This window comes from Brassica oleracea, chromosome C8 (genome assembly GCF_000695525.1).
Source record: "Brassica oleracea var. oleracea cultivar TO1000 chromosome C8, BOL, whole genome shotgun sequence".
NCBI lineage: Eukaryota > Viridiplantae > Streptophyta > Magnoliopsida > Brassicales > Brassicaceae > Brassica > Brassica oleracea.
This window is the reverse complement of record NC_027755.1, coordinates 34279321-34349765: the sequence shown is the minus strand read 5'-3', so window position 1 is coordinate 34349765 and position 70445 is coordinate 34279321. Positions and strand designations below refer to the sequence as shown.

The 70445-nt window shown below is 32.0% G+C and overlaps 11 protein-coding genes and 1 pseudogene across 16 annotated transcripts in view; 7 read left to right on the top strand and 5 right to left on the bottom strand.

Annotated features, from left to right (window-relative positions):
- Nucleotides 1-1739, bottom strand: part of LOC106307425 (zinc finger CCCH domain-containing protein 22) — a 2081-nt gene extending 342 nt beyond the window's left edge. Inside the window, exons 1-4 of the mRNA XM_013744380.1 lie at nt 1510-1739; nt 1037-1324; nt 891-951; nt 1-816 (exon numbers count right to left, since the gene is read on the bottom strand). The exon at nt 1-816 is cut by the window's left edge and continues 342 nt beyond it. Of these exons, the coding sequence (XP_013599834.1) occupies nt 1-816; nt 891-951; nt 1037-1324; nt 1510-1635 (1291 nt within the window). The 5' untranslated portion in view covers nt 1636-1739. The remainder of the gene's footprint in view (nt 817-890; nt 952-1036; nt 1325-1509) is intronic.
- Nucleotides 1740-4452: 2713 nt separating this feature from the next.
- Nucleotides 4453-5232, top strand: LOC106311463 (agamous-like MADS-box protein AGL61; the record flags this gene model as incomplete). The annotated part of the gene is given in 1 exon segment (XM_013748650.1): nt 4453-5232. A coding segment is annotated over 1 exon segment (780 nt), but the record flags the coding sequence as incomplete, so codon positions are not given.
- A 13860-nt stretch (nt 5233-19092) lies between these two features.
- LOC106309259 lies at nt 19093-20250 on the bottom strand. Its single transcript, XM_013746304.1, has one exon. The coding sequence runs from the start codon at nt 20248-20250 to the stop codon at nt 19093-19095; it is 1158 nt and encodes a 385-aa protein (XP_013601758.1).
- Nucleotides 20251-20262: 12 nt separating this feature from the next.
- Nucleotides 20263-20814, bottom strand: LOC106309258 (uncharacterized mitochondrial protein AtMg00310-like). The gene has a single exon (XM_013746303.1). It carries the CDS (start codon nt 20812-20814, stop codon nt 20263-20265), a length of 552 nt encoding a protein of 183 aa, XP_013601757.1.
- Nucleotides 20815-22824: 2010 nt separating this feature from the next.
- LOC106310556 (probable aminotransferase TAT3) lies at nt 22825-25710 on the top strand. Its single transcript, XM_013747786.1, has 7 exons — nt 22825-23217; nt 23321-23663; nt 23750-23968; nt 24172-24231; nt 24918-25073; nt 25210-25303; nt 25411-25710. Exons 1-7 carry the CDS (start codon nt 22937-22939, stop codon nt 25590-25592), a joined length of 1335 nt encoding a protein of 444 aa, XP_013603240.1. The 5' UTR covers nt 22825-22936; the 3' UTR covers nt 25593-25710.
- Nucleotides 25711-26359: 649 nt separating this feature from the next.
- On the bottom strand, nt 26360-27428 carry LOC106310592. Its single transcript, XM_013747821.1, has 5 exons — nt 27242-27428; nt 27074-27169; nt 26841-26954; nt 26703-26742; nt 26360-26601 (listed from the first exon to the last, which is right to left on the bottom strand). The coding sequence occupies exons 1-5, from the start codon at nt 27374-27376 to the stop codon at nt 26528-26530; spliced, it is 459 nt and encodes a 152-aa protein (XP_013603275.1). The 5' UTR covers nt 27377-27428; the 3' UTR covers nt 26360-26527.
- A 928-nt stretch (nt 27429-28356) lies between these two features.
- Nucleotides 28357-32358, top strand: LOC106309257 (annotated as a pseudogene).
- A 6704-nt stretch (nt 32359-39062) lies between these two features.
- Nucleotides 39063-44401, top strand: LOC106307827 (carotenoid 9,10(9',10')-cleavage dioxygenase 1-like). The gene is made up of 9 exons (XM_013744891.1): nt 39063-39592; nt 39917-39987; nt 40089-40103; nt 41803-41914; nt 42323-42422; nt 42498-42560; nt 43018-43128; nt 43204-43388; nt 44008-44401. Exons 1-9 carry the CDS (start codon nt 39176-39178, stop codon nt 44383-44385), a joined length of 1452 nt encoding a protein of 483 aa, XP_013600345.1. The 5' UTR covers nt 39063-39175; the 3' UTR covers nt 44386-44401.
- A 64-nt stretch (nt 44402-44465) lies between these two features.
- On the top strand, nt 44466-45163 carry LOC106307828 (carotenoid 9,10(9',10')-cleavage dioxygenase 1-like). Its single transcript, XM_013744892.1, has 3 exons — nt 44466-44682; nt 44771-44882; nt 44964-45163. The coding sequence occupies exons 1-3, from the start codon at nt 44579-44581 to the stop codon at nt 44991-44993; spliced, it is 246 nt and encodes an 81-aa protein (XP_013600346.1). The 5' UTR covers nt 44466-44578; the 3' UTR covers nt 44994-45163.
- A 10371-nt stretch (nt 45164-55534) lies between these two features.
- On the bottom strand, nt 55535-57035 carry LOC106309255 (uncharacterized protein C2orf57 homolog). Its single transcript, XM_013746302.1, has 3 exons — nt 56958-57035; nt 55675-56292; nt 55535-55592 (listed from the first exon to the last, which is right to left on the bottom strand). Exons 1-3 carry the CDS (start codon nt 57033-57035, stop codon nt 55557-55559), a joined length of 732 nt encoding a protein of 243 aa, XP_013601756.1. The 3' UTR covers nt 55535-55556.
- Nucleotides 57036-58658: 1623 nt separating this feature from the next.
- LOC106309254 (glutathione S-transferase T3-like) lies at nt 58659-59502 on the top strand. Its single transcript, XM_013746301.1, has 2 exons — nt 58659-59212; nt 59292-59502. Exons 1-2 carry the CDS (start codon nt 58659-58661, stop codon nt 59500-59502), a joined length of 765 nt encoding a protein of 254 aa, XP_013601755.1.
- A 3833-nt stretch (nt 59503-63335) lies between these two features.
- Nucleotides 63336-70445, top strand: part of LOC106312745 (carotenoid 9,10(9',10')-cleavage dioxygenase 1-like) — a 7222-nt gene continuing 112 nt past the window's right edge. The window contains exons 1-14 of one of the 6 annotated variants that reach the window (XM_013750376.1): nt 63337-63841; nt 63936-64006; nt 64098-64112; nt 64928-65039; nt 65490-65589; nt 65666-65728; nt 67948-68058; nt 68134-68318; nt 68506-68644; nt 68741-68858; nt 68938-69039; nt 69122-69423; nt 69515-69542; nt 70271-70445. The exon at nt 70271-70445 is cut by the window's right edge and continues 112 nt beyond it. In XM_013750376.1, coding sequence (XP_013605830.1) covers nt 63383-63841; nt 63936-64006; nt 64098-64112; nt 64928-65039; nt 65490-65589; nt 65666-65728; nt 67948-68058; nt 68134-68318; nt 68506-68644; nt 68741-68858; nt 68938-69039; nt 69122-69423; nt 69515-69542; nt 70271-70304 — 1839 coding nt within the window. In that variant the 5' untranslated portion in view covers nt 63337-63382 and the 3' untranslated portion in view covers nt 70305-70445. Of the gene's footprint in view, nt 63842-63935; nt 64007-64097; nt 64113-64927; nt 65040-65489; nt 65590-65665; nt 65729-67947; nt 68059-68133; nt 68319-68505; nt 68645-68740; nt 68859-68937; nt 69040-69121; nt 69619-70270 lie in introns of those variants that run through there. The other 5 variants (XM_013750378.1, XM_013750375.1, XM_013750377.1 and 2 more) reach the window with 5 other exon arrangements.

Genomic DNA, 70445 nt, shown 5'->3' with positions numbered 1-70445 from the left:
GAATCTTCAAGTCCTTGACTTCGTCTTCGTATGCAACCAGTGCTTTCCTGTCTACTGGACCGACGTGCTGCCTCTTTTTCGCAGTCTCTCCGCTGCCGTTTACTCTCTCTTGGTTGTTGATGAAGCTAAACAAATCTGATTCCTCTTCCTGTTTCGCTGCTCTAGCTGCTTCTGCAAACTTCTTCTCACGCTTCCTCTTCCCACCTCTGCTCCTCTTCTTCTTTGGTTTCTCGCTTTTAGCTTCTCCGTTCTTGATATGCTCGAGAGCGTGATCCAACGACCTCTTTGGAGGTAGCACTTTTGCAACAATTGGGTCTAACCTCCCTTGACCGGAGACGCCGAGTCCCATCCCTTCACGGTAACCCATATTTGCCATCAACTTAGAAGCTATCCCTCTGGTGTGATTCTCCCACTTGGCGAATATAGCTGTCTCATTCTGGACGCCTCCTCTCCTTTGATCTGTGGTTCCTAGAATGCCTATGCCTTGAGTAAACTCTTCATCGTAATCACTCGAAACAGATTCTTCTTCAGAGCCTGAATCACTCCCCTCTTCTTCTTCTTCTTCTTCTTCTTCTTCTCCATCATCATCAGCGTACTCTGATAATACCATAGCATCAGAACCTAGCTTAGCTGAGCTTCCATCATCTCTGAAAACAACTCCGCCTAGCTGTAGCTTATCATCCCATGATTCAAGTTCGCCCACCCTCCATATCTCGTATTTGCTTCCAGAAACTGCCCAAATCTTGGAGCCTACCATGGACTGCTTCCACTCAGTCTGTTCATAGTTCTTCAGAGAAGATATCGGCACATCCACTCCTGCATTTGATCTCATACACAGTTAACCACGGTTCTTTAGATTGTTATCAGAGCATTTATTAAGATTCACATACCATGCGACGAACGACAGGAACTGCCAAACCGACACCTCCCTTGCATGAAAAACTTGCACATCTGCAAGTAGTTCAGTGCAGCGTTAGTTATCTGAGAGACTGAGACACATAACACAAAACACTAGCCACCCAAAGAAAGTGCTTACCATCATACTCTCAGAAGTGGGTGTAAGGAAAGAGATCTTTGCGGAATCAGAGCCTTCAAACCCGATAATGCGACCATTATACCAACGTCCATCAGTGTGCCTGAATCTGCATTTTGATCCATCATCCAAATCCTCTCTCTCTGGCTCCAGCTCATTTGCAGGTTTGACTGCAGCAGCGTTATTCAGACCGTGGAGAACAATGTCAGCTTCCTGTAATAATCGAGCACGTTTTAACTGGAAAAGCCCTTCCTCTGCATCCTTGATTGCTCCAACAAGCTCTTCATGTACCTTAATAGATAACAAAAAAAACATAAATATCAATAATGAAGATCATGCCTTTCATGGCCAAAGGTGAGATCTTTGTTTGCAATTAACGATTATAAAGTCAATAGAGAAACGGGTAATCTACACAATGGATTGATGATCTAGTTTCCCAAGAAACTTGGGATCTGATTTTGGGGAAGAGAAGTTACCGAGAGGAGTTCGGGATTGGATGGGTCAGAGGCGAGGGCTTCTTCAATGGCTGAAAGTGATTCTCTTTGGTCTTTCAGCTGATAATCAAGAAGATCTTCAAGGGCTTTGTCTTCTTCGCTCGCCATAGCAGCAACACCACCCTCGTTTTAGCCTCTTGTCCCGACCCCTAAACGGAACCGGCTTTTACAATTTTTAGTAATTTACAATTCTAACTCTTTTTTGTTCTATGTGGTTTCCTGAAAAGATAACTTTTTTAAGGACAAATCTCCCGAATAGATTTAAAAATTAATTTTATTACCAAAAAAATACATAAAGATGAAAATGATTAAAAAAAAGTTTCATTACAGATACATAATATAATTATATTCTTACTCTATACATATAAATTTATATAAATATTTAAATATTTTTTTTTTTGAAATTTACAAATTCTTTTCAAAAATATTTTTAAACCTATTATTTAAAATTTTATATTCTAAATCTTAAATTTAAAATTTTAATCCTCAACCCGCAAACTCTCTCATCTAAACTTTAATTTTAGATTAGTTAACCTAAAAGTATATCTATATATTTTTTTTAATAAAACTTATTTTGATCATTTTCATATTTGTGAGCTATTTTTGTGATATTCTAACTATTTCTCTTCTTTTGAACTAATATTATTATATTTAGAGAAATATTCTAAAATAGCATTAAATAATATTATTTATTGATGTACTAAAGTATTTTTCTTCTGGTTGAATATAATAAATCATTTTTTATTATTTTAGTCTAACAATATGATCATATTGATAAGTGGATTATGAAAAGGCGAAATATGAACTACTGGTTAATCGATTTAATTACTATTCATAAGCTTTGATGTTATGATAATATTGTTTAGGTTTGTATTTGTTAAGAAAGACTTACCATTATTTTATTTTACTAAAGGTATTAAATGACGATATGTGTGACTTTCTAAATATAAACACATATATAACTAATAATTATTATTTTATTTTGAGAATTATGAAAATATATAAATTTTTATATATTTATTTTCTATATATTGTAATTAACTAAAAGACTTAGTTCATTTTTTTGTTGGAGAAATTATTTGTTTATATACATGTTTGAGTCTGGGTGACATTATTAGGAAATCAAAATGCATAATTTGCCAATTACAGCAAGCTTGTAATTACTCGGCTTATTTTAAATTTTGTAGATAGACAGTAAAATTCTTAGGATTTGTGTATGTTACACAAATTTTGGTTTGGTAGTACAATAACCTTTTTTTTCTTAATACTCTTGTTCTGTTTATAAATGCATTTCTTAATCACTAATTATTTAAGTTACACGGTAATCCTTATGGGCTGTTGAAGGACAAAAACACATAATTTTTTTTTTATTGTATATGACTCATATCAAAATACTCAAGTTGTACTTTCTCCGAGAATGTTTTTTGCTTCAGAATCAATTTCTACTAAAAAGTCGAAAGTGTTATGGAAATTGGAAGCATCAATTCATGTTTTGGAAGAGCTAATTCTGAATTTAGGTGTAGTATTCATAATTTAAAATGTAATAGTATTTGAAATTTGATAATTTTTAATAACAATGCATGATCAATGTGTTTTTTAATATGTGTAAAAACACCAAAATATTTATTTTTAAGAAACGGAGGAAGTACTATTTTATCGGTTAGTTCATAGGAAACGTAAAATAGGTAAAAACAATGATATATTCTTTCTTTTTGAGTTATTATTTTTTAAATTTAGTTACGAAAATACTGCAAATAAGATTACACTTTAAATTATATATACTACACCTGAATTCACAATTAAGGTTAAATTATATATATTATTTTACCTTAATTGTGAATTCAGGTGTAGTATATATAATTTAAAGTGTAATAGTATTTGCGGTATTTTCGTAACTAAATTTAAAAAATAATAACTCAAAAAGAAAGAATGTATCATTGTTTTTACCTATTTTACGTTTCCTATGAATTAACCGATAAAATAGTACTCTGTTCTTAAAAATAGTTATTTTGTTGTTTTTACACGTATTAAGAAAACACATTAATCATGCATTGTTCTTAAAAATTATCAAATTTCAATGTTTTTTAACCAATACTTTTTCAATAAATTCAATTAATTTTATTGAAATTTTCATTTTTTGTATAGGAAACATTAAAAAAAAACTATCTTTGTGAAACAATTTTTTTAAAAAACTTATGTCTTAATATCTTAATGAAACGGAGGGAGTATAATTAAGGCAATTCCATTCCTTTCACCTTATTGCAGATTATTTATTATTCGTTTTATTGTTTTATTTTTTGCATCATGATTGGTGAATCCTTATATAAAATTTCTAATATATATATTAGAAATGATTTTTAACAATTGGTGATAATAAAATTATGCATTTACACATAAGCCAATAATACAAGGAAAAAAAGAAAAAGAATCATTGCTTTGCCAAATTAGATTTGATATAACATACACAAATATTCGCAGTTTTACTGTCTATCTTCAAAATTAGAAAATAAACTGAGTAATTACAAGCTTGCTGTTACAAGAATATATAGAAATCATTGTTTTGACTTCTAGTTATTTTTCTTCCCTATGAATTAACTTATTAAAATATTCTATTCAATTAAATTTTTGATCCTCATCACCTTGTTGCAGATTATTAGATTTACTTTTAGTTACATTTTTTGCATCATGATTGGTGGATCATTATATCATTTTGGATATAAATATACAAGAACTAACTTTTAACGTTTTGTTACTAGAAAATCATGCATTCATATACTGGACAATAATGCAAAGAAAAGAAATAAAATAATTGCCATACTAAACTACGATTTTATAACATGCACATATCTTTAGAATGTTATTATCTATCTACAAAATTAAAGACAAACTGAGTAATTACAAGTTTGATGTTACAAAAATAAAAATAAATTGCCAACTATGAAAGTTGATCTCGTAATTATGCCACACACACACTCAAACATGTATATAAACAAATAGTTTCTCCACCAAATTGTCCAACAACTCAAAGCAACTAAAACTACACCTTAAAAAAAAACTATGATGTCGAAGAAGAAAGAAAGCATGGGACGACAGAGAATTCCGATGGTTAAGATAAAGAAAGAGACTCATCGGCAAGTCACATTCTCAAAACGTAGAGCCGGTCTATTCAAGAAAGCTAGCGAGCTTTGCACATTGTGTGGCGCAGAGATTGGGATCATCGTGTATTCTCCTGCCAAAAAGCCTTTCTCTTTCGGCCATCCCAGCGTCGAATCCGTATTGGACCGTTACTTGTCCCGAAACGATTTGTCCTTAGCCCAAACAAAGAAACCGCAGGGAAACACTGCAGGGAACTGCGAGCTGAATATGCTGCTGACGCAGACCGTGAGTGAGGTAGAGGAAGAGAAGAAGAAGGGTCAAGCGATGGCAGATGTGAGAAAAGGGAATGCGGCGAGGCGGTTGGTGAGAAATTGGTGGGAAGGACCAGTGGACGAGATGAATGTGGTTCAGTTACAGGTAATGAAATGTGCGTTAGAGGAGTTGAGGAAGATTGTTGTGTCAGAGACAAATACGGTGCCGTTTAAGGAGGTGAAAGAGGATGTGTTCGGTTTCTTGGATACTAATAAAGTGACGGCTCCTTCTTACATGAACACGTCTTCTGGTCTTTCTAATGCTTATCATTTTGGCTATGGAAATGGTTGTTTCTGATTCTTAAATGTTATAAAGCTAGTGTCTAGCTAGCTGTTTACTTTTTTCCTCAGATTGTTTTTTGTTTTCGGCAACATAGGGAAATATTAATGCTATCCGGTTCAGGTACTTTGACAGTAGAATATATGCTATAATAGATATATAGCTTAAAATCAAGATCCTTCTCTTGCATCAGTACAGTTCCAATCCCAATATCAGAAGCATCACATTCTATCTCAAATGTTTTGAGAAAGTTGGGCAATACCAATAATGGCGCATTGGTCAATCTTTCTTTGAGTGTTTGGAATGCCTCTTCTTGCTCCAAACCCCAAGTGAACCCCACACTTTTTTGATAATTTGTGAGTGAGAGAAGCTACGGAGCTGAAATCTTCCACAAATCGTGTATATGGGGGTTTCTCCTTCCTGAGTTTAGTTTCAGTTTTTGATTTGAAGCTTGGAGCGGAGTAGGGCTGTGTTTTATTGGTCTTTGATGTTGATTTGTTGGGTAGCTTTACGTCTTCTAAGAATCGTTTGTGGCTAGTTCATATACGTCGGCCGTAGTACCATGCTTGCATACGTCTCTGTGCGTTGTTGTATACGGTATCGATCCTGGGATATTTCGGGTCCAATACGAAACTAAAAATATAGGCCCTGAATAGTTAATTAAAAATTTAAATTATTGAAACTGTAATTTACAGTTAAGAATTACAATATCCCTAAGACTTATAAAAGTATCAATTCTGAAAATTATCTTTCTATTTCATTTTATATAAGAAAATGAAAAAGAATATCCAACATTTTTATGATGTTATATGTTCAAAATAAGTCTTAGAACGCATTTTTCCTTTCATATGCTAACAACAAAAACATAAATATAAGCCAAAAAAACTATATTAATTGCAGGCCCATGCTAATGTTTCTTAAGCATGTGTTCAAACACGGGCCTGGTTGTAAGTCGCATGTCCTGTTTGTTTCTTGGTTTATTCGGATTCAGAATGGGTTAAGTTTTGCTTGACTTTTGTATCAGTTGTTCCGTTCTTCTGCCATGTTCAGTGTGTCCCTTTGGTCAGAGTTTAGAGAATGGTTAGGCTGTGTTTTGGGTTCGCCTTCTAGATGCTAAATCTTTGCGGAGTCATCTTAAATCCTTTCTTTTGTTGCTCGGTGAGCTATTGAGGTTTGGGTTTCTAGCTATGCAGTGGTTTTGATCATCAAATTTTCTCTTGCGAGAAGTGGCCAGTCTTCTGTTTGAAGGTGGCAGAATCTGGAATGTGAGTGTCTGCGTGTAAGAGTTGCTGGTCACAGTCGGCGTTTTTCCGTCACAGATTAAGGGTTCGCCTTGAACCTTGTTTTATTGTTTATTTGATCCATTGGTGGTCTACTTCAGGTGTGGCTCCTCCACCTTGCTTCTAGTTCACTACAAGAAAAGGTCTTTTCTAACGGACTTTTATTCCTATTTTTTTCGGTCGAAAATTTATGATGGATTTCCAACGGATATTTAAATTGGTTGGAAACTTCCGACAGAAATAAATTGGAAAGAAGACGGTCAGAAATTTTCAACTGTTTTCAGACGACAAAATCTTAAAAATATAATCGTTGGAAATCCGTCAAAAATTTCTAACTGAATGAAGTGGTTAGAAAATCATCAGAAATTTCCGATGGATTGACCAAATTTTGAAACCCTAAACCATGAACATGATTTTAAACCCTAAACTCTAAACAAACTTAATATTACATCTCAAAATCTCAAGGTTAAACTCAAATCTTAAACTTATACTTTAAACCCTATACTACAAACACCAAAACCCATATCTAAAACTTAAAGTCAAAATTTTATTATTTTCAAAATTTATTTTCAAAGCATAAATCTAAACCAAAATATTATATTCCAAGCCCTAAGATTTTGGAAATTTTTGACGGGGTTATTCCGTTGGAAATTTTGGAAATTTCTGACGGTTTGGTAACGACTGGAAAACGGTCAAAAAATTTCAACCAATTTGTGACCTTAAAATTTTCCAACCAAATAGAACTGACCGTCAAATCCGCCGGAAACCGGTTTCTGACGGATTTGACGTTTGAAATGACTTCTTTTCTTGTAGTGGTTGTTTCCTTGTTTTGTGTTTTTACTGCGTTGGTGGTTCTAGTGGAGTTCGTGGGTTCGATTCTCTTCATGTTTTTTAGGTGGAGTTGTGTTTGAGAGTCTCAGTGCTCTTGTTCGTTTGTTTAGCTTCAACCCTCCTGCTATCATTGGTTCAAGTGTGGAAGCGTCTTGTTGCAGGTGTTTATGGTTTGAGCTTGGATTGATTTAAGTCTGTTTTATCCCCCATCCTTATTAAGGTTCTTTGTTTTTTTGTTAAAAGGGCATTTAAGGTTCTTTGTTGTTGTTGGGTTTCCTTTCTCTAGGGCATAGTCTCTCTATTTGAGCTGTAGACAGTGGTACTTAACCGGTTTCGATAACGGTCTTAGTAGCCATTTTAGTATTCCAAATGTTGTAACCTTTGAACTCATATAATAGTAATAACACCGGATGACAAAAAAAATGTTACGCCTGACATTCTTAAAATATTCTTACGGTTTAATATTTAATATTTAATTTATTAATATATAATATATTCTATATATGCCTTGTATATATGGTCCAGAAAAATCTAATTCAAAACTACGATATGCTATGACAACGAGATGGCAAATGGAACAAGAAGCAATTCAACTTAGGCTGTGAATGTATACTGCGGGAAGGGTGTGGTTGTTGGGTTAAGTGGGTTTCTCAAATGATTTGTACCGCCTTTGAGAATCGTGTCAGTACAAAATTACGAACCGTTTTGCATTTTATTCACCTCTCATTGGTGTGGTTAAGTGCGGTCAAGTGCGGTCAATCTTTTTTTTTCTTTTTTGTTAATTAATTTTATCTAGCCTTACTATAGCTTCCTTAAATAATTATTGTGATCAAATATTTCTAAAATTAATATAAATGTATTTAATCAGTTTACACAATATTTCAAATTACTTTTTCAAAAATATTAAAATAAATTAAAGCATATAACTAGTGTTTTTAAAACCAGACCGACTTGATAGTTTGAACCGGGTTCGACCATGAACCACCGGTTACATAGCCGAGTTATGTAATAATTTGTACGACCATGAACCGGTTATATACCCGAGTTAGATAATAATTTGTTCGACCATGAACCAGTTTATTAAACAGATAAAAACCATTAAAACTATCAAAAATCTATAAACCATCTATATTAACATAAAATTAGTTTATATGTATAGTGTCTTATGTTTTAAATTCATTTATATTTTAATTATATCATATTTATTAACATTAATTTTAAATTTATACACTAAAAATATATTAAATAAGATTATTGAACCAGGTTTAACCTGGTCAAACCATATTGAATCGTGATCAAAATATGATCCGATTTAGCTTATGGTCCGGTTTTAAAAACATTGCTATAACTGAAACATATTTAGTTATATTCGAAGTGACAGGTTGAGTTGTAGATACATGTTTAAACTTTAATTTTTTCTAAAACTTTTAAAATTAACAAATATGTTTTAAGTCAATTTTTAAAACTACATAAAAGAAAAAATAAAATACGGTTGTTAACCCTTTATTTACTAAAGCAATATTATTTGTGGTGTAGGAAAATATATGGCAGTATAATTTTTTAAAATTATATAGTATCATTTATTTTTAGCTTATAAAATATAAATATATTATATATATCAAATAATTTAAAACTATTATTTATGTGTCGAAATACCCAAACCTATTATTAATATTCAGCTATATAAAATATTTTTAAAATAATTAATATACATATTTTTATATTATATTAGTATCAGTGATCTTTAGTGTATAAATATAAAATATTATATATATATATATATATTCCGCAGTTGCACTATTTATTATAAGTGCCACCATTCATATTTTATTTTGAACCGCACCGCTTAGACGAACCGCAGTGTGCGTTTCTTTTATACAAACTGCAGTTTAACCGCACCGCAGTATTCAATCCACTTGTTGCGCACCGCTTAATCCTCTTTTATCTTTCGGAGCTTTAATACACCTTGTGTTTTTATTTGTAGGTAGTTTTAGCAAAATAGATTTGTTTCACAATATAAGATGTTACGAAATCCAAAGCAATAAAATAATATAATTAAAAAATATTAAATTAAATAGTTGTTACTTTTTCCAAAAAGTTGAACACAACTTACAAAGTAAATTTTAAATTTAATAGGTAGTCAACTACTAATATTTACTAAGTAGTTACCAAAAACTGTGTCCTCTAAATTCACTATAAATCTAACAAATCTAAGGCAAACAAATATTCCAACAAATAGATGATTTGATATTAATATAATGAGTAAAATGAATGATTAACAAATAATATCACCTGAGCTAAATGGAAGAATAACTTCATAGCTATTGTTAACACTCTGTTCTTCTTCTTCTTCCGATGGAATTGTGTTTAAATCAAACAAATTACCACTTTCATAATTTTGAACTGAAACATTTAAATCAAAATCAAAAGCCATAGAGAAGAATGAGTGACCATTTCTGGTTTGGTGTTTAAATAAGCATCAAAAACTTTCCAAAAAATTGATTTTGGCTCCATTGTAAAATTTTGAGTTTTTAGTTCAAATTAGTTATACAAAAATTGGCTCTAAAATTGTTTTGTAAAAATTAGCTCCAAGATTTTGTTGTAAAATTCTTAAAAGTTTAAATGTGTGATTTTTGGTATTCTTGTTTACTTTTTAAATTTTTTTTTTTCTTTTTCTTTTATTCTTCTTAAGAATAGCAATAGCCTCACTCTTTAATTAAATGTTCCAGACAAAATAAATATGTCATAGATAAAACAACGTATTCTCCTTGCTGATTTCTAAAAAGTTAAGAAGTCTTAGTCTGTGTGCTTTTATGTTAAACTACCTATAAATAAAAAAAGAGGGAGTATAAAACAAACGAGGAGAAAAGTCTCGATGTTTCCAACTTCAGATCTTTGCAGTCATTGGTGAAAAGTAAACCATTGCAATAAAGAATGTTTTTTTTTTTTTTTTTTTAAACGGACCTCGTGGTCTGGTGGTAAAGGAACCTCGGCTGAGGTGCCCGCCATCACGACTTCGAGCCTCGGCCACAGCGGATTTAACATCCCTTCCGTTAGGGCGCTGGACCCCCTACAGAAGATAGTTGAGAATGTGGCTGCCCATCTACCAGAGTTATCAAAAAAAAAAAAATGGTTTTTTTTTGTGAGAATTCAATAGAAGAATAGTTTCGTCGGAGACTTCAGCAATTTCAAGAATTTGGTAGATATGACCGAATTATAAACCATTCCACCTATATGCATGAAATTTTAAACAGAGATATTTACGGAGTGCGCACGAATAAGGCCGCAACTATAAATTATAGCAGTTTATAAAAGACCTTTCGATCGACCGAGAGATTAACTGTGGTTGATTTAGTACGTGGCGAGATGTGTGTTTAAAACGTTAAAATAATAGTCGCGTGAAGTACACGTTCTCAATATGTGCAACTTTTTGTTAAGACTTGGACTGCATAGCATTTATGGAATAAAATAGTTTTGTAATTTTGACGGCCCTGAAAAGTTTAAGAGCATGTCATTAAATGAATAAAGTTGCCTGCCGACAAAAACAATAGTAGACTGAATCATGGAAGCTTTTTGAGAAACTAAAAACGACGGAATTAGGATTTTAACATTATCATCTCTTCTTTTTTTTTCTTTGACCATTTAATTCATATTTCTTCTCTTTCTAAAAAATACATTTAGGTACTTTACAAATATTAATAATATAATTTGTTTTTCTCAAAAATGTATTAAATTTGATTAAAACATATCAAAATTTCTGATTATTTATTTCTCACAGTTTAAACCAATAAAAAATTAATAAACATGATTCAGTTTTTGAAGTTTACAATTTATTAGTATAATTAACTAATAGAGTTATATAGAGCATATAAAAAGTATTAGGATTATTTGTTTTGCTAAACTTATTTTTAAATACGAGTTAAACTTTTTTTATCGGAATTGGGTAAGAAATGTTCTTAAAGTCCAAATCCAAGGATTGTGAATCTAAAGTTTCTAAATTCCCAGATATTTTTCTTTAAAGAAAACCTATTCTGAATTTGTTCTTCTTGGAAGCTTGCCAGTAGTGAGACTCGGTTTTCTATCTCTTCTAGCAACTATGTCCATGCACTTGAGATATTTTGTTTTTGTTGGGCATTTTCGATAAAGATTCGGTTCCATTTGTAAGGGGTTTTCTTGTTATTTTGTTAAGAGCTTTTAATCTTAACCGAGAATAAAGCTTAACGTTGTGTTGGGTTTCTCCCGGTGGAAATTTTTTTAATGGATTTGATTGTAAATAACCAAATTTAGAGTTGGAACATTGACATTAATGTTGGGTCTTGGAGATTAGTGAAATACAATGTAAATATTTTTAATTTAATCTGTGTGGTAAACACATCTCCACTATAAAAACATAACACAAGAAAAGAAAAGAAAAATTCTTAAGAAAACTTTTAAAAAGAGAAAAATAGAAAAAAGAAAAGAAAAGATGATTTTTCTGGGTTTGTCAGGGTAGGTTTGGAAAATAAAACGGGTTCCCATTTGACTGATATTTTGTGGGAAGCTTTGTTACTTAGTGGGTTGAAGGTTAACCAGAGGGATATAGATATCAATGGTTGGATCTTCTATTATCTATATTATCTGGAGTTTAGGAAGCTTGTGGTCACAACTTTTTAGTACTACTGATTTGAATGTTTGGTAGCTTTAACGGTGAGATTTTCTCTGATTGAGTTAAAACTTGGTAGAGGAATTGATACTTTGTTCATGTTGGTGAGATTAGTCTCCAGTTGCCATAATCCTTGTGAGATAAGATGAAGTCGTTTTGTGGCCGTATGTTTTGAAGTTTTTGTATTGCTCTCTTAGTGTTGTAGTATCTTATGTTAGAGATAACTCTTGTTACTTAATCTTTGTTAAGTTCATGAATCTTTGTTAAGTTCATGTTGTTGAACAAGGAAGAAGTGGTTGTAATCATACATATTTATATCAGTTTTTTGAATGGATTACTGTTTTACGTGTTTTTTCGAATGTTTGTATTGTTTAGAACATTTCCAAAAGAAACTCTATAACTTTAAATATAGAGTGTTTTGCTCTCTAAAAATGAACTTCAAAACTTCAAATTTAGAGTTTTAAAAAATGAAATTTCATATTTGAAGTTTCACTACTCAAAACTCTAAATTTGAAGTTTCATCTTTTTTTTGCATCTTGGTCCTTATAATTAATTATACATTACATTTATGATTCTTAAGTATTTTCTCATTCATATTTATATTTTTTAAAAAAATTATATATTTCAAATTTATTTTTATAAATTAAGTTTTTACACATAAAAGGTTTTTTTTTTAAATTAAAATAAGATTTATAATATTTTAAAAGTAGAATTAGACAACAAGAATATTACAAAAGAAACTTAATAATTTTTTTAAAGAAGAAATATACATGAATACATAATTATTACACAAATTTAAATATTACAACAACACTAATAGCCTTGTAAATTTTCTCCGGAACTTCTAAAATATTATCCAAACAAATTTTGTATAACCGAAAATGGAGCATTAATAAAATAATTTTATGTAATAATGTGGTATTTTTCTTGTAGCTTAATATTTAATTATGTATTTCTATTTATAATTTTATATTTTAGTGTAAGATTTTATTAATTAATATTATTATAATATTTTTATATATGTGCTAGTTATCTACAAAAGTTTTATGGATTTATATTAATTATGACAAATATAAGGAGCATGGTGTAATTTACAAATAATTTTGAAATTAAATTTGAAGTTTGATTTTGGAGAAAAACACATTGAAACTTCGAATATAGAGTTTGCAAAACTCTATAATAGAGAGTCTTCTTTGAGATGTTCTTAGTTATTGCTTATTATATATTCTGTTGTCAAAGTATTTTTTAACAAATTCCACAAAAAAATCAGGAAGAACACAATCATATATTCCAGTGTGCAATTTATATATCAGTTTCGATGTTGTGTATTTTTTAACTTGAGCTAACATGCATTTTAAATAAATTATCTAAAATATCAAATTTAAATAAAAAACATTGACCAAATTATTATTCGTCAACCATACTAAATTAGATGCTGCATATTTAGTTTATGATGAATCAGTTATCACATATAATTTATCAAAAATTATCTAAAAATCTAAACTATACACAAAAATACAAAATAACTAAAAACTAGAAAATTCAAAAATAAATTTAAATCCCGAAAACTATATATACTCAAAACTTAAGATATACCTGAAAACCAGAAACAATGTAAAATACTCTAGAGAAAAAAACACTGAAATATCTTTTTTTGTGCACTGAAAAACACTAAAAATATCTTAAATACAAAATATACTGAAACCACAAAATACATCCAAAACCCCAAAAATACACTCAAAAATTAAAAATATACCAGAAAACACAAAAAAAAATGATAGTTCATGATATGTATCAAAATATCTAAAAAATAATTATTACACATAATGTGTGGATTATTCGAGTGTTTGATCGGATAAAATTGACATTTGAATTGTATTGAGCCGATTTCGATTCAGAATTTTGTCTTAGACATTTAACTCGGACCTAAAACTCATACATGAACCAATCCATAAAGACATGCTTTGACAAGATTATATTATGGTGATTTTACAGTATTAGGTCATGCACTCTCAAATTTCTGACTTCTGAGTATATTTTCGTATTTAAAGAGTTTTCATGTTTCTCAAGTTTGAGGTATATGCATAGGTTTTTAGGTATTTGTAGTCTTTCTCAGGTTTTTAATATATTTTGGATTTATGGTATTTACTCCTTCCGTTTAATTTTAATTGTCATTTGACTTGCGCACATAGATTAAGAAAATATTTAATTTTGTATATTTATTAAATAAAAACATCCTTACCAGTACACCTAATCATATTTCAACCAATAGAAAAATTAATTAGAATATGAAATCAATTAATTTTGCATTGAAATTATAAAATAACATTTATTTTGAAACAAAAATTTTACTCTACAACAACAACTAAACTGATACGGATAGAGTAGTGTATTTTCGAGTTTTCAGATTTATTTTGTATTTTGAATATTTTAGAATTTTAGTATTATTGGTCGCCCAACATCATTTTGGTCAATGCTGGTTTCAACATTAATTTGATAGTTCAGATAACTTATTTAAAAGACATATTAGTTTATGGTAAAAATTAACAGGATATCAAAGTTAAAATATGTAAAATTCCTTCTTCCATGATTAACTGTTGGCACCCGGTACGTAGGCCAAAAAATATAACACAAACAAAAAAGATGAATCGCTTCCGGAAAAAAATTATTAATTATTTCCCAACTGGTTGGACCATAGGTGCGATGCTTTTAGGCTTTTAGTTTCTTAGTTCTAGAAACAATTTTTAAGTTCAAGACACAATGCAAATTGTTGAAGTTGGAATTGACACTTTCTCCATCTTGGTATTATCAATGTGTTGATAAAATACTTCTTTCCCCATATATGCGTGTGAAAAAATACTGTTGGTTTCTCTAATATTATATTTATCAATTTTATTTCATGCTCTAATTCAGTCTAAGATAATATTTATACATTGAGATGAAGATATCATCTAATTTAATACAAACATAATCACTATATATGATTAACATATGTTTAGCATTCAGGTTATTTTTCTAAACATAGAAATATTTATTTTGTCTTTTTGACAACAATTTACTTCAATGTTTTTCTTTATTTTATATATATGTGACTAAAACAAAATACCATTAATTAAAGAAAAACAAAATATTTTATAATATTATATTTAAATTACAAATAAATTACAACATGACTTAAAATTTATAAATAAGTAAAAACAAAATATTATTTTATTTATTTGTAAATATTCATATATACGAGCTTTCAAAATATTAGTGAATACAACTCTAGTCTATCAACAATTTTTCCCATTCCCTCAAAACAACATATCAATAATTTTATAAATGATTTTATAAAATATTTACAAATCTAAGATGAAGAATCAAACTAAACTTAATTAGAAAAGTTAATTAATATTTTAACTTAACTAGAACCAAAATAAATTGTGGTTCAATTTTAAAAATAGATGAAACTCTACATATCTAAAAATTAAATAGGTTTGTTGCTAAAATGACCCAAAATTGTTGGTCAAACACAAGACCAATCATTTTCATCCTATAGTATTCCTAATATATTAAGTTATTTACAAGAATATCACTATTTGAAAAAAATCAAAGAAATGTTACATGAAATGGTCGTCCGTCTTTTGCTTTTGATGATGTTGGTTTTCTCGCGTCCAACGGTCTCTTATCCAGTTATTTTTTAAAGGGTTTTGCATCCTAACAGCTCTTTATCCACTTATTTTATAAAGGAAACTAAGATTGGACACTTTATCTGATACACGAAGTGGCATCTGAATCCGATCCGACAAACCCGAACTGAAATCCGAACCGAAGTAGGAAATTACCCGAATGGGTATTGAATTAGGAGAGTTTGGATATCCGAACCTGAACAGGTAATATCCAAAACCGAATGGATATCTAAAGATAACCAAACATATAGTTACTCATATATTTTTAGTTTATTTCTCTTATTTTATTTAAAATATATATTATGATGCTCTATACATATTTTGAAATCATATAATATACATATAATTACAGAAAAATGATTTGTTACTCACTTAAAATACATGTCGAATTTTTATTTCATACATTAGTAAAAACTACATCCAAAATTTAAAAAACCAAATTAGTGTTTTTTATTTTTTAAATATTATCTCTAAATCTATTAATCATTCAATATATTTAAAAAAAACAAGTAACTGAGATTATATTTTTAAATATAAAAAACTTAAGAAATAAAGAATTTAATATTTTTTTTAAAAAATCTAAATATCTGATACCCGACCCGAAATAACCGAACCCGAACTAAAAATATCCGAACCCGACCCGAAGTAGAGAAATACCCGAACGGGTTCTACACTCTTATACTGAAATACCCGAAAATCCAAAATATCCGATCTGAATCCGAACGGATATCCGAACGCCCACCCCTAAGATGAACAGTACAACCTCAAATATAAGAGGACACTATTCAACCCCTTAAGACACTATTCATCTTTTCACTTTATTCCTTCTATTTCTATAAGTCTTATAATTTGTACTTAACACTTTATGTTGTCTTTTTGTACTATAGTTATATTAGTCACATAACTATTATAATTTTTGGGTTTATAAAATTAATTTCTGAACACTAATAATATGTTTATAATTATTCTACACAAATAATTATAATAAATATATAATGTAAACATATTATTTTACACAACAATAACATTAATTTAGAAAATTTTACACAAATTAAGACCCATAATACAAACATAATATTTTACATCAAAAGACATGTTACATAATAAACTGAAAACATTACACAAATTAATATATATTACAATACTAATATTCATGTAAATATCCCGAACCTCCAAAATCACCAAAATATTGTCCATACAAATTTGGAGTAACCTCCAAGATAAAAGATAAAGAATCTCACTTGTCACTGATAAATGCGTTGATTGATCACTTGTTACGAAAATAATCCTATTGATTAGTTTTGTATTTTTATATATACTTTTGTTATTTGGATTGTATGTGTTATTATTATCTATATTTTATGTTTTTATTTTTATTATAAGTAATTTGGTGTTATTGTTTATTTATGAGAGTATGTTTATTGAGTATCTATTTAAAATATATGTTTATTGCTTCTTTATAAAATTTTAGTGATTATAGTTAATTATTAAAAATATTGAAGGTTAAAGTGTAATAAGTAAAATTTGTTGAGAAAATATTTAAGGATCACCATTGGAGAACCACCCTCTTATCTTTTATTTTGACTGAGTCCCTCTTTTAAAATAAAGAGGATTGTTGAAGATGCTCTTACCCTCCTGAAAACCAGCTGACATCACTTCTTGTATGTAACCATCATCCAAATTTCAACCAGCTGACATCACTTTTTGTATGTAACCATCATCCAAATTTCATTGATCACACTGTCATCGTTTCCAGCCTATTCGTTCCCATCAAAATGACGAGGACAATCTTTAATCTTCACGTGTTAACATATCATAAGTATGAAAAGTTTCTTAACCTTTCATATCAAAAATTAAAAATCACATTCTTATATTTTCCGAATTAAAAGTTTCTCGAAGCACAATGAGCAGTAAAAGTTTTAAATCTATAAAATTAAATTAATAAATAAAACTGTGAAATCCCCAAGAATCACCTATGGAGCAACACAATCTTATATCAAAAATGTATTCAATGAAAAACTCTTAAAATTGAATACATTATTATTATTATTATTTTTAAAACCAAGAATCACCTATGGAGCGGTACAATTTTTTGTTTCTGTTTCTGTTTCATATTTAATCTCTTAAGCAGTAAAAGTATAATTAATAAGTGGAAATGAAAAGAAATTTGTAAGTGTTAAGAAATAACTTATAATTTATAGTATCGAGAAATTTAAATAAGAGTAGAATTTGATATCCGTAGGAAGCAAATAACACTAGTATAAGGGAGAGAGTTTATTATAAGGAAGAAGAAGAAGATGTAATGGTTCTTTGATTATAAACTCTTGTTCTTGTTTATGGTGTACAAAAGAGTGAGATGAGTGATGGTATTTATAGTGAACAACAATACATAAAATAACAAAGATGGTGCTTAATTTGGTAAATGAGTGGGTGATCATAGTGTTTGATGAGTAGATGATCATAGTACTTGAGTTGGTAAAGGGGTGGAGGATCATTTCAAAGTTTATCTTATAACACGTTCCTTAAAAGCATTGCTTTGTTTTTCAGACAGCTTCTGACTGAAGGTTTGGGTTGTTGGCTTATTGCGCTTTTAGTTACTACTCTCTTTGAAATTTTCAAAGACTTTTTAATCAAAACTAAAGTAATAGTGTAATGAATAATGACACTTTGAACACACAAAGAAAGAATAATGACACATGTGTTTCCTTCTCGAGTCTCTATGTTAAGGAAAATATTGACAATCACGATATTAAGTTCTATAAATAGATATATCAATTTGCTCACTAATCATGTCAAACTTATGATATGATGTTCTTTAGCAAAATTCCAAAATATGACTTAAATATGTAATAATTTACCGAGGGATTTGGTGGACATAAAAAATTCATATAAACTAGTGAGCCATAAAATTGAAAACCTTAAATAAATAACATATAAAATATGAGTACCGCCATGGGTTCGATTCTCCTTGGCCACCCGGGATGTCTGCTAAGAAAACGCGGATCCTACGGACCTCGTAGTGATTAGTCATTGGGCCTAGAAAACTTTTGCGATTACACTACGATTATCAAAAAAAAAAAACATATAAAATCTGGAAATGAAAATAATATGTTTTTTCTTATCAGAGAAAAATAAAGAAAGAAAATTATGTTAAATAACATAAAATAAATAACAAGAATACAAGATATTTTCGAAATGTTTCCAAATGTCGACTGCATCGATCAAAAGCTCTAATGCTCCATGCATTCTAAGTTAGGTCACATACTCATGCAATTAAGTGGTGTCGTGTGTGTGTAGAAAAGTATGGTACATAACTTTGGTGTGAGTGAAGATATATAACTCAAATTATCGGGAATAATTGCAAAGAAAGTTTCACATTGGTAAAGAGAACAAAATTTTTTTTTTGTTCAACGGAGTACTTAAATTAAAAAACCTGAGCCTGAAGCCCAAATGTTTAGGTTACAATAAAATGAGGAAGATGGGCCTTTGCCAAACAGTCAGCAGGTTCATTCGCAGCATGCGGAATAAACACAAAACGAACAAAGGAAAACGGAGATGATAGAGAGAAAGCAAGAGAGTCGATATCTGAAAGGATTCCATACAGATCGATAGTCCAAACTTTCTGGTTGATGGCTTTGATGAGCCCTTGTGAATCTGAGCGAAGATAGATGTTAGTGAAGTGTAGAGAAGCGGCGTTGAGGAGCACTCCTCTGATGGCGATTGCTTCAGCCATGCAAGGGGAGGAGACATGGTTCAGAGACAGGGTCTTTTGCTGCAAAACAGTCGAAGATGAATCCGTAAAGATCCATACGATCCCCGCGGAGTCTGATTTCCAGGCAGCATCAGTATTACAGAAGACCGTGGAATCCGGGAGTGGTGAGAGTTGCAGGGGAGGCTTCAGTCTGGGACCAGACAGCGTAGGATTTGCGATTTGGGCTTGCTCCCACTCCTTCAGCGCTCGAATCGATAGGTGGAAGACCTCTGTGGTAGTTGAGAGGCGGTTTTCAAAGAGGAGCTTGTTCCTGGCGATCCAGAGATTCCAACAGATCCAGGGCAATAGATTACCCCGGCACCCAAAGGGGGGAAGGTTCTTCCATGTTTGGGACGATTGCAGGAGGGTGGGGAAGGTTGTGTGAGCATCGATCTGAACTTGGGTGGTCCACGGGCTGAAACTCCAAACTTCAGCAGCGAAACTACAATGGAGGAAGATATGATCAATGGACTCCACTTCCCCGCAGCGTGAGCAGAGAGTATGTGCTAGGAGGCTTCTCTTCTGGAGATTCTCACCGGTGGGGAGAGACATCTGAAGTGCTTTCCAAAGGAAGAATTTAATCTTGGGGAGAAGCGGTGGATTCCATACAAATTTCTTCCAATTAAAGTTCTCTGGGAGCCAGGTGAGGTTAGAATGAATAACTTGAGCCTCCTGAAGGGAGAAGTAGCCTGATTTAACCGAGTAGACACCTGACTTCTGAAGAGGCCATATGAAGGAGTCTCGATTCTCAAGAACGCTTGGTTTGATGGAAAAGATAAGGGAGGCTAGTTCCGGGAGCAACATGTTAATGCGTTCCACATTCCACTCCTTTGTTTCTCTAGTGAGGATGTCAGCCACCATCAAATCCTTATCTTATTCGAAGACTGGGCCAAAGGGTTTCAGATTTTTCTTCGGTTGGATCCAAGAGTCGTTCCAGACATTCGTAGTCTCTCCATTGCCAATAACTTTACCAAGATGTTGGAGGAGAAGGTCTCGGCCTTTGAGGATACCCCTCCATCCGTGAGAGATGCTTGTATTGGTTTCTACCTTCAGAAAGGACGTCTTGTGGCAGTATTTACCCAGGATGATCCGCGAGAAGAGACAGTCTGGAGCTGTTATCAATCTCCATGCTAACTTAGCAAGGAGAGCTTGGTTGAAAGCTTGAATATCACGGAAGCCAAGACCCCCAAGGCTTTTCGGTTGCGTGAGCTTCTCCCAGGAGACCCAGCAGATCTTGGTTTCTCCTGGTTTTTGATCCCACCAGAACCTGGTGAGGACAGACTGGATACGCTTGCAGAGACTCACGGGCAGTAGGAAGCAAGTCATGGCGAAGTTAGGGATCAGTGAAAGTACAGACTGCAGCATAGTTGCTTTCCCTGCTGTGGAAAGGAATTGTGGGGACCAGCTAATGGAACGTTGGTGCATTCTATCCACAATAGAGGAAAATAAGTCCTTCTTCCTTCTCCCGAAGTGCTCGGGAAGACCAAGATATTTTCCTACTCCCCCTCCTTACTTATTCCTAGAGTTTGCTTAACCCTTACGGTAAAGAGAACAGAGTATAATGCATTTCCATCATATTCATTGGTTTTGAGGTGTGGGATCTATACGTACGATGGAAGGTCTACTATATTGCTTTTGCTACGTTTCTCTTAATTCCTATCTAAATTGCTCAAGCAGCATACCATTTCGCACAATCTGCATCTCGATTCTATGTTATATTGAACAAAAGACGTTTAAGTAGCGCTAAGAACAAAATTCTGGTTTTGATGTATATATATGATGATGCCAACTCTCAATCTCTTCTTGTTAGATAGAGTATAGTTAAGACTAGTAGAAATCGAAACCAACTCGCAATCTCTTCTTGGTATATCATTTACTGAGATGTGAGAGCAGACCATTAATCAGCGGCAGATCCGTAGATGTAATTTGGTTGAGATATAAATTAAGGCTATGTAATTATTATGACTAATTAAGGGTTCCATTATTTGATTGATAGAATATTAAAAGCTTCTGACTAACGGATCCCTTATTTGATGGAAACGATTCTCTTCTAATCTTCTTCGTGATTCTTCAAATCAAATTCAATGATGTCATCTGACGTAATGGAGCAATTGTACTTGAGCTACTTCTTTTATAAGCTCAGTTTGTTAACCTCGCAACCTTTAATCCCACTCAGAAATATTATATGTACATATTGCGAATATTATATGATCGTTACGATATATGCATGAGCAGCCTATCAAACTTGGAGACTTGCTTTCTATCCATGCCTGACTTTACACCTCTATAATGCCCATGCATGGGTCCCTCTCTCCACCCCTGTCTCTCTCCGAACACAATAGGAACAGGAGGGAGAGAGATGTGAGATTGAAGCAAAGCAAGAAGAACACAATTGTGACTTGTGTCAAAAATAGGCTTTTCATTTGACTTTTTTTCCTTAACTTTCATTTCATTCCATAGAGTGGTGTAAAAAGACACTTGTGCTTTTCCTTTCCACTATGTTATTTCAATATCATTGCTGCGTCGATTTCCCATTTATGGACCTTTATAAACATAGATATATATAATCTTCTAGGGTGGTCCTGCTTGAACCAGTGGTGAAGGAGTCCTTCCAATTTGTACGTATCTCTGATTCATTAGAGATACATTAAAAATCAAATAATTTAATAAACAATATAAAAGTTAAATCTATAAAATTTAATTAATAAATAAAACTGTGAAATTAAATATTTTTATTTTAAATAAAAATATATTTGAAAGAAAGTTTCAAAATAAAAACTATATTAATTAGTTATTATTATTGATTAAACTTTATAGTTTTATTCAGTATTAAAAAATGCGGTCTATGGACCCGTGTAGGTGGTGTGTATGCGATGTACAATAGTTAACCATACCGTTTTCATATTACAAAGTATTTTATACGAAGTTATATAGTTTAAGCGCATAATAACGTTTAGGTGAACATGTTTAAGCATTAATATTTTTTTAAAAAACTAAATATTACCATTATTATATAGTTTACTAATGTTATTATTTTATTTATTTATGTATTTATAGCTATTAGTTTAATAGTTTGAAAAATAATGTCATATTTATAAATGTATCTTATCATCATTATATATATTTAAACACGTTTTGCAAAAAAAATTGTTTATGTTAAACTATATTTTACACATAAAAATTATATTTGAAATATATTTTATGTTCAGTTTTAGAAAACTAATGTATATGTATTATTATTTTTATTTATATATATCCATCTAAATTCCATTTACACGTCCGTATTGCGTATACGGCTATTAGCTAGAGGTTTTGTTGCGATGAACAAAATTCTGAAGGAGATAGAGACGTAAAGTCTTTCAAATAATAGTCATGGCAAACATACTAATTATAATACTAAATCGGTCAAAATTCCGAGTGCTAAAATCGTGCTGAAAATTCGTAGCAGTTCAGTCTGCTTGTGGTCCTTTAAAAAGGGTACGAGACTGGCAATAAAAAATCATGTTCCCACAACTACAAGAAGCATCTAAAATCAAAACGAGAGAAGATGGCGAACAACGGCAACGCACACGGCAATGTTTGGCAGTTTAAAGGAAACACTGCAACTGGTGATGCGGCTGCGGTAGCGTTGAGAAAGCTTGTTTTTAAGATGTTCAGAAACTACAACTTGAACAGCGGGAAACCCATCTTGGCCCCAAGTCCTGGCGATCCCTCCGCCTCTCCCAGCTTTCGGACTTGCCCCGTAGCAGAGGAAGCCGTGGCTGCAGCGGCACGCTCGGGCATGGCTAACTCTTATGCACCGAGCCCTGGAATTTTAAAAGCTAGAAGGTTTGAGTTCAATTTAAAAATTTATTTATTGTCACAACAAAATCTTTCAAAATAACTTTATCAACAGTTGGTTAATTAACTTTAACTAACTTGGTTCTCTCAGGGCGGTAGCGGATTATCTTAACGGAGAGCTTCCAGCGAAGCTGAAGGAGGAGGATGTGTATATCACAGGTGGTTGCAACCAGGCAATAGAGATTGTAATAGATTCACTAGCCGGAAATTCACTCGCCAACATTCTGCTTCCAAGGCCGGGTTACCCTCACTACGATGCTCGTGCTCTCTATAGTTGCCTTGAGATTCGCAAATACGATCTCCTTCCCCAAAAAGATTGGGAGATAGACCTAGACGGCCTCGAGGCTGCTGCTGATGAGAATACCGTTGCAATGGTACTTATCAATCCGAACAATCCTTGTGGAAATGTCTACAGCTACGATCATCTCAATAAGGTATGTAATTTTCACATTATTAATAAGCATAGACTTTGTAAAGACGTTATAATCTAATAACCATATTTGCATGGACCAACCTTCAGGTTGCCGAGATGGCTAGGAAACTTGGTATAGTGGTGATATCTGATGAAGTATACAAACATGTTGTATATGGAGATAGGCCTTTTATTCCCATGGGGATCTTTGCATCGATAGCTCCAGTGATCACGCTCGGATCCATATCCAAGGGATGGGTCGTCCCGGGTTGGAGAATTGGTTGGATCGCCATGAATGATCCTAATAGCATTTTGAAATCAACAGGGGTTAGTTAAAAACTTTTTTACCTCAATACTTTTTAATATATTAGAGTTGATCAGACAAAAGTATCTGCTTGAATAGTCTTCTAATATCCCTAATTAGGAAGAAGTTTTTTTAAATCTAAATCCTATTTAATTATATTAGTCATGCACATTACATAATTAATACGAGAGTCAAATTAAAGTTTTTGGCAATTTGTTCACAACAGGTTATTCAAGCAATAGAGGATTGTTTAGAATTAACTCCACAACCTTCACTTATTCTCCAGGTTTGTGCTCTCACGTTGGCTATCCTATATAAATAAATCCCTTATGTATTAAAAGTGAATCAACGAGAAAAATGACTTTGATATCTTATTTACACTTTATGGCATGCTGACCTACCAGCCCTACATGTTTCCTTTCTCAACCCATATTTAAAATCATTTTTACTAGACATATTACAAAATTGCCATTGGTATCACTGATATATATTACAATGTTATATAATGTATAGTTTTAAATATTGAAAACATTAACTAACAAATGGAAAGAACTATTAAATTGTGGACCCTCTCGTTGTGTTCCCTCATGTTTCTAATATTAGTATTGTAAACATGTTCTTACAAACGAAAACATTTACTAATACCAGTTGTTCACTTTTACGTAATATAAAGCCACTATACTATTCATATATGTACTATGGTTTTATATATTATTTTCTGTAAGACCATGACTAAGAAAATATATTTTTATCTATACTATTATTTAAAAAATTTACTATTATTTAAGAAGTTATTTTGCTGATGACATCGGGTTTAGTAATTGTTAAACTAAATGTTTCTATTAGTTCAATTTCCAAACTAATAGATATGGGGTAATTGTATAATGTAAAAGTATAGCATTTAGAGATTCTTACTATATATTTATGTTAATCTTTCTAAATAATTGAGTTTGTCTTTTTGAAATTTGATAGGAGGCACTTCCTGATATATTAGAGAAAACACCTAAAGAGTTCTTCGACAAGAAGATTAAAGCAATGAGACACTCGGTAGAGTTTTCGTGTGAGAGGCTCAAGGACATCCCTTGTCTCTTTTGTCCCAAGAAACCTGAATCTTGTTCTTACTTATGGGTAAGATTTTACTTTTATGCTCAGGATTTTACTTATGGGTATTTTTCTTACTTATGGGTATTTTTCATTTCTTAGATTTTACTTTTATGTTCAGGATCAAAATAAAACTGACTGATTTGAACGATTTATTCCACAGGTAAAACTAGATACGTCAATGTTGGTTAATATCAAAAATGACTTTGAGTTTTGCATGAAGCTAGTTAGTGAGGAGAGCGTCCTCTTGATTCCAGGTGCTTATCGATTTAATTAAGTTTTATGTAAATCCCTAGCCTCCAAATATATGATGATAAATTTCGTGTTGTTTATTTATAATTTTTTTAAAAAAATTGTTTTGTAGGAGTGGCTCTAGGGGCTGATAATTGGGTGAGAATATCGATTGGAACCGACGCGTCAGTGCTAGATGAGATATTTGACAGAATAAAAACCTTCTACGATCGCCATGCAATAAGGAAGCTACCCAATTCAATGGGTCTATTGCAAATTTACAATGATCAGGAAATGGAAATTTGTTTTTCTTAATCCCTAAAGTCTCCAGGGTTTTCGTTTTGTAACAAAGGACGAATAAATCTAAGTATTTGAACTTCTGTAATATTTTAAGTCATCAATAAAAAGTTGAACTATTACAAAATGTTAGAACAACTCAAAGATTAAAGAATTGTTAACACATGGATGCACTTTTCTTAAACATGTTACGTAATATACACTTTCAACTTTTGAAGCATTTTGAAAATGTGTCAAATTTTCCTGATGGTTCATGCCGGGGAAGAGAAAGATGAATGATTACCTCTGTAGCAATATTGGTCCTCCTTGTATAGAATGGACACTGATCATGGACTGATGTCTTGCTGATCTTATGCTTGATCAGGTTATAAGAGGAAACAGGGTTGGTGAGATATTATTCACAGAGCAAGCTTACTCTGAAATGGCAGAATCCTTCAATGCAAAGTTCAGATTGCAGGCTGACATGTTCATTCTGTTGAATCGGTACATTAATACTGATGAAGAGAAAAATTGATAAAATCAACAATATCCTCAGTCTTGATGGCGTTGTTTAAGATAGAGAGAGAAGCAAACAATTGCTGAAGAAGATGAATATTGGTAAGCATGTATTAAGGTAAGGAGGATACCCAAATGACGCTTTTGGGCTTGCGTCTTACAATGTGTGCTTCTACGAGATTATTGCCTTATTTTGTGGGAACATCCAAAGATGAAACCATGTATAAAGGTAAAATACCAATAGCAATGAATGTTTTGCAAGCTTTGCCAGACATTTAGGCCAGTGTATCTCTACCTAAACGAAACGACCAAAATGAATACCAAATTTTAAAGCACAACGGGATAGTTCATGTAATGTTAAATTGTAAAATGATATAGTGATATTAGGCACACAATCCAAAGCACAGTTTACATAATCTGCAGAAGCCGTGCAACTCTGAACATAACCATGAACATCCTCAATTGTTATGAACAATAGCTGAGAAAAGCAACTTATTAATGTCTTCTTTATCTGGCTCCTCTGTTTCTCCCACTATCAGAAACAAGAAGCATCATTTAGGAAAATAATGCTTAAAACAACTGCAAAACGTAACTCAATGTTGCCACGACATCTAATGGCTTTGTTCAGGTTACCTGTTCTTGACCTAACTTGCATTGTCCACTCCTCAATTATCTGTTGAAAATGAAAAGCAAAAAGGATTTATGGTGGAAAAAAAGATGTGCATTTTGGTATCGAATTGGCATATCAAGAAGAAAACGAACACCACCAACCTGGTTAAAATCAGCCAACGCATCGCCATTTGCTGATTCTCCCAAGGCCGCATTTATTTTCTGAATAAGGTTGTAGTTACCAACAAGTGTTGTCTGCGCCTTGTCAATCAAATCCTGTACATAACAAAATAAATAATGATAATAAAAAAAATCAAATAGTGCAGAGAAGCCTTCTAGAATCAAAACCTCGGTTTAGCAGTTTCAAAGATATAAGGAGACAACGAAGGAAGAACCTGTTTAGCAGACAAAAGCTCAAGGCATTGGTCTTTGAGGAAAGTCACATCTTCCTGCAGCTTCTTGATTCTCTGAATCAGCTTCATCGGATTCGCCTACATATTAAATTCATAAACTGAATGATAAGATAGATCGAGGTTGAATCCAAAGTATTCGAGATTGCTTACGTTTTCTGGGTAAGTCTGCTGGAACTCCTTGTCGAGCTTGAAATGGACAGCATCGAGATCACGAGAGGCTCTCGCGAATACATTGATAAGATTATCGACGGCTTGGTGGTGGTGGTGGTGGTGATGATGACTCATCTCCTTCCCTCTTTCGCGTTCTCTCTCTTAGGGTTTTTATCTAATTTTCCCGCTTCTTTCACTGAAATAAGTAGTCGACATATATAAACGGCACGGAGTTCTTGTGTAAGCTTTGAGCACAGCATGTCGTGTGTATGAGTGAAAACCGAACCGAACAGAATTTATCAAGCAAAAACCAAATCGATTTTTCTAACAACAAAGCCAAACTATTTATGAACTAAACCACATCGAATTCGAACAAAATATTTATTGGACAATAAAAACTGAATAAACCAAAATATGATTATTATTATTAATTAAACTAGGGGCTGGTTATTGCTTGTAAAATAAAATAAACTATTATTTAGATTCAAAATAAAATAAAATAAAATGCTGGTAAAAAATAAAAATAAAATAAAATAGATATTTTTTTTATTATTGCTTGTAAAAAATCTAAAAACCAGCGGATTGAAATCTTCCTCCCAAATTATCCATAAAGTTTCTAAAGCTTCTTTTTATCAATCAAACTTTTTTTTAAAAAAAATTAATCATTCTAAAATCTTTTTTTTTTGTCACGAAATCATTCTAAAATCTATAAAATCATTATAAGTTTATCTCTTCTCTTTTGTGTTGTTTTTTTTCAATCTAACAATACGTAATTTTTGCAACTTCTTTTTTTTATTTTTTTTTATTTTCTCTAAAAACATTTTCTTTTTTTAATCATTTATTTAAGTTTGTAACAATTTTATTAAAATTTAAGATTGACAAATTAATCATTGATTTTTGTTTCTTGTTTGTTTGAGATCCATACTATTTTTACAAGCATATACATTTAATTTTTTTAATAGTATTATAATTTTACTTTTAAATAGAATATTTTAAATATTATTCAAAACTTCTACAATTTTAACTACCAATTTGATTTTAATAAAATTTAAATTAACGGCCAAGATTTGAACAGCAAATTTTTTACAGCTATTGTTGTAAAACCAAAGCCTAAAACGAAAATCTTAAGGTGACATACGTCTCTAACTCTATTTATGAACGATCGGATCTTCGGGCGCCGGTGAACAAATTTAGAAGAATTCATCGGTTGAATCTTGACCCACCAGATATCTGGGGTCATAAAAAAATTATCAGACACCATAACAAAACCAAACCGGTCGAACATAACCCAGTTACACTCAAAAAACAAAAAGAACGAAACAAAATGCCTACTACGCCGGTTTATTGCTGGCTAATAAGTAGAAAAGCGGGTTAGGACTAGAGATACCACCATCTTCAGTCTGATCTCGCCGGTATTTCGCTTTAAAAAAACGATGGAGCTAGTCGCAGAGCCGCCACCGACAATTTCTCCAAAGATTGTGGAGGAGATAGACGACGATGATGATGAAGAAAATCTATCTATTTCGTCAGATTCCGACATCGGCGAAGCTCTTGGCTGGCTCGACGGCAAAACGACATCGGTGGATTCTCTCTCCACTCTCGTAGCCTAAGAGCACCCTCAACGCAGTGCTTAGCGTAGGCCCTACAAAAAATCCAAAAAAGCAGTTGCCTAGAGCACCAGAGTTCTAAAAATTTGTATAAGTATATGTTGTATATGTGTACGTACGCGTGGAGTCCATTATTTTGTGTGGAGAACTCCACTCTTAAGGTTCTTAAAACAAAGTTTTTAGAATCTTAAGGTGGAGTTCTCCACAAAATAATGGACCCTACAAATACATACACATATGCAACATATACTCATACACATATGATTTTTTAGAACTCCAATGGATATAACCTCCATGGAGGTGCTCTTATAGCGCCCAAATAAGCACCAATTTAAGTGGGTTGTTTACACTGTTCGCGGCCCCACTGACACGTGGTGGTCCGCGATTGGTTCGTTTTTTAATTTTTTTTTCTAATCAGACAAAAAATAAAAATAAAAAAAATAAGCACTCTCAAATGGGTTTCATGCGTTAAAGATGCTCTAATGCTCACGGCGGACAGGGAGCTCGGCCCAGTTCAGGTTCTCTACAGTCTTTTTCAAACAAGGCCCAGAAGCTCTCTAGTCATGTATGTGCTTCTCCCTTAGAGGGGTGGGAAGGTAGAGTTGAAGTCGGGATATCAAACTCCGTGACTACGGCGATACGCGGAAGTCTCAGAGAAACTGAGATCGGTAGAAGCAGAAACACTGATAAAGCTGATCGGGTAACAGTTGAACAGGCTCTTGATCCAAGGCTCTTGATTCAGGCAGCAGGGATTAGGTGTCCAGTTCCTATCCTCCTATACTACTTCATGTTCTAGTCATGGGCCCTGTTCATTTGCTCACCCAGATGATCTATCTGGGTGAATATGCAAATCGATGTTCGTTTTGTAAATTATAATGCTACATCCAGATGGATCACCCAACTGAATTTTTAAAAACTCATCTCAAATTCTCACCCAAATGAAGGTGAATCTTGATGGTGCATCGTGATGTAGATGCATCTAGTTCAGTCCAAAATGATAACTGACAAAAATGACCTTTTAAAATCAAAATATTATTTTCAAACCCTAAATTCTATTTTTTTGCATATACATTTTTCTGCTATAACCAAAAAATGCATAGTCTCGCAGAAACTGAAAAACACACTTTCCCGCCAAAACCGCACGATGCGTTTTTCCGCAAAAAACGTAAAACACACATTTCCATAAAAACACATTTTTCGGCCAAACCAGTAAAACCACACTTTTCTACCAAAACCGAAAAAACACATTTTCCGCCAAAACAAAAAAAAAAGCATTTTCCCGCCAAACTCCAAAAAATATTTCCCGGCCAAAACCGCAAAAAGCATTTTCTCGCTAAAACCCAAAAAAACAATTTTCTCGCCAAAATTGGAAAAACGCATTTTCCCGCCAAAACCGGAAAAACGCATTTTCCCGCCAAAACTGGAAAAACGCAATTTTCCCGCCAAAACCGGAAAATTGCATTTTCTCGCCAAAACCGGAAAACATAATTTTCCCGGCAAAATCGGAAAACATAATTTTCCCGCCAAAATCGGAAAACACATTTTCCAGCCAAAACTGAAAAACACAATTTTCCCGCCAAAACCGGAAAACAAAATTTTCCCGCCAAAACCGGAAAAACGCATTTTCCCGGAAAACACAATTTTCCCGCCAAAACCGGAAAACGGAATTTTCCCGCCAAAACCGGAAAAACGTATTTTCCCGACAAAACTGGAAAACACATTTTCTCGCCAAAATCGGAAAAACGCATTTTCCCGCCAAAACCGGAAAAACGCATTTTCCCGTCAAAACTGGAAAACACAATTTTTCCGCAAAATCGGAAAACAGAATTTTCCCGCCAAAACCGGAAAAAACGTATTTTCCCGCCAAAACTGGAAAACACATTTTCTCGCCAAAATCGGAAAAACGCATTTTTCCGCCAAAATCGGAAAAATGTATTTTCCCGTCGACACCGCAAAAATGCTTTTCCCGCCAAAATCGCGAAAAAAACTTTTCCTGCCAACATCGTGAAAAAAAACTTTTCCCGTCAAAAACACTTTTCCCGCCAAAACCGCAGAACACGCTTTTTCCGTCCAAACCGCAAAAACGTATTTTTCCGCCAAACCCATAAAAACGTATTTTTTCCGCCAAAACCACAAAAATACACCTTTTCGCCAAAAACACATTTTTCCTCATAAACCGCAAAAATATTTTTCCTCAAAAACCGCAAAAATATTTTCCGCCAAAACCGTAAAAATGCAATTTTTCTGCCGAAACGTAAAAAATTATATTTTAATAATTTTATTAACAAGTCCACCTGGATGTAGATGGAAGTTGAACAATGAAAAGCAAACAAACATAGTTGCATTGAGATAATTTATCTGGATGCATAGACGAAATGAAGAACGAACAACACCTAGATTGAGCATCTGGATAAGACATCTAGATGGACCATCTGGACGCATCTTCCAGATGTACAAACGAACAGGGCCATGGAGTTTATACGTAACCCTCTTAATGCATTATCTGTTGTTTTGGTTCATGGAGATCTCAGTGTTTTCGTTTTATGAGTTATTTTTATGTTTTTAAAGTAAACAAAAGTAAGCTGGAAACAATATGGATAAGCCAAATATATATATTGATATTATTATCGTCTTGGCTTATTTTTCAGGGGCACCTTTATATAATCGATGTTTCTCAATCCGTGGATCTGGACCATCCTCTTGCCCTCAATTTTCTACGTGAAGATTGTGACCACGTTTCGGTAAGTGCTGGACTTGTTTAACAATGCCTTTTGGTTTGACTGGAAAATGGTTTCTCATGTGTTAGATTATTTCAACGCAGGACTTTTTCAATAAGAGAGCTATTTGACTTCATAGTTGATCCGACAATTTCAGACCAAGATGTTGATAGAGATATTTGGAAGAGGTAATATACAGGCAGCTTGAAACGTTTTTTTTTTTTTTTTGTAGTATAAACAAAGCTAAGTTAATGAAGTGTGTCGTATGGGGCAGGTCCATCGCAAAGTTATAGAGCGAGGAGATATATCCGTAGAGGATGAAATCGCGGATTCAGTATTTATGAAGGTTAGTGAAGTGTATCCAGTCTTTTAGAGTTAATCTTATTGAGTTTGTTATGTTGATCAGTCATACATACAGAAATCTCTGGATGCTGTGAAGAACCCGGAAGCTGATGTGGAGAAGATAACGAGCGGACAGGATTCAGGGGAGATGTTGTATTAAACTATCACGGGGCTTAAGGTTGCTCTTCCTAAATTTGATGAGCAGCAAATCAAGGTGGATGTTAATGACAAAATAAAGGAGGAAGAAGACGAAAGTGAAAGTGGAAGTGATGAAGAATTGGGTCGTGAAGACAAGAAAGCAGCAAGGAAAGAACACAAGAAGAAAAGAGAGAGTCTACGAAGAACAAGACACCCAAATCTGTCAAGAAGAGAGAAGAAAATTTCTAAACCCCATAAGACCCGTTAGTTCTGTTTTTTTCTAGACTGTTTTACTTTTGTTATTTATAAACCCCATAAGAGCATCTCAAAAAAAAAAAAAATTCTATTTTGATGTTTCTAAAACTCTATATTTGAAGTTCAAAGGTGTTCTTCTCCAAAAACAAAACTTCAAATTTAACTTCAAAACTATTTGTATTTTATAATATGGTCCTTATATTTGTCATAACTAATTTGAATTCATAAAACTTTTATAAATAGCTAGCACATATGTAAACATATTACAACAATATTAATTAGTAAAATTTAAAATTTAAATATAAAATTTAAATAAAAATAACTTAATTAATATTAAACTTCAAACAAAATACCTATTAGTGCATTTTGAAGTAAAAATGGCTCTCTTCATTTTTACTTTGTAGATTACGAGCTAAAATTTGTTGAAATCAGATAATAGTAATACTTGTAAATACATTAGATCAGAACAAGAAAGTAAAAGAGAAACATAAAATATTGCTAAAAGACTAATTTCATTTCGATGATATTAATACTCGTGAATATATTTGATATGAGCAAGAAATAATTGTACGGAAAAAACATCAAAACAACAACAACCATCTTCAGTTACAGAAAAAAAATTGAACAATATTTGAAAATTTTGAAGGTTCTGGATCAAACTTATCTGACTATTAGTGTTGTTGTAATATTTAAATTTGTGTAATATTTATGTCTTTATGTAATTTTTAAAAATCTTTTTTTGTTAAGTTTCATTTGTATATTATTGTTGTCTAAATCTAGTTTAAAATATTTTAATCTTATTTTAAAATTTTATTTAATTTTATGTGTAAAACTTAAATTTTGTAAACAAAATTTAAAATATTTATGAGATATATTTTTTTAAGGATTAAAACAATAAACAAAAAAATATTTATGAATCATAAAGGTGATGTGTGATTGTAAGGACCAAAATGCAAATAAAATTATGAAACTTCAAATTTGAAGTTTTGAATAGTGAAACTTCAAATATAGAGTTTCACTCCTCAAAACTTCAAAGTTTTGAAATTACTTTTTGAAAAGCAAAAAACTATTGTCTTTTGGAGATGCTCTAAGTCGCACTTTCGAGATGCAAAGTTTTCGGTGAATATAGGCAAGCTACCCGAGGAACATCCACAACAATCTTGTTTCAAATGTTCAAATTCGCGAACGATTCACAGGTAGACAAGCTCCTCGGCAATAATAACCCATGAGATTTGTAAAGTAAACCAACGACAGTCGATATTAGCTCAGAAATCCAAAATAACCGAGTTTTTTTTGGCATATTTTATGCATATACATGGTCTTACTAGTATCATAATTAACAATAACTATATATATGTTTATATAAAAATAACAGAAGAGTATTATTTGTTTTTCTAAATTAACAATTACTATATATATGTTTATATCAACTCGCAAAAACAAGTATCAAATAACAATGTACCAGTGAAGAAATCATGTATCAAACAATATATCCGTTAACAAACTGAGTATCCAACTATGTATTAGTTAATAAACCATGAATCTGCAAACATTAACTATTTTATTTTGAAAATGGCTAATAATGAAAATTGACATAACTATATTTGTACTCTCTATCTATGTTACATACACATACTTGTGTTACATAATTTTTTTTTTTTGGTAAAACATTAACAATTTTCTTACCCGCTAACATTAGACATATCTTCTAAAATATTCGTTAATAAACTAATTATGTTTTGCCTCCATGTAAACTCTCAGTCATTTTTGTTACCAAAAAATATTAGGGGTGGACGTTCGGGTATCTATTCGGGTTCAGTTCGGTTCTCGGGTTTTGGATTTTCGAGTTCAAAGATTTCAGCCTCATTCGGGTATTTCTAAATTTTGGTTCAGGTTCAGTTCAAATATTTTCGGGTTCGGATAACCCGTTTAAATTATTTTCTAATTTTTAAAATTTATTATATGCTTAAAATTTCTCAAAATTTATAAACAAAATAATATATTACATATAAATTTGAATAATATATGTCAAAATACCTAAAATTAACATATAGTTAGGTATCGTTTGAATATTTGGATAAGGAATCAACATATATTGTATTTTTGGTGTTTTGAATATATTTTAGTTATTTTAGACATTTACTGTTGACTATTTGTATATATCCTCAAGTATTTTGGAAAGCTTAAAAGTATCTTATATATCTTGGATGTTTTTAATATACATTAAATCTAAAAAAGTAGTATATTTAGGTATATAAATCTATTTCAGATACATTCGGGTTCGGTTCGGATCGGATTTGGTTTCGGTTCTCTACATACAAATTTTTGAACCCGTTAGAATATTTAATCAATTTCAGTTCGAGTTTGGTATTAATTTTTCAGATCAAATTTGGTTCGGTATTTCGGATTCGGATTTTTTGCCTAGCCCTAAAAAATACCCATGTTAAGTCTGTTACACAATAAATAAATTGACATTATTAATTTATTTGACTATTCATATAAAATAGTTAATATATTATCTCAATATTAAGAAGATCTTATGGTTAATAACTTTAGTATTGAAAATGAAGTTCAAGAAGACAATACTAGATTTTGCCCAAAAAAAGAATACGTCTGGAAGTGGTAAACATATTGAAAAGTATTTTTGAAAAGTAGTTCTGAAAAGTAGTATTGGAAAACGCGTTGGAGCGAAAAAAACAAAATTCAATTATCCTTAGTTTTGAAAAGTAGTATTTGGTTAAGGTGATAAATTCGTGGTTGACTGGCAGGAAACTTCTACCAAATGATATGCTCACTTTTGGGAGTAATCGGCAAAATATCCTTAGTTTTGGCTCTGAGAAATCTGCGACTAGATTAGGTGTTAATCTACAAAAATATAACTTGTAAAACTTTAGAGATTATATTGAATAGGGCCAAATGAAAACAGAAAGAAAACGAATCTTCTAGCTTCCTTACCAATCACCGGTTTATCAAAGCTGGAACCTCTTCGATAGGTCAACGGTTTTGATGATAGATTCCTTATGGTTGAAAAGGGCATAATTTGTTTTGTTTAATGATAGACTTTTGATTGGTTAGGGCATAATTTTTTATCAATATCTATCCTATTATTTGAGAAGTGAATTTATTTAGTTGTCATATTTTCCATGATTTTTTATCCCCCATATATTAAAAGAGAAGCATTACAACATATTTTTGTAATCACATGTCATCACCACAATCATTTTTAGAATCTTTAGAAAAATGTGTTGATCCATATAAATATATAATAAATTTTTTATTAAACTAACCATAAATTAATCATAAATATTCTTCATTGTTTCCTTAAATAAAAATCACGGAATTACCTAATGTGACTAAAGTATATATGACAATTAATGATTTTGAATAATAAAGATTTGATAAAATTAGTCTATTCTCTATCATTTTTTATTATTTTAACTTATTAAAATAAATTAAATAACCACATTAACTATATAATAAAAATTTAGATTTTTCCGTATATGTTATATTTTGAATTTTTAAAAACGAATATAAATGACTAAAGTTGTTAAAAATCTCACATTGAAATTTTTGTGATCCATAGTTTAAAATTTATGTTATAACAAGATACAAATGATTACGAAATTACATAAGCAGGAAGTCTCATTTAATAAATATTATATATATGTATATTAATATTTTTTAAAAAATAAATTACATACCATATAAAATACATAAGTATTTTAATTTCGAATTTGCCTTGAATTTTTTTGATAAACATTTTGAACAATTATTGACAACTTAATATTTAGATTTTAAACTTTGCATTGAATGCTTTTAAAATTATAAATTACTAAAACTATTAAACATCCCACAAAATTTTTATTGTTATCATTGATTTAAAAAATTTGTTATAAAGAAATACAAACGATCAAAAATAATACGAGTATAAAATATTTTTTAACAAATGTCAATATTAAAAATGTATTATATATCTATGCTAATATCATTTAAACTTAATTTTATACCATATAAAATATAAAAAAGTGTTTGTCTAGATTAATAAAATTTATTTAAGTATTTGTACCAATTTAATTATATACGTAATAGTTACTAAATTTTTAATTATTCAATATATATTTATTAATTCATAATATATAAAAAATATATAATACTTAAAAATAATTTATATATAATATTCATCCCGCGCAAGACGTGGATCTTAACCTAGTTTTATATTATTTGAGAAGTGAATTTGCTTAGTTGTCATATTCTCCATGATTTTAGGATAAATCATTAGTTTAATTAATATTATTAGTTTAAATTTTATTTTAATATATGTATTTATCATGGTATTTAAAATAATTAATAATCATTTGTTTAATTAATATTGTTATTTTAAATTTTCTTTTAATATATGTATTTATCATGATATTTAAGATAATTAATAAACATTAATATATTCTACTGATATACATATAATATTATTTTTTAAAATATATATTTAATATATATAATTATCATGATATTTAAACATTTAATTAATAAATAGATATTAACAATTGATCTTAACAATATCTACTGATATTATCATAATTATGAAGGAATTTCATGTTTACCACTTTCATTATTTATCTTTACCACCACAAAATGGACATTTTTAAAAATACATTCTTCATTAAATGGCAAAAGACTCTTATACTCTTGTTCTTTATATATAATAAATAATTATATAAATGAATAAAAATTAAAAAAATCAAAAAAATATATTTTTATGTTTTCGAATTATACTTTTTCAAATTAGAATTTTTTTATAAATTAACTTTTTAAATTTATTTTTGAATTTGTTTTTTCAAAATTTATTTTTGAAATCGAAAATTATGTTTGAACCTATTTTTTAATTTTTAAAATATTTTTAAGTATTTATTTATATATTTATTAGAATCCTAAATTTCAAAAAAACCTCTAAACCCTAAGTCTAGATTAGTTAACAATAGGGGTATAAATGTATTTTACCTTTCATTAAAAGTGAGGGTAAAAATCTATATATATAATTTCATTAAAAGTGTGGGTAAAAGTGGTTAATATAAATGTATTTTACCTTTCCTCATAATTATATTTATCTTATATTAATTTATGATTTTAATGACTAATATTCTTATTGAAAATATTGATCCAAATATAGGTTATGACAATACTAAAGTTAAGATTAAAGGTAAAGTATCATTGAAAATATGTCATAAATATAAATTATATAATTATGTTAAATAAACATTGAAAATATATATATAGAAGCATAAAAACTAAGATTAAAACATTAAATAACACTAAAAGTTTAACAAAAATAAGTATAATATAAGAAAATAGAGAAATAATGTTTTATAATTTATAATTTTGTGTTTTGTCCCACTGTTTTAAAAATCTAGATTATAGAGAATATATAACGTTGATATTTTATGGGTTGTGATTATTTATAATCCTTTATGTGCTACTGAATTTTTTTTCAGTCTATAAGTTTTTAATTTCAAATCTACTATAGAAAAGATTTTGATCCAAAATATACATTTCATATATAAAACTACGAAACAAAAGAACATAATTTAATATTTTGATTACCAATATGTATATTGAATTTTTATAATTTATAGTATTTAATTTAAGATTGTATCTAATTAAATAAATTTTTATATACAAATAAATATTAGGATTAAAAATTGTTAGGAATATAGTCCGCACAAGGTGCGAACCATCAACTAGTTATATGTAATTATACAATTTTGTTTAATGATAGACTTTTGATTGGTTAGTAAATGACGATAATTATGCTGTCTAGTGATAATAAAAAATTGAGAAATTTCCTAAGATAGCATTTTTTAAGTTTTTACCAAAATAAATTTTATTAAATGATAAAAATACATTTTTATCCTATAGTTAATTAATCTAAATTTATGGTTTAGAGTTAATAGGTGGGGTTTTGGGGATTGACTTTCAAATTTTTTAAAAATTAAAATTAAAGTTAAAATTTTCAAAATAAAAAAGAATTATTTTGGTCATTTTATTTTTTTGAGAGCTATTTTTGTGACAAAAACTTAAAAAGTGTTATTTGAGAAAATTGCCCTAATAAAATTGTATAATTACGTATAATATTGATAAAATTGCCCTAATCCAAAATTGTATAATGAAGTAGCACAACGAAGAGAAACCCCATCCTTTTCTTGATTCCCAGTAATTTCATTTAGATCCCCAATAATAAACCAAGGTTCTGAACGTGCCAAACCAAATCGGGTTAGTCTCTCCCATACTTGTTCTCTTAGCTTTGGCACCGGATCCCCATAAACAAAAGTAAGAAAGACTTGTTTTCCTTTAACAACCGCCTCAATATCTATCATTCTATTGCTAGAATAAAGAATATTCACCTGATACTCATTATAATAAAAAAGAGCTAAACCACCGCTCATCCCATTAGGATCCACAGTAGTCACACTATCATATCCAAAGTGTGATTGAAACCCTTGTACAAACTCGAAATGCTGTTTCGTTTCAGATAAAAATAAAAAATCCGGTTTGTGTTTATGCCATGTCTTCCGAAGATAACTTATGGTCCAATGACTCCCAAGTCCTCTACAATTCCAGCTTAATATTTTCATATTTATAATTAGGGCAATTTTATTAGGACAATTTATAGCTCTTTGAGCCTTTTTATTAATTTCCACATTTTACACATTAATTTAGTAATTATCTCTATAAAAAAATAGAAGCACTTCATCAAAATTATGAAAAGATAAATCGACGTATTTTCAATAAATGAATTGTTATCCTATATAAACTAACGCCAAGCGGCGTTGATCATGATCACCTAATATATAAGTTGGCAATTTCTGAAACAGTTAAAACTTATGAGAAGCACCATCTTCAGCATGCCCTCTCTTTCGCCGCCGTTAACCTCCACAGACGCTTCCATTATTGCCACTAAACCTTATCAGAACAACTCTTATCCTCAGAATCAGCTTAGCAACCCCCGTCCGTGGGCTCTGCAGCGTTTCTCTCCGTCTTCACGCTGGAGACTTTCGCTTCTCCATTCAGTTTCTGATCAAACATTCATGGCGGAAAAGCTCAGTGATGATAGCATACTCTCTGTCAATCCTAAACCCTCCAAGTGTTTTTCCTCTAAGCTTATCGATCTTCTTGAGTTACTCGTTGTCAAGCTCATGCACGATGCTTCTCTCCCTCTGCGCTACCTCTCCGGCAACTTCGCTCCCCTCCGAGACGAAACTCCTCCGGTCAAGGACCTCCCCGTCCATGGCTTTCTTCCCGTGAGAGAGCTCCACCACTCTGATCATTTCTTTCCATGAGTTCACTGTCTGATAGTGTTTTGTTAGTCCCTCCGTTTCATAATATAAGTAGTTTTGGGTAAAAGCACGAAGATTAAAAAAATTATTATGTTTTTAAAAAGTATTTTATAATAAATAGTTTAGATATAATTTAACCAATAAAAAATAAATCTATTTAATTTGATTGGTCACACTGTATTCAATAAATATAAAAGTTATCTAGAAATACGAAAACTACTTACATTTTGAAACAAAAACATTTCCCTAAAACTATTTACAATATGAAACGGAGGGAGTAATTATCAGGAATGCTTGAATGGTATATTTCGTAGAGTTGGTCCAAATCCCAAGTTTGATCCACTCGCTGGATATCACTGGCACGTTCTCTTCTTCCCATGTTTTTTTTTTCTACATTAAAAGATCATCATGGTATTGTGGCTGTCAACATATAATATATACTTCCCTCTGTTCTTTTCAGGTTTGATGGAGATGGGTAGGTTATGTTTGACCCCCTCATCGCTTATGTTTAGCATTCATTTTTCACCTATCTCTACTCTCACACACCGGAACGGCTTAGAGGGAGGGCTTGGGAGCCAGTTCCGTGTCTCATGTCAGAGGGATCCAATCTCTTTTTTTTTTAAGGGATTCTGAATATAAGTTTGTTTTCAAAGATAAAAATGATAGTTTTTAGGCAAAGTGTTTTTTTAGATATATTGTTTGTGAATAAACCATTTTTCAATAAATGCAAAAACTGAATTAGAACTATAACTTTTGGGATTAAAGAATCCAACTTCTCTCTTTGTTTTTGTGATGGTTATGTTTAGCATTCAGTAAGGGTTTTTTTCTGGATATTCGAGTAAAATTTTGGATAATTCTAATGATCTGGAGAAAGTATGGGATCATTTGAATTGTTTTAGATATTTTGGATAAAAATATTCTGATAAATTCAGATATTTTGGAAAGTTTGAAAAATATGAGTAATTCTGTTTTTCTAGTATTTTTAGTAAATTTATAAATTGTATTTATAGATATTTGGTTATTTTGTATTTAAATATATTTAATATTTTGGTAGAAACTTTTGATTGTAACCTCTATTTAGTTGAGGCCAGCCTGAGATATTTTGGATATAAAATATAAAAAGTCATACAAAGATTTACAAGTTCTTGTCAGGTTTCAATTGTTACAAAAAAAAGTCAAGTTTCAGTTTATTTTATTTTATTAGTTTTAATTTGATTCTTCGGATTTATAATAAAATACTCAGATTTAGAGACATTAGCGGTGGGAAAATTGTTTTTTACAAGGGTCAAACTAGGTCCGGAGCGTCCGGGTACCCGTTGGCATTCGGATCGAGTTTTTCGGATTTCGATTCTTTTTGATAACAACTCCTAGGTCCCATTCTAGTAAATTGCAAGTACGGGTCAGGTTCAGATATAACATCGGGTTCGGATCGGTTTTGTATCACATCATAGAACCCATAAAGTAACCATATATCATTCAGATTCGGGTTATATCGGATCGGTTCGGATATACCCGAAATAAAATCTAAAATTTAAAAGCAAAACATAAGAAATATATACTTATTTATATATAATTAAGTATTTAAAGTAGTTATTTAAATTTTAAATACTTATTGTTAGATACCATATAAAAATAAATATGAAATTGAATATTTGAAGTATATATTCATGTTTCATATAATTACATTGTATATTAGTTTGGACATTCTGACCGGTTTCTTCGGATATCTTTTCGGATTTTTTGGTTTTTTCGGGTTTTCGGGTTTTCGGGTTACCCGTTCGGATTCGGTTTTCGGATATGTTTTGTACCACCTTACGAGATCCATTCGGGTATTTTTTACATTTCAGACCGGGTACCGATCGGATTTTTTGGTTCGGGTTCGGGTTCGGTTCGGATTTCAGATTATGGATTTTATGCACAGGCGTAGGTCAAACTGATGATACAAGTATTTACAAGCGTTAATAAACAAAATTCATCATATGTTTCTATAGGAAATATATGGAAAAAAGATTATTTTCAAAAACTCACATGGATCATCTGACCCCACATAATAATATCCTAGCTCGGCCACTGTTTACTGATGGTCCCAAAGTATCTGACGCCCTTGCTCTCACATGCATGAATCTTCTGTTATTTTTTTCTGTCAATTCCTTCATTTTTGTATAACTTTGCAGAATGATACATGGGGTACGCATCAAAGATGGGAAAGCAACTTACGTTTCTCGATTCGTTAAGACATCACGTCTCCAGCAGGAAGAGTTTTTCGGAGATGCCAAATTGATGAAGGTCATTACTTTTAGAAATGTGAAAATAAAATATACTTAATAATATATACAATTCGTGTGAAACATATGGTTTAGCATATATAAATGATTTCATATAATACCACATATGTTTAAAATATAAAAGACTATACACATATAATTTTAGAACTATTTCGCAAATAAATCAAATATATAGATTTTTTTTAAACTCAAATATATAGATTTTGATACATAAATACTTAAATAATTAATTTAAATAATATAAGTGCCTTGCATAATATCCACCTTAAACATCTTTAAGCGTCTGAATAATTAACATAAAATTGAAAACGTTCTACCACCGTCTAGTGCTTGCGCGTTGTTTACTGCAACTGCATGGGAACTTGTGACGAAAATCATTTGTGCTCTTTTTTCCCTGTAAATTTTTCAGATTGGGGACCTTAAGGGTTTTTTCGGATTGGTTATGGTCATTATGCAACAACTGAGAATTAAATTGAAAGTATTGGACGACTCTTACGGAAATGGAACTGGTTGGTTATTTCATCCCTGCTACTCTATCCCCAGCTAAGTATATTAAAATTTCACACTACTTTTTCACGTACCAGCTAATACATCGCTCATATATCACCATGGAAAGCTTCTAGCATTGCAGGAGACGGATAAGCCGTGTAAGCCCTCTTCTTAGTTCTGGGAGTTCGGGTTGGTTTTCTCGGTTTTCTCGGTTTTCATGTATCTTTATGAAAATTGGTTCTGTTTTATTTTTATTATTTTAGTTTTGGGTTCGGTTTGGATAACAAGATTAAAAATTAGCTAATATCCAAGAAAAAAAATGAGTCCAACTTGGTTGCAATTCGGTTTTTGGATAATTATGGATAAGTTTCAATAATTTTCCCAATGAATAGGACACCTATCATGTGCTCGCCGGCTAGTCCACCCAAAAGAGACATCTCCAGCTAACACGGAAACTCCCTTGACAAAACACAAAATAGTCTTCCTTAATAATTGGCATTAGAAAATCGAGACATAATCTAGTTAGGACTGACCATATGTAAGATGTTAAGAGGACTGACCATATGTTTGGTTTCTTAAAAGTTGAAGCCATTATATTCTCTTTCCATTTTGTAGACGTTATCAAGGTTTTGGAAGATGGAGACCTTCAAACTCTTGGCATGACAGAGTATGACAAGAGATTGACCCACTCCTTCACTGCCCACCCAAAAGTTGACCCTGTTACGGGCAAGTCTTCAATTTTTCCTGAGAAGCATGATATAGTATTTCTGTTGACCCATGATGTGCCCTATCTCTTTACAGGTGAAATGTTTACATTTGGGTGTTCGCCTATGCCACCTTACCTCACATACAGAGTGATCTCGAAAGATGGCATTATGCATGACCCAGTCCCAATTACTATCTCAAAGCCAATAATGATGCATGATTTTGCTATTACCGAGAATTACGCAATCTTCATGGATCTTCCTATGCACTTCAGGCCAAAGGTACTCATCAATTTTAAAGGTTACACCAACAAGAGAATTTTGCTTCTCATATATATAGTTTGTTGAATTTTGCTTCGCTTATTTATTATACTTCCTATGAGAAAGTCATAAAAGTGTCTGCCTCCCTTATACATTCATTCTCGTGTCTTTGTAAATGATTTCAAGGAAATGGTTAAAGAGAAGAAAATGATATATTCTTTTGATCCCACAAAAAAGGCTCGTTTTGGTATACAGGTCTATATTGGCCTACGGGCTGCTCTCTCCTGTGGTATACAGGTCTATATTCGGATGTGTTGACTGGTCTTTATTCAGTTCTTGTTTCGACCTTCCTATCACTCCTCCTTGTAAGGTTTCTCATGTACATCTTAGCTCTTTCTTTTCCACTTATTTTGCTACTGTAGAATGGATTAGACAGCTATTTGTGTGGGTGACGTTGGAGTTGAGGTTCATGACTTTAGTCAGTGATATACCAATGGTTCTAGTGTTATTTGGTCCTACTCTTGCGACCTCTAATAGCATTTTTATCGCCTTGGCGCGATCGTCTGCAGTATGCAGTTCTCTTACGGGTTCTATTCCGGGTATTGGTGTTATGTTCGTGTATCTTTCTTCTTGGTGGCAGGTAGAAGAGAAACTCATCTTCATCTTTAGCCTGATGAATATGGATGTGGCGGGTTATGATTTCTCGCTTGTCCCTCGTTTGAATCAGTCTTCTTTCCTAATACTTCCTCCTATATGGAGTGAATTGGAAGAACAAGCTTCGTTGGTATTGCAAGGATCTTCCTCCCATCGAATGCTCTTCTCTGCATATGGTGCAGTGTGTGTGGTCTTACGGGTTACACTAGATGCAATCTTTGAAGTAGCTTATGACGTTTTTGTGATACGATCTCATATGTTTGCTTTTTGTGATTTGTGTCGCCATTCTATCTTTTATGTTTTTGTTGGTGTTGTTTGGTTGGCTGTCAATAGCCTCTTTGTATCCTCCTTTATTGGAGTGTAAACATTTTTAATATCAAGTGCAAGTATGGTTTGATCAAAAAAAAAAAAAAAATCACTCTGATTTCTGTTAATCTTGAACAGTTCTGGACGGCATCCCAAGGGTTAAAGGAATTATCAAGTTTGATCTGCATGCGGAAGCTGAGACAGGGAAAACAAAGCTGAGAGTAGGAGGCAATATCAAAGGGATATATGAGATGGGACAAGGTACATATGGTTCCGACGCTATATATGTCTCGGGCGCGACAGCCGAAGAAGACGATGGCTACTTGATATTCTATGCTCATGACGAAAACACAGGGTATTACTTATTTCTCTCCATGCTATATCATCTGTTTTATTTTGCATCATTACTATATAATAATATGATGATGGCTGAAAATGGGCAGAAAATCATGTGTGAATGTGATAGACGCAAAAACAATGTCGTCTGAGCCAGTCGCAGTGGTGGAGCTGCCACACCGGGTCCCATATGGTTTTCACGCCTTGTTTGTTACAGAGGTACTTCTAAGATAAATCGGTACATTCTCAGTTTTACAAGCGGTACATATATAACGGTACCAGTGGGTCTTGCCTTCACAGGAACAACTACAGGAACAAACTCTTATTTAAGCCAAAGTGGTGCACACATATAGACTATTCCTGAGATGCCAAAGTCAGGAAAAATCCTGGAAAATATAAAGTTCATCTACCATTTGTTTTAACAGCGGTTGTCGTTTTATTGATCAAGTTATTCCAAGTTATGCAATAAGGCAAATTTTTGTTAACTAAATATAGAACTTATATAACCAAACAATCGTTTTTACATAAAGTGTAACGTTTTGGGTAGTGCTTTGAAAATTTACATATCCAGTGCTTTGACAATTTTGGATAGTACTTAAAAAATACAAAAGAAAATGGGCTCAGCTTCTCAGAAGAAACTAGGTCTGGGCATAATATCTGTAACCCGAAATCTGAACCGAATCTGAACCAAAAAACCCGATCTGTATCCGGTCCGAAATATAAAAAATATCCGATTTGATCTTGTAAGGTGGTACAGAACATATCCGAACCCGAAGTGTTATTAACCAAACCCGAACGGATAACCCGAAAATCCGAAAAATCCGAAAAAATATCCGAAGAAACCGATCCGAATGTCCAAAATAATATACAATATAATTATATGAAACATGAATATATAATTCAAATATTCAATTTCATATTTATTTTGATATGTTATCTAACAATAAGTATTTAAAATTTAAATAACTACCTTAAATACTTAATTATATATAAATAAATATATATTTCTTATGTTTTACTTTTAAATTTTAGATTTTATTTCGGGTATATCCGAACCGATCCGATATAACCCGAATCCGAATGATATATGATTACTTTATGGGTTCTATGATATGATACAAAACCGACCCGAACCCGATGTGTTATATCTGAACCCGACCCGTACTTGCAAATTTACTAGAATAGGACCTAGGAAGTGTTATAAAAGAGAACCAAAATTCAAAAAATCCGATCCGAACGCCAACGGGTAGCCGAACGCCCAGTCCTAGAAGAAACTATCCGAATCTTCAACTTTTGTAGCTACCTGTAACAGATTTCTTTAGCCCGTGATGTCAACTCTCTCTAACGGTAATCTTCTTCAGTCATATCTTCTTCTTCTTCTTCTTCTTCTTCTTCTTCTTCTTCTTCTTCTTCTTCTTCTTCTTCTTCTTCTTCAGCTAGTCAAGAAAGTCACCGACTGATGAAACTACGACGTGTAACTTGTTTTCTTATTTCCTTAAACCGAAGTCAATAACCAGACTTCCCTCACTGGTTTACTCCAATCAACATCATAGGTAGAACCTATTGACTTGAAACCACCAGTTTATGTTGCTCAATACTCAGACAAACTCCACCTTGAACAACATAATCCAGTTCTGCTCTTAATTAGCGAAAGGAAAAAAAAAACGATCTTCGATTCCTCTCTGCATCAGTGTACAGAAGCACTTAGTAAGCTAAAAAATGTCTGAGCTTATTAACTAGTAAAACTTTGGTCAAGATATCAGCAGAATTCTTATTCATATGCACCTTTGAAACTTCACCTTCTTCAACTCTTTCTATTACAAAGCTCAATTTCACTGCCATATGCTTCGTTCTCTTACTATGACCATTGTTCTTTGCAAGTGGTAAAGCACTTTGAGAATCACAGAATATCTCAATGCTTTCTTGATCATAATCAGGACTGATCATAACTAAACTCCTTACTCAAACCTCTCAGCTACACTGCCTCTTTTGATGCTTCTGTTAATGATATATACTCAGATTCTGTAATTGAGAGTGCCACAGTTTTCTGTAGACTAGACTTCTAACTCACTACGTATCATCCTGGTAGAAATGTATATCCAGTGATAAAGACTTTCTTCTATCCAAATCAGCACCATAATCAGAATCATAGAAACCATGGATCTTGAATTCATTTCCCTTTTCAAACTTCAAGCTCATCCCTCTACTTCCATTCATATATCTTGTTATCCATTTCACTGCGCCCCAGTGAACCTTGACTGGATCACTCATAAACCTACTGACAAAACTCACTGGATAAGCAAGATCAGGAATGGTTCCTATCATTCCATACATTAAGATTCCCACAACATTACAATAAGGAAACTGACCTCATGTATTCTTCATCAATCCTCAGTTGGTTGTTGTCAGCAGATGAATTAGCTTAAACTGAGTTTCATTGGAATGTTAACAGCCTTGCTTTTATCCATATTATCGGTTTCAACACCGTTTTCATGTAGCTCTCTTGAGAAAAAAAATCAGTGTTCCTTGACTTCTATCTATGATAATCCACTACAAAACATTATTTTACATCATTAGATATAATATATACATGGTATTATAATTGATGTTTAAGATATAAAATAATAAAATATAGATAAACATATGTAAATGCGTTTAAAAAAAACATAAACATATGTAAATAGTTTTTATAGTATTTTTTATCTGCAAATAAAATTTCTATGCAAACTACTTATGTTTTTATCTAAAAAATTTATCTACTTTTACAAAAAAATATTTTTAAAATATATACTCTAGCTTTAAGATAATTATATCATTCATTTTAAATAATATCATATATACTATTTACCAATTATTATTTTTAAGTCTAAAATAACTCTAAGAAGAAAATGATGACATAAATTATTAAAAAATGTGATATATCTATTGATCAATAAAGTACAAAAATAAAAATTTAAAGAAATTATTATTTCAGAAAAAACAAAATAAATTTTATTTATTTAAACTAAATTTCAGTGTAATTTAAAAATTCATAAACTAAATAGAATATCAATTACAAATGATTACTTTATATTTTTAAAATTGAATAAAATTAATTAAATAAAAGTAATATAATAAAATATTTTTAAAAAAGTTATTATTTCTGTGTATGGCACATGAAAACACCTAATTTGCATTAGTTAAAAGTGATATAAAATCTTTTTACATCATTTAGAAGTGGTAATACAAATAATTTACATCGTTTTATAAACTGCTGGTGTAAAAATATTAATATTTGCATTGGTTATATTAATTGATGTTAAAATATATCAATTTTGATAAGTGATATTAGTATTGGTGTCGATTATAATAATTGATTTCAAATGCTTATATCACTAATTAATGATGGAGAATTTGCCAAATGTAATTCAAATATTAATTTGAAATGCAAAAGTAGGACATATATTCTATCAAATAAAAAAAACTAATCTAAATGGTTAGCAAATTTACCATTTATCCCCTATGACCAAACAAAAACTCATAAAGTTATTTTACGGTTCTATCTTTGTGAAGTCTACTTTTAGAGACGTCTAGATAAGTCTACTTCATAGTTTGATCTATAATTTTTATTTGAAAAAATTGATCATAGTGATATTATTGTAAATAAGAATAAATGTTTAGGGCTAGAAAGTAATTAAAACATGGCTTAAACTAAAAACAAAAAGGACAATCCAGAATATCCTTTGATGATTATTGTCGTTGTAGCTGTTTATGTGTCAAATTTGGTGTTTATGTGATGCATGTTTGATCCAAAAACGGTGTGTTTGTTAGATTCATATAATAAAGAATCTAAGAATTAGATCCATGAAGCTTAGGAGAAATCTAAATGGAATCAGATGAGAAAAAAAAACATCAAAGAGATTTTATTGATTAAAGATTTGTTACAAAGATGATTTGAAATGTAAAGTGAACCTTAGAATCTATAGATCTCTATAAGAAAGTGTTCTAGATCTAAGAATAGAAAAAAAAAGATCATTTGCTAAGGAGAAATGCCTCCTTATTTATACAAGGATGATGCTTAGGTATCACTAATGAAATGGACCTAATTCATGGTTTCATGGGCTAGTTGAAGGGCAAAGTCCACCCCAACACCGCCTAAGGAAATCTACCAGGCATAATGGAATGGTGGCCTTAAACAACTGCCACATTCCCTGAACTATCGACAATCTTCTCGTTTGATCTGGCCATGTTCCATTCAGATCAGGTGACCAAGTGGCCACGTGCCCTTAAGGCTACATGCAATGAAAGCCCGCGCCAAAAAACAGATTTCATTATCCATTGTAACAAAAATCTGGGATCATGAGTCCCTCGGATCATATGATCTTATATGGTTCTGAGCCTAAATAATCTAAGGGACAACAATTTCCTTCGTCTCCTTGCAGTAAGGCATTTACTTTCGGGTTTCTAAGGTATGATCTTATATGGTTCTGAGCCTAAATAATCTAAGGGACAACAATTTCCTTCGTCTCTTTGCAGTAAGGCATTTACTTTCGGGTTTCTAAGCAGTCCATGCCAAAACAACCCAGAAAGATTCTTAAGAAGTGATGTCTTACTCCTCCTATTCAAAACTTGCTAAGAAGGTATGATCAGTAGACCAAAGTGCAAATGTTATCTCTCGAGTTCATTCATGAAATCAAAAGATAAAAGGTTAATTATTGAGGATAACTAATCCAGGAAGTCATCATCTGGCTTAAGAGCGGGATTCTGGCTTTCTTCTCTTGTCCATATGATTTCTGACTCCTGGGCCGGTTTTTCTACTACCTCCACGTAAAATGGAAAATTCTATTAAAAAGAGATCATTCCAGATTTTATGATAAGGAAATATCTAGTATAATTCTTGACTAAGAACAACATATTAAATGGAGTTCTAACCCCTAGAATAAGAGATCAATTTGTAACGTCCCGACCGCCCACAGCTAATGGTTTTTCCACACCTGCTTACTCGTCCCATGAGCTCCATTCTGTGGGATTTCGGAGGCTCGAAAGTCATGTTTATTGACCCTGCAATCATCGAATGATATTTCTCCATGGTTTGGCCTCATTCGCACGATATCGCAAATCACTTTCCGATAGGTCAGTAATCCTTCTACTACACCAGCTCAAGCACACTTAACTCTAGAGTTCTAAACCGATGCGTACCCGAGAAGGTAAGCGTATTTTGGTGACACAGGTAGTCCAATTAATTCTCTTAAGTCTTTCCAAGTATACTAAAAATTGGAACGTTACATAACTATTCAAGACCTCAACTACAGAGTTAGGCGGCTAGAACTTGAATTTCTTATCCAAAACGTTGTAATTCTGATTCCCTTGATCAATATTACAGTAATTTTAATCCTTGATCATGCTCTTTGTTGCTTACTACTTGTTTTTGTAAAATCACGAATAACCCTGCACAAAAATACCCTAACAAGATTTATTACCACCATTTTTTACCAGAGATTTCAATGCTTTGATTGGATTGAGATTGGTTCTATTGTGCTTTTACGCCCGAAAACGAGGAGTAGATTTGATTTAAAAAAACGCGGAGTAGATTATGCTCGAGTTTGCGATATTAACCATTTATATCTTTTTTGGTTCTTTAGTTTTGGATTTAAAAAAATTGTAAAACTCCTTTTTGTTGATAGATAAACTTAACATTTAGTTAAAAAAAAATTCTACATTATGGGCGACAAATAGCAGCATTTATGAACATTTTGGTGAATAAATAGTTTTTAATGGTGATTAAGTATTCTTTTTTTTTTGTAAAAAGTGATTAAATATTATTTATCTCAATTTCGGACGTATCAATACAACTGGCAGCAGAAAAAACAAGAAGATAACACTTGAAAGCAACTGGCAACAACCGGTCACTATTAGGGGTTTTTCCTTCTCGATTCTGGACGTATCAATACAACTTAGTCAACACTAGTAGCAACTTGTAGAACAATATCTTTAAATTGCGGGTCACCAATTAGTGGATCTGTATTTTACTGGAAATATATAAATGTAGACACAATAATGTGGTTTGAATAGTTTCAAGCAATGTTTTTAAACCCGATCGAACTGGACGACTTATTGGGTTGCTAAGTTACTAGGTCGACCACGGGTGAACCCGCAGATTAATAAATAAATTAATTTTATTATATAATAATATATCAGCTATGTAAATAAAAATATAGAAACTAAAGTTAAGTATTTTCTAAATGTTTTTAAACATAAAAATATATACATATCCAAACTATTATTTTACTTTCTTAAAAAACATTTACAAAATATTAAACTTTAGTTTCTATATTTTTATTTACATAGCTGATATATTATTATATAATAAAAATAATTTAAACTATTTAAAGTTTTCTTTAACGAACAAAAATAAACTAACACCAAATCACATAAACTAATTTTGGTTCTCTTTACCATCGTTCATTTCATTTTCTTCAGATGGCATAGTGAAATCTTCATCAAAATCTAAAAACTACAAATATAAAATTGAAAATAGAAAACCTAACCTTTTTTTTAATCATCACCTAATTTCTTAATTAGATATTTATAATATAAAACATAATCTAAAAACATAATTAAAAACTAAAAAAAAAAGTTAAAGTTATTTATTGGTTCAACCGGTGGTTCAACCGGTATCGGGTTCCGGGTTTTACTGGAGTTTTACGGATTTTTGCGGGTTTCTAAATATTGGGGTTTTCACAAAACCCAAACCGGATTTTTTCTGGGTCACCGGGTTTACCGGTTCAACCGCGGGTCCGGGTCGAGTTTCAAAACACTGGTTTCAAGGGAAATTACCGCAAATACCACATTCATAATGCCACTTTTCATGTTTATACTAATCACTTTTACACTTATTTTAATAAAGAATAAAAAATAATTATATCTCTAAGATTAACTATTATAGACTTAGGGTTTAGAGTTGAGGGGTGGAGTCGAGTTTTTGGAAAGTGAAATGTATGATTCTAATAAATATATAAATAAATACTTAAAAAATATATATAAAAATTAAAAAAATAGTTTCAAACATAATTTTCGATTTTCAAAAAAATATTTTGAAAAAAAATAAAAAAAAATTCGAAAAAAATCAAAAGAAAAAATTATAAAAAAGTTCGAATTTGAAAAAGTATAGTTCGAAATCATAAATTTTTTAAAAATTTAAATAATAAATTATTATATATATAAATAACAATGGTATAAGAGAGACTATTTAATGAAGAATGTATTTTTGAAAATGTACCTTTATGAGTGTTAAAGATAAAAAATAATATGATGAAAGTGATAAACATAAAATTTCTCCTGGTTTAAGTGTGGTTGTCAATTTTTAGCTTAATAAAATATCATGGCACGTAATTTAAATTTAGTGTTATAGACCTATAGTTATGTTACCATCTAGATTCAAACCCACATATTTTTATTTTTTTGTAACTTTCCAACCCACATATATTTGATGTTGTATAGAACTTTTCACATAGATACGAGTAGTCTCATATTTATTTCTTTATCTTTATAAGTATGAAGTAGTTTTATTAAATTTTTCTCATTTTTTACTTATCTAAGTTTATGGTTCAGTGAACATATGATAATGTGCTGTGTTTTTTTTTTCATGTGTGATATTTTACAAATATAATATCTTGAAACAAGTATAACGAAGAATTGAGTAAAAAAAAAAAATATATATATATAAAATAAAAATAAGAGATTCGTCAAAAGCAACTTAACGATTATGGTTTTAGCAAAAAAAAACATAACGATTATGGTGACTTGCAATGATTTATGTTCGACAATTTCTACTTATCCAAGTTTATGGTTTAGTAAACATCTAGCTAATTTTAAAGGGAAAATTTTACGGTTACTAATTTCATGGTACTACTTTTCATCTTTACCACCATTAAAGGAACATTTTCAAAAATACATTTTCTATCAAGTGGTAAAAAACTCTTATACAATTGTTATCTATATATATAATAAATTATTATTTAAATAAAAAAAAATATTTTTTTTTATGTTTTCGTATTATAATTTTTCAAATTCGAACTTTTTATAATTTTTTTTTGATTTTTTTTTTTTTTTCAAAATTTCTTTTTGAAAATCAAAAATTATGTTAGAAATTATTTTTTTAAAAAAGTTATATTTTTTAAGTATTTATTTATATATTTATCAGAATTTCTTTAATTTTACATTCCGAAAACTCTACCCCACCTCTCAAGTCTAAACACTAAGTCTAAATTAGTTAATCATAGAGATATAAGTGTTTTTACCTTTTATCAAAAGTGAGAGTAAAAGTGATAAATATAAACATGAAAATAGTATTATGAAAGTGGTATTTATGGCAATTTCTTAAATTTAAAAAGTCTTTTGTCAAAAAAGTAATATCTAATTTCAATCTCAACACAGTATTCTTATCTCTTGTAGGACAATATGTGTCTCTAGTAGGGTCCAAAAAGACACATCAATTTAACAACACAGTATTCGTAATGTATATGCCAAAATCTAATAATTCCTACTTATTTTATATATTACCTTCACATTTCACACATGATGTTTTATATGATTACACAAAATAAACCAATAATTGGATGGAAACTAAATAAAAATAAAAATAAAAATAGTTGATTATCGCAAACTAAGCCGAAAATACGAGAACAAACTTGTACTTTGTAAGAACATCTCCAACGGTGTATTCACCATTGAAATCTTTAGGTATATTATAGTATTTTTTTTTAAATAGTTAAGGACTCTAATCAAATTAGTATGTCCAATGGTGTTATTCATTAAAAATCCTTAAGAATAAAAAAATAATAAATTTGAAAATATTATAAATATTTTTAAAATAATTTTAAACATGTTAAATTGAAATATTTATTTATAGAATTGAAATATTTATTTATTACATGATCAAATATGAAATACAACAATTATTAGTTTTCATCACCAAATTTGTTCCAAATATTTCCGATTAAATCATTCTTCAATTGGTAATGTGTATCCGTCTCTCGAACCTGAACCCGATTGGCACGAATTTCAGTGATGCTTGGAGGGAGGTCCGTACCACGAGACTTATGCACCCGTGAACTGCTGTGTACCTCTCCTTCTTCAAATTCCGATGTATCGTACTGAGTGTTGTATCCAGCTCGTTCATTTTCAACTATCATATTATGTAGTATGATACATGCCCTCATAGTTTTCCCTATCTTATCCTGGTCCCATGAAAGAGCCGGGTTTTTCACAATTGCAAATCAAGATTGCAAAACTCCAAAAGCCCGCTCCACATCTTTTCGGGTTGATTCTTGATATTTAGCAAATAACTCTGCTTTAAGACCTTGAGGGAGTGAGATAGATTGGATAAATGTTGACCAGTTTGGATAAATACCGTCTGTTAGGTAGTACGCCAAATTATAGATGTGTCGGTTGACCATGTACTCTACCCTCGGAGCTCGACCTAGAATAATGTCATCAAAGACAGGAGACCGATCTAGGACATTAATATCGTTTAAGGTATAGATTTTTTCCTTGTTCCACAAAGATAGATTTTCTATATTGTTAAGGTACTTTTTTATACTTTTGAGGAACATTAATTGAGAATATTTGAATTGATTAAATTTTATTGGTGGAAATTTATTGGAAAGTGTATAATCAAGTAAAAAATAAATTAAATTATAAATATTTATTAAATTCTTAATAAGCGTGCATACTCTTGAAAATCTTACTTTCAGGAACAGAGGGAGTATAATTTTTTGGTAACTTACACATTCATATAGTTTCTTCCTTGAACTTTTCAATTTCGAAAACCGATATACACGCACAAGCACACATGAGGTTTACCGTGCTTAACATTTTAAATATCTAGTTTCTTGCAACTTTGTTCTTCATGAAATGGGTATATATTCATACATGAAAACTTTAACGTATTTCATTAAAAATAAGATGAAAACTCAAAAACCTTATATAGCTTTAATTTTTATTCATAACCATATCAAGTGTTTTGTCTCATCCAAGTTCCAAGCATAAAAAGAAAAAATACAAAGCATGAGAGGATGACTTGAGTTGTAGTACTCTACAATTCTCTTTCAGAAATGAGGAGCCTTCTGCTCATTGCCGACCACAACGTCTATACTCGTGTTAAGCCAAGCGCTTATGAGGATTCTATCCTCTTTGAGAGACCATTTTCTCCTCTCCTTAGAAGCTGGCTGATCAGAAACAGGGGTGTTATCCATGACTACAGACTGCTCGGTACTAAACCAAACAGGTTCGGGTGAATCTAGGTTGTAAGAAGTTTGGTTATTGAGAAGGTTCACAAAACCAGGGATATCCATGCCTTTACGTTGCTTTGTGTCACTCTACTAGCATCACAGAGCTTTAAGTAAGGGTTTTTTTTAATCTAAGTTGCATTTAAAACCTATCAACTCAGAGGAGTTAGGAAGGTAGAAAGTAATGCACTTACATTTAAACCTATCAACTCAGAGGAGTTAGGAAGGTAGAAAGTAATGCACTTACATTTAAACCTATCAACTCAGAGGAGTTAGGAAGGTAGAAAGTAATGCACTTACATTTAAACCTATCAACTCAGAGGAGTTAGGAAGGTAGAAAGTAATGCACTTACATTTAAACCTATCAACTCAGAGGAGTTAGGAAGGTAGAAACCACTTAAGTAGCATTTAATTTGACAGACAAACACTTACTAGTATACGTTTATATTCTAAAGACAAACATTTACTAGTCTACGTTTTTATTATAAAGACAAACACTTACACAACTACTCTACGTTTTGTTTCTAAAGACAAACATTTACTAGTATGCAACCACAACAACTATACATTTTAATTACTCAAAGAAAAGCAAGTTCGAAGTTGTTTCTGCATTACCTTCTAAAGGTCAGACATTCGGTTTTTTCATCCTCTGAAGCTCCTCCTGAAGACACATGAGATAACAGAGTCACAAGTTTATACAAAAATATGAATAATAATTCAGAAACAGAAGGAACGAAGCTTACCAGGCTCGATGTTAGGACGTTGTCTTTCTCCTCAGCCCACTTCATCATGACCACCATACATATTATAAATAATACACTAACCAACACACTAACAACCAATGGATAGCCATTTGCAATCCCAAATTTCTTCTTAGCTAACTCCCCCACACTCTTCTCTAACTTAACAAGCTTCTCATCAATGTCCTCCCCCACACTCTTCTCTAACTTAACAAGCTTCTCATCAATGTCCTCCCCCACACTCTTCTCTAACTTAACAAGCTTCTCATCAATGTCCTCCCCCACACTCTTCTCTAACTTAACAAGCTTCTCATCAATGTCCTCCCCCACACTCTTCTCTAACTTAACAAGCTTCTCATCAATGTCCTCCCCCACACTCTTCTCTAACTTAACAAGCTTCTCATCAATGTCCTCCCCCACACTCTTCTCTAACTTAACAAGCTTCTCATCAATGTCCTCCCCCACACTCTTCTCTAACTTAACAAGCTTCTCATCAATGTCCTCCCCCACACTCTTCTCTAACTTAACAAGCTTCTCATCAATGTCCTCCCCCACACTCTTCTCTAACTTAACAAGCTTCTCATCAATGTCCTCCCCCACACTCTTCTCTAACTTAACAAGCTTCTCATCAATGTCAAATCACATAATCAAAGCACTTTTCGCCAACATTTGTATAAGCTCAACAGACTCAGAGCACATAGGAGAAGAAGATTACTCCCTAATTGAAAGACTAATCTTTTGCAAACACTTATTAGAAACGAAAATATCCCCCAATCGATTTAAACCCGTATCGTTTTTAAACGTTGATTAGAAAAAAAAGAATCCCTAAATCGATTCAAACAAAAATCGTTATCAAACGCTAACTTCTCTCCCAAAATTCTATAAATCGATTGAAAACAAAAATCTAAAACCCTAATTGCCGACGAAAATAACATGAACCCTAGCGTAAATCCATAAATCAAGAAGAGGACCCTTCCATTTACCTTCGATACCGTCGAGAACCTTTGAGTATCCTCTTTCACCGACGAGAACCCTTCAATTGATCTTCTTTACCGTCGACACCAATATCGCCTTATCGCCTTCTCTGATTTTTTTTTCCCGTCTTCACTCCAAATGAGATGAAATCACGAAACCCGTGAAGAGACGGAACCAATTCCCCTGCCACGTCAACAAGGACTAACCAATTTTAATCCTTAGCTTAGGACTCATCCTTAGCTTATCTAAGGTAAATAATGTTATTATATTGTTAATAGTTAAGGATTAACACCTAAGGATTGAGTATAAACCGCCGTTGTGGTTGCTCTAAATCGTGATGTAGCCCAGCTGCCGGCGAGCTTTGGGTTGCTAAAAGCACCATTAACCATGGTTCTTAGCCATGGGTTTTAGCAAAATAATAATTAAAAAATCAGTGGATTTCATTCACTTTTTATGAACTGTATTTCCCTCTTCTTTTGTAAGGACCGAATCTTAGGTGGTTTTTGGACTGTTTGCGGGCTCCACCGACACGTGGCGGTCCGCGATTGGTTCCTTTTAATTAATTTTTTTTATCAGACAAAAAAATATATCAAAAACCTACCTATGAAACCGTACATGGGTTAATGGTGCTCTAAGAGCATAATTATCGGTAGTTCTTAAAGTGGTTCTTAAGCTAATTATGTAATTAAAAATAATAATAATAATAACAATTAATGGAACAACCAGATCTTAATTAAGAAGAAGAAGAACCGGGTCTTGAGGACACGTGTTAGACGAAGAGTGTTTTGCTTCGTCTTTCTCTCCCTCTCTCGACGCTCCCCGAAGATGAATCACCCCTCCACAGCTCTCTCTCGTTGGACTCCACCTATTGATGATTGATCTCGTCAAAGGTTCTCTCTCTCCGTCGGTGTGATCTCCTCGACGAATCGCTTCTCGGTGGCTTCGACGAAGTTTCATGGTTTGTCTCTCTCGGTTGCTTTCATCACGGAGGAGCAACGGCGACATCTCGACGAAGTGTCACTCCGCATGTCTCTCTCGGTAGCTGTTATCAACGATTCTCGATCGAGACCGCCTCTCTCTCTCGGTGGCTGCAATCGACGATTGTAGATCGACTGCGCCTCTCTCTATCGGTGGCTTCCTCTCTCTCTATCCCTCAAAAGCTAAGTGATGTTGTTTTTATCTACAATCGATTTGTTTGTGCTGTTGGATAATGTTGTTTGAATAGTCTTGTGATAAATCGTTTGATTAGTTTGATTGAGTTTCTGATTAACCCTTTTAACTGTTAGATTAGTTTGTTGTGTTGCGTTGTGGTTGTTTCTGTGTAAGAGAAGTGATTAATTGTTCTTGTTAGGGTAACGATTATAGTCAAGTTTGATTTGTTTATTGTGTCACATTCTGTCTTGTGTTCGGGTCACAAGTAATCTCACAACCCATTTGTTTGTTTTGTAGGATAATGTCGTTTGTTAAGTGTTATGATAAATCCTTTGATTAGTTTGATTGATTATCTCTGGTTCTGTGTTTGATTGATCTTATCTTTAGCTTGAGATTGATCATATCGTTTGTTTGTCTGCTTGTAATAGGGAGGCAAGCTTGAGATCATGATTCTCAAGGCCGATGGCATCAGGACCGAAGTAATGGTGGTGATGAAAGAGGAGTGCAATTGCATTAAAGGTACAAATTCTCCTCTCTTTCATTTCGATTGTACTGTGTTATGGTTGAGGTTTGTTATTAATCGGTAATAAATATGGTTAGATAGAAATCAATGTTTAGTTTGTTAAATGTCGAATCTGTATGGTTAGATAGAATCAATGTTTAGTTGGTTAAATGTCGAATCTGTTTGGTTGTGTTGTGTTGAATGCTTGAGATTGAGTGTTTATTGTTGTTCTTTCTAATACCTCAATGGTAGAGCTTGTCTTTAAAACACAAACGCTCTTCTCTGTCTCTCTTCTTAATCCATATTAAGCCTTTTTAATCTTCTCTTCTCTGTCTCTCTTCTTAATCCATAATCCGCTATGGATCCGAATCAATTTAGCCAGAAAGCTAAGTTTGTTGATCTACTCAACAGTCAAGAAGAAACCTTTTTTCCTTTTCCTGAAGATAGTGTCCCACTATCTTCATTTCAACTCCCTGTTTTTGGGACTCAAGGAACTGAAGCTTCAAACTATGTTGAAGATACACCAGCAGATCGTAGAGAAAGGAGGTTATGGACGCCAGTTGACGATGTTGTGCTCATTAGCGCTTGGCTAAACACAAGCAAAGATCCGGTTGTGGGCAATGAGAAACCGTCTCGTACCTTCTGGAAAAGGATTGCAGCATACTTTGCTGCAAGTCCTAAGGTAGCAGGGTGTGAGCAGAGGGAGGCGGGTAACTGCAAGCAGCGATGGCAGAAGATAAACGACCAAGTCAACAAGTTTTGTGGGTCTTATGAAGCTGCAACTAGAGAGAAAAGCAGTGGCCAAAATGAGAATGATATTCTCAAAAGGGCGCATGTGATTTTCTTCAACAACTACAAAAAAATTCACCTTAGAACACGCTTGGAAAGAGCTACGAAACGACCAGAAATGATGTGAGCTGTCATACTCAGCTAAGAAGAGGAAGGGTGAGGATGGTTCATAGTCTTCAACCTCTAACGCAACTGAAACAAGGAGTGAGGATGATCGTCCCCCTGGTGTCAAGGCAGCAAAGAGTAAGAAGGTGGAGGTTGAGGGGAAGACACTGACAGAGTTTCAGAGTATGTGGGATATTAAAAGGCAGGATCTGGCCATGAAAGAAAGGCTTAAGAAGATGACTCGTCTCGACAATCTATATTGCAGGTCTCTGGCGGCTGCAGGAGAAAAAGGGGGAAGCCCTAGGTAAAATCCCGAAATATTTGGAAACTTCCTTAAAAATCTCTGTCGCTGGAACATCCACGCCAGACTGCTCCGCACGACTGCTTTGCGTGAAAAACTCCAAATTGAACTATTTTTCTATTCTTTTCCTCCAACTGGTTTATCTCCCATCCAATGCAACTCCAGACCTGTAATGACTCGAAAAGGACTAGGAAGACTCGATAAAGACTTGAAAACCAATTAGAAAACATATATACAAGATACCAAAAACACCATATATCACTTAGTCTCTCTCCTCTTCAAAAGTGTACGGCAGCCATTTGTTGCTTGGCATATGGTACTGCGGCTGATACGGTTGATGAATACCTACGACTCGGTGCAACCACAACTCGGGCATGTTTGGAAAATTTTGTGGAAAGAATAATATATTTATTCGGAGATAAGTACCTAAGAAGACCAATACCGGCTGATCTTCAACGTCTACTTGATGTTGGTGAGTATCGTGGATTTCCCGAGATGATACGAAGCATTGATTGTATGCATTGGGAGTGGAAGAATTATCCCACCGCTTGGAAGGGTCAATATTCACGTGGTTCGGGAAAACCTACCATCGTTTTAGAGGCAGTTGCTTCGTATGATCTGTGGATATGGCATGCGTTTTTTTGGGACCTCCAGGTACCTTAAATGATATCAATGTTCTTGATCGCTCACCTGTTTTTGATGACATTATAAAAGGTCAAGATCCCCAAGTCACAATCTCTGTCAATGGAAGAGAATATCATTTGGCTTACTATCTCACTGATGGTTTTTATCCAAAATGGGCAAATTTTATCCAATCAATTCTAATACCACAAGGTCCGAAAGTGGATTTATTTGCTCAACAACAGGAAGCTGTCCGAAAAGATGTCGAACGTGCTTTTGGAGTCTCGCAAGCTCGCTTTGCCATTGTTAAAAACCCATCACTTTTTTGGGATAAAGTCAATATTGGGAAGATTATGAGAGCATGTATCATACTCCATAATATGATAATAGAAGAGGAACGAGATGAATACACTCAATATGATGTTTCAGAGTTCCAACAAAGGGAAGACAATGCAAGTTTTCATGTCGATCTCACATATTCTACAGACATCCCTACAAATATCGTCAATATGATGGGTGTTCGAACTAGAATTCGTTATAAACAAATGCATCAACAACTAAAAGATGATTTGGTTGAACATATATGGCGTAAATTCGGCCGCGATGAAAACAACAACTGAGCTCTGATGCTTCTTTCAAATTATTCTAGTTTATTTTACTAATCTTTGTTTTAATGATTTTTTAAAATCTATGCTTAAAATTTTATCTTTTAATATGTTTTATTTAATAAATAAATTTTATCTTTAATAAAAAAAAATTCTTAAAAACTCCAAATTAAGAACACCATTTGAGCCATTAAAACGAAAAGTTTCTTAACAAAAGTTCTTAATCTAAATCTATTAATTAAAAATTAATTAAGAACCCATTAAGGGTTCTAGGGTTAATCTTGCTCTAAGCAGTCTGGATTCCATCCCATGACATTTTCAGCATGTGGCCACGTAGATATGACTCATTACTTAAGATCCATTTATATATTTAGAGAGAAACTGCAACAACACTTCCTCTCGGAAATTAGTCGGAATTATTTTTAAGTCTAAAATACTTCTAGATTAATCATTTATATTAGGGTAAATCTCTCAAATACAGCTAAAAAATATATTTATGACAAAAAGAACACACAAGAAGTAAAATAACAAAAATAAGTTTAATTAAGGAGGTAAAAGATATTTGTTCCCCTGCTATATATATATATATATATATATATATATATAGATAAATATTAAAATTTTCAAACTAAAATGTTCAATTTTTTAAAAAAAATTGCTTTTATTTTGTTTGATTTTTTCCAATACTTTGTTTTCGTAAACATTTTCAAATTATTATTTTAATTTTATATCTTAAATATTAAATCCTAAACTCTAATCCTCGATCCTAAAAGGAAAATTATCTCAAATAGCAATTTTTTAAGTTTTTATCACAAAATAGCCCTCAAGAAAGAAAATAACCAAAATAGCCCATTTTTGTTTTGAAAATTTTAATATTTATTTTTTATTTTTTCAAATTTGAGACCCTATCCCCAAAACTCATCCCTTAATTCTAAAACCTAAGTTTAGATTAATTAACTCAAGAGTAAAAATACATTTGTACTCTTTGATAAAACTTATTTTGGTCATTTTCTTCATTGATGGTCATTTTTGTGACAAAAAATTTAAAAGAGGTATCCTAGGGAATTTATCGTCCTAAAACCATGTATAAGTTGGGGTCAAAATCTAGTAAGTTTAATTAGGAGGTAAAAGATAAAAATGTATTTTATCTCTTTAGTGAAACATGTTTTGGTCATTTTGACCCTTGAAAACTATTTTTGTGATAAAACGTTTTGAAATTTATCATAGGGTATTTCTTTTTTTAGTATCATATCTACTTTATTAAAACAGAAGTACACATATAGAATACCCCTAAAAGTTACAAAATATTTACAGTCAAATTCCTTTAAAAATTAAATTAGTCTCATGTTAAAAATAACTATCTTTTTCACATATTTATTGTTTTCTAAAATAACTGAAATGAACTACGAAAAAGGAAACAAATTATTAAATGGTTGTTGTTTTCTTTTCCAGGTAGACAATGTTTTCCTTACCACCATATTGGTCCAAATAAAAATGATGCATGATTTAACAATATCAAAGAGGTACAATAAACTTTATGCATGGTTCGGAATGATGTAAAATTTATGAATAATTATATACATTGTCAAAGATAACTCATAGCAACTAATGAATTTCAAAGTTAACATCTTACATCTATTTTTATAAATTTCATCACCACCCAACATCTAATACTTTTATAAATGACCTTTGACAATTAATAATAGATTAAAATTCACAGCCAACAAAAAAATCTAGCAAATCTGCTAAATTCCCTCTTTATTTACTACCTATCAGAAATACCATAAACAAAAGCATCAATTTAGAATCCAGAATATTATAATTCCTCTATAATAATTACATTTACACCTATAATAAAGAAACAAGCACAAAATCTTGAATAAACAATCACATTTACGTTTACACTTGCGGAACAAACACAAGATCTTATAATTTCCTATTTCAAATCATAACCATTAAGTATTTAAGGAAAATGTAATATATGATGGCACGCAAAATTCAAACTAACTTATCTCGGGCAATGAATATGATTGTCTCTCGTAATCACTTTTCTCACGGAGAAAGATGAAGATCATGATTTTTTTCTTTAGCTTTCCTTTTCTATTTTTCCTTTCATAACTTGTCGGTGAAAAAAAAAACAAAATATTTTGGTTACTTGGGCTATTTGAGAAGGTATTTTAAACAAATTTTAATCGTTGTCAATAGAAATATGACCCAACTTAAACTACCTTATCAAAGTTGAGTTTTTCATTTTTTTTTTTAAGTTAAGCTCACATATATTTATGAATTAACTCAATTTTGTTGTCACAGTGTGATCAAATGCACGTTTGCTTTTTAATGACTACTAGGGGAATTATGCTACATCAATATTTATATTATGTGATGTATTTTTGTCATTATTTTTATTATGATTTTTATACATTATAATAGTGTAAAAAATATTTAATTACATTATGTAAACAGAAAAAAAACACCTGCCCGGTCCACGTATAGTGTTTTATTAAAATGATGAGAAGAATAAATTGAAAAAAAAAATCAGTTAAAACGAGTGATAAAAAGTCATTCTTAAGAAACAGCATTTTATATTTATTTTTCCTTTATATATATCTCAAAAATCGTCACAGTATTAGTTGTCTAGACTCAATAACCATCTTCTTCAACATGTTATCTCTTTCACCGCCGTCTAACCCTAGAGGCGCTTCAGTTAGACACACCTCTAGATTACACTACAGACATCTCTTGCTTCCAAAGCGGCCCCATTACTCGGTTACTGCCACCAAACATTATCAGAACAATCCTTACCCTCACAATGATATTAGCAACCACCGTCCGTGGTCTCTGCATCGTTTTTCTCCCTCTTCACGCTGGAGACGCTTACTTCTCAATTCGGTTTCTAATCAAACATTCATAGCGGAGAAGCTCAGCGATGATAGCATACTCCCTGTCAACCCTAAACCCTCTAAGGGTTTCTCCTCTAAGCTTATCGATCTTCTTGAAGCACTCGTAGTCAAGTTCATGCACGATACGTCTCTCCCTCTCAATTACCTCTCCGGAAATTTTGCTCCCCTCCGAGATGAAACTCCTCCCGTCAAGGATCTCCCTGTCCATGGCTTTCTTCCCGTGAGGGAGCTCCACCTCTATCATTTCTTTCCTAGTGTTCAGGGGTTCTTTTTTTTTTGTTGGTAAAATGTTAAATCTGATTGTGTTTTACCAGGAATGCTTGAATGGTGAATTTCTGAGGGTTGGTCCAAATCCCAAGTTTGATCCTGTCGCTGGATACCTCTGGCATGTTCTCTTCTTCCACTTTTTTCTAATTAAACGATTATCATTGTATTGGTGGCCTCTTATAATATACACTTCCCTCTGCTCTTTCCAGGTTTGATGGAGATGGGTACGTTAACCATTTCTTGTTAAATGTTCTAGTCCCCTTATGTGTCTCGTTCACTTTTCATCAATCTCCACTCTCTGTGCTCAAGGCCGGGGGCTTGTTCATTTTTCATGATAAAGTGGCAGCAATTTGTTTTTTGAAGTTTTTGAATAAAATTTGTAAAAGATACAAAATGAAAGTTTTCAGCCGCAATTCTTTTTGGAATAAATAATACTGTTTATTTATTGTCAAACACATAAATTTTATTTCCATTATAATATGTTGAATAAATCGTGAATAAAAGAATTTTAAATATTTTATTTTAAGAGATTCAAAAACTAAACTATTTTTAATATAACTTTTTAATTTTTAAAAAATTACAAGCTGGTATATTTGTAAAGAAAATAACGTTACATATTAAAAAACGACAAATATCAAAATCATAAAGATATTTTGAAAAACGAAAGGAAAGTTAAAAAACAATTTCGATGAAGTGTGCTTAACCAAACCCACTTCGCTGACCATGATTTCTACGACTCTTGTCTTCCTCTGCTTCTTCTTTCACAACCCATTACTATTGCATTGTTTGACAATTGTGACAATCTGTCCCAACACTTTTAAAAAAAATTGATTATGAGATCGTCATCTGAATTCTCAGAATCGTTAGAATCATCTTAAAGAACCTAATTTTTATTTTCTAATAAAGAACCAAATTAATTCTCTTTTGCCACGGCCCTGAAAATATTTTCCGCCGACCCAATCTGCTCTTTTATTAATTTTCCTACCATATGTCTACTATTTTTTTTGTGAAATACCATATGTCTAATATAACATTGCAGGATGATACATGGAGTACGCATTAAAGATGGGAAAGCAACTTATGTTTCACGGTACGTTAAGACATCACGTCTCAAGCAGGAAGAGTTTTTTGGAGCTGCCAAATTGATGAAGGTGAGCTAGTCAATATATACAAAAGTGTTTATCTTCTACAACAGCATGTTGAAATTGGTTCAAGACCCATTCAACATTTTCGAGCCTATAAAATTAAAAAATATTTCAAAATGTTTATTAATTTTTCTTTTAAATTTAAATAATAATTTGTAATCATCGTATTGAAATAAACATATATACATATGGATATGCTTTAGATATAGTGTATCAATGTATTATATATATTTTACAATTTTCAATATAAATATATAAGTATATGTATATAATCAAAGCTCTTGATTATTAAGATACCGAAGAACACTAAATTGGAGCTTCACGTGGCCACATCTCTTGTCCCCTAATGAGTTGCAGTGCATTGGCCCATCATTGTTTTTCTGTTCAAACCACATTTTGTTTTTTGTTTTCTTTTGTCAACAACCAATCATTTTGTTTTCTCTGTAAATTATGCAGATCGGGGACCTTAAGGGAATTTTCGGATTGCTTATGGCCAATATGCAACATCTGAGAACTAAACTGAAAGTATTGGATGACTCTTACGGAAACGGAACTGGTTGATTACTTCATCCATACTACTTTACCCTTAACTATGTATCTTAAAATCTCACTTTCTTTTTTCCATGTAACAGCTAATACAGCGCTCGTATATCACCATGGACAACTTCTAGCATTACAGGAGACGGATAAACCTTGTATGCCCTCTACTAACTACCTTTTTGTATTCTTTTTTGAGTTTTTCGGGATGGTCCAAAGCGATCGCAAATAATTGAACCAGCAGGTATATGCTTGAAATTTTGACTTAAAAGAAAAGCAAGGTTGGGACTATTAATTAGGGATTTCTCTATAAATTAAAACTCGATAAATTAATAATCTCTATAAATTAATAAATTTCATCGGTTCCAACTTGGATCGGTTCAAAATTTGATACAAATCGATAAAATAATAAGATAATATTTTTTTAAAAAAATCTATGTAGATATATGGTCCCATTAAAATTATAAATTAATAATTTATATGTATACATATTTATATAAGTAAGAACCTATTATTATATGGTTTGTTTTATATTCACAACTAATTGTCTTTATATTTTCTTAACATTTAATATATTTTTGATGAGATTTCGTAATATTCTATCTTAAACCACATTTAAGTTCTATGCAATATATATTATATACACCAAATAATATAATAAATTAATATAAATATCAAATTTCAAAAAAATAATAATTAATGTCTATACACTAAAATTAAATATTTTTCTCATCTTAGAATACATATATCTTAAAATAAGAAATCTAAATAAGGAAATTTTTGTAAATTAATATCTCTATAAATTAATAAAATGTCAAAGTCCCAACATTATTAATTTATAGAGGTTCTACTGTATATAAATAATAAGAAGCATGTTTTAATTTGTTCAAAAAAAGAAGCATGTTTCAATAAAATTGATATTTGTATAGCGTTTGCTATAGCGTTTTCTAAAGAATTTGAAACCATTTATACTAGTATTATTTGCAAAGTGATTTTTGCATTCGAGTTCTCACGTTAAAAGTTAGAATGATTGATATCGGTTATACCAATTTTAAATTAATACCCACGGCTTATGAAAAGCTAAGGCATAAGGTTCTTATTATAATAGAATAGATAAACTATAAATTAATACTTTGATCTCAACTAATATTTCTCTTGAAAGGTTAAAGTTCGTTTTATAATGTTAATAAATTTTAAACTTGTACTTTGATCTCAACTAATATTTCTCTTTTGATATTTACATAGTGATATTTTGTTTGTCAATTGGCTAAGAAAGTAGATTAAGGGGAATGTATTCAATTTAACATTTGATGTGATTTGATTTTTAATGGGGTTTTAGATGATTTCAATAAGTTGCAGAGATTTAAGTGACTTTTGTTAAACTACTCTAGAATATCACCTAAAACTATGGGATTTGAGTTTTAATTTTTTTAACTAAAAAATCATACCCAAACACCCTAAAATCACATGAAAACTTTAAAACTCCACAGTTTAAAATATTTTCAATAACAGTGGATTTCAGAATACTTTAAGAAATGTCAAATTCAATAACAGTGGATTTTAAATGAGTTTTTAAAATTCATGTTTCAATAACAGTGTATTTGTCATTTTAATACAAATCACCTGAAACTCTCAGTTGAATACATCCCCCTAAGTAATGATCATTATGATTTTGTTTGATATGTTTTGTCCGATATTTCTTTATTTATTTATTTTTCGCTTGCTTTGTTCTTATTTTGGTTTTGTTTTTAGAAGTTTTTGTGTAATTTTATGCATGTTGCTGGTTTAAAGAGTTAAAAAGTTAAAAGAGACATAAGTTCAATTTCTTACTTGTATTGCGTGGAATATTTCATATGTAATTATGTTTTCATAGTTCTATAGATTATATTGGTGTTTAAGAAAATTAAAAAAAAAAGAAGAAGATAAAAGTTGAATAAAATGATCAATATATAAAATCATTTATCATACTGGTCTTTAAATTTATAATGTATATACTAATAAATATTTATAAGATAATTATGCATGTGCGGACTAAATATCTAGTTTGTTAGTTATATATGTTGTTAAATTATGGTTTTTAATTTAAACCCCTGAAACGAAGACAAAATTTAACTTTTTGGTAGATTCAAAACTTCTTACCTATTAGGGTGCACTTGAGTTCTTAATTACAGAATCATGAAAACTTTTATTTTCATTACATATTTGTAAATATGCTTTAATACCTCCGATATTTGGTATCGGAGATGGGTGATTTACTGATTTTCCTTACAATGTGTTTTTCTATAACTACAGTTGCTCATTCTTTTGTATATAAAAGCATATTTTGTAGATTTGGATAGAACATCTAAAATGTCATTATTATTATTTGTTTGTACAGATGTCATCAAAGTTTTGAAAGATGGGGACCTGCAAACTCTTGGCATGATAGATTACAACAAAAAATTGACCCACTCCTTCACTGCCCATCCAAAAGTTGACCCTGTTACAGGTAAGTCTTCAATTTTTTTTGTGAGAGACGAGAGCTACTCTTTCTGTTGACCCATGATGGCCTGTCTCGGTGCAGGTGAAATGTTTACATTTGGCTATTCGCATATGCCACCATATCTCATATACCGAGTGATCTCAAAAGATGGTATTATGCATGACCCTGTCCCAATTACTATATCTGAGCCAATTATGATGCATGATTTTGCAATTACCGAGAATTACTCTATCTTCATGGATCTTCCTATGCACTTCAGGCCAAAGGTATTCATTCAATTTAAAGATTACACCAACAAGAAATTTTTGCTTCCCTTATAGTTTAGTTGAAATGGTGCGCAAGAGAAGATGATCATTATAAGCAAACAAGGGACACTTGTTTTTTATACTTCCTTTGAGAATCATAAAAATTGGTTATACATTCATTCTTTTCGTTTTTGAAATTTATTCTAAGGAAATGGTGAAAGAGAAGAAAATGCTATACTCATTTGATCCCACAAAAAAGGCTCGTTTTGGTGTTCTTCCACGGTATGCCAAGGATGACCTCATGATTAAGTGGTTTGAGCTTCCCAACTGCTTTATATTCCACAACGGTGTGTGCTTTTCTATGTCTGTTTAAGAGTTCATATGATCATTCTTATATTCTACGTACCAATTAAATTTCTATGAATGATTCCCTATATCTCCAGCCAATGCTTGGGAAGAAGACGAAGAAGTCGTCCTTATCACTTGTCGCCTTGAGAACCCAAATCTTGACATGGTCAGTGGGAATGATGAAGAAGTACTTAGAAGTTTTAGCAACGAACTGTAAGGACACGTGACATGATACATCTCGTCAGTCTCTCTCGTAAATCAGCCACACCCTCCTCAACTATTGCTTGCGCAGGTATGAAATGAGATTCAACATGAAAACGGGCTCAGCTTCTCAGAAGAAACTATCTGCATCTTCAGTTGATTTCCCAAGAATCAATGAGTCCTACACTGGAGAGTATGATGTCACCTTTGTGCATGAGTATTAAACATGCAAGAAAACCTCATCTTTCTTTATTTTATTCTTTTGGTGTATTAAGGAAACAGAGATATGTATATGGTATTGGAACATTTCTGGACGGCATTTCAAAGGTTACAGGAATTATCAAGTTTGATCTGCATGCGGAAGCTGAGACAAGCAAAACAATGCTGCAAATAGGAGGCAATATCAAAGGAATATATAAGATGGGACACGGAATATATGGCTCAGACCCAGTATATGTCCCGCGCGAGACAGCAGAAGAAGACGAGCCGAGCCGCCGGTGGTGGTGGTGGTCGTCGTCCAAGTGGTGGTGGGGTGATCGTTCGAGTGTGGCGATGGTGGTGGCTGTGTATTGTGGAGGTGACCAGATCTCGTCTCTCTCTCTCTCTCTCTCTCTTGTTTACTTGTTCCAGATCTGTTCAGATCTCATCCTCTTTGTCTCTTGTTCCAGATCCATCCAGATCCACATCTAGGCTAAGGTGGAGTGTCTTGAACCCATCTTGTTCTCATGTACTGTATAATCCTTTATGTTGGGGTTAGGTTTGATTAGACCATGTTTGAGAGTTAGGATGATAGAGCATGGTTATTACTAGGTTGATAGATGAATGGATCATGATGCATAAGAACCCTCATACTGTTAAATGAGACTTAATGAACTGTCTTGTGTTGTTGTGGTGATGATTGATTGGTAATCGATACTTGTATGTTTGGCTGTGTAGTTCCATGAGTGGTTTGTGATTAAAGCTAGGATGCTAGAAAGAAGTGAATGCTAAGATGATAGATGACTACTGGTTGTTATTGATATTGTAAGTGAAACATGAGTGTGATGTGTATTGTGTGTGACACCGATAACGAGTGGCGTCTAGTGATTGAGTCCAAGTACAAGTCTAAATGAAAAAGGAAAGTAAATGAGAATGGGAAGGGATAAGTGAAAATGATAAGGATGTGAAAGGATAAGTAAATGTATGAAAGAATGATGTTACGGTTAAACATGGGTGGGGAAGAATATAGAGTCTAAGGAAAGTATGTGTGGCAGTAGTTCTCACTAGGTATCCATAGGAGATGTGGCGAATCCACAAGAATATGGATATTGTAGTGGCTAGTCCCGCATAGAGTAGTATAGAGTGTCATGCGGGCAGGCTGGTCTAGAGTCACTTCACTGAGTAACTTGTTGCTCATCCCTCCATTTCCATTTCCCTGTGCGCAGGACTGTAACTAGAAGTATATGGACGTGGGTGTGACGGTATTTCAAAGAAGGTTATGCGTCCGTCGACTCTTGGGACCAGTAACGGAACACGTATGGTTGTTTAAATGAGTAGACATGTGTCCATAACGCCTTTTCGATAACCCCGGTCGGACGCCGGGGGATCGGGCCGTTACAG

Excerpts from the sequence above, each read along its gene's own strand:
- LOC106309259 (XM_013746304.1), bottom strand. The coding sequence starts at position 20,250 with ATGGTGGCTGACATCCTCACTAGAGAAACAAAGGAGTGGAATGTGGAA.
- LOC106309258 (XM_013746303.1), bottom strand. The coding sequence starts at position 20,814 with ATGCACCAACGTTCCATTAGCTGGTCCCCACAATTCCTTTCCACAGCA.
- LOC106310556 (XM_013747786.1), top strand. The coding sequence starts at position 22,937 with ATGGCGAACAACGGCAACGCACACGGCAATGTTTGGCAGTTTAAAGGA. Across the intron at positions 23,218-23,320 it reads GGAATTTTAAAAGCTAGAAG|GGCGGTAGCGGATTATCTTA; the intron begins GTTTGAGTTCAA and ends TGGTTCTCTCAG. Across the intron at positions 25,304-25,410 it reads GAGCGTCCTCTTGATTCCAG|GAGTGGCTCTAGGGGCTGAT; the intron begins GTGCTTATCGAT and ends ATTGTTTTGTAG.
- LOC106310592 (XM_013747821.1), bottom strand. The coding sequence starts at position 27,376 with ATGAGTCATCATCACCACCACCACCACCACCAAGCCGTCGATAATCTT. Across the intron at positions 26,743-26,840 it reads CGTTGGCTGATTTTAACCAG|ATAATTGAGGAGTGGACAAT; the intron begins GTTGGTGGTGTT and ends CATTTTCAACAG. Across the intron at positions 26,602-26,702 it reads GCAAGTTAGGTCAAGAACAG|TGGGAGAAACAGAGGAGCCA; the intron begins GTAACCTGAACA and ends TGTTTCTGATAG.
- LOC106307827 (XM_013744891.1), top strand. The coding sequence starts at position 39,176 with ATGAGAAGCACCATCTTCAGCATGCCCTCTCTTTCGCCGCCGTTAACC. Across the intron at positions 39,593-39,916 it reads CCGTCCATGGCTTTCTTCCC|GAATGCTTGAATGGTATATT; the intron begins GTGAGAGAGCTC and ends AGTAATTATCAG. Across the intron at positions 43,389-44,007 it reads CTATGCACTTCAGGCCAAAG|GTAGAAGAGAAACTCATCTT; the intron begins GTACTCATCAAT and ends TCTTGGTGGCAG.
- LOC106307828 (XM_013744892.1), top strand. The coding sequence starts at position 44,579 with ATGGGACAAGGTACATATGGTTCCGACGCTATATATGTCTCGGGCGCG. Across the intron at positions 44,683-44,770 it reads GCTCATGACGAAAACACAGG|AAAATCATGTGTGAATGTGA; the intron begins GTATTACTTATT and ends GAAAATGGGCAG. Across the intron at positions 44,883-44,963 it reads ACGCCTTGTTTGTTACAGAG|GAACAACTACAGGAACAAAC; the intron begins GTACTTCTAAGA and ends TTGCCTTCACAG.
- LOC106309255 (XM_013746302.1), bottom strand. The coding sequence starts at position 57,035 with ATGGTTAATGGTGCTTTTAGCAACCCAAAGCTCGCCGGCAGCTGGGCT. Across the intron at positions 56,293-56,957 it reads TTAGAGCAACCACAACGGCG|CTTGTTAAGTTAGAGAAGAG; the intron begins GTTTATACTCAA and ends ATTGATGAGAAG. Across the intron at positions 55,593-55,674 it reads ACGTCCTAACATCGAGCCTG|GAGGAGCTTCAGAGGATGAA; the intron begins GTAAGCTTCGTT and ends ATGTGTCTTCAG.
- LOC106309254 (XM_013746301.1), top strand. The coding sequence starts at position 58,659 with ATGGATCCGAATCAATTTAGCCAGAAAGCTAAGTTTGTTGATCTACTC. Across the intron at positions 59,213-59,291 it reads ACGAAACGACCAGAAATGAT|GAGTGAGGATGATCGTCCCC; the intron begins GTGAGCTGTCAT and ends AACTGAAACAAG.